This window comes from Panthera leo, chromosome A1 (genome assembly GCF_018350215.1).
Source record: "Panthera leo isolate Ple1 chromosome A1, P.leo_Ple1_pat1.1, whole genome shotgun sequence".
Classification (NCBI taxonomy): domain Eukaryota; kingdom Metazoa; phylum Chordata; class Mammalia; order Carnivora; family Felidae; genus Panthera; species Panthera leo.
This window is the reverse complement of record NC_056679.1, coordinates 22,804,931-22,869,236: the sequence shown is the minus strand read 5'-3', so window position 1 is coordinate 22,869,236 and position 64,306 is coordinate 22,804,931. Positions and strand designations below refer to the sequence as shown.

Below are 64,306 nucleotides of genomic sequence, written 5' to 3'. Positions count from 1 at the left end.
GGAAAAATGAGATTATGAAAGTTTAAGTGATTTGGTGAAAACTGCAGAATCAGTGAGCGACAGACAGGACTGAGGGTAATTCAGGGCATATAATTGCAGTTAAGAACTCTTCCTACCCTTCAGGAATAGGTCGCGATGGTCACTGTAAGCTTGTGAAGAAATGCAGAAGTTCGTGATCCTGGTGGGAAGACCACAGAACAAAGAAAGCTATTAATCAAAACTAAGTATAAACCTGTGGGACGAAGAGATCATCATGAACTCAGGTAGGTAGTAAAGGGTCCACCAGTGTGGAACCATGAAGGATAACGAGGAATTGGGGTAGGCGAAAGGGGGAGGGAAAGAGTCTCAGACTTAAGGACACAATGAACCAAGATGCAGGATGCATTGAGGTGTAGAAAAGAGCTAATGGCAAATGGGCTTCCTTTCATAGGCCACCCCAATAGATGGTTGGTGGTTCAATGTCGGGGGATTAACAAGACATATCAAGGGCAGGAGACAAGGAAGCAGAGGCAGAGCGCAGTTACCTTTCCCAGACTCAAGGGTCTGTGTGGGTAGCTACAAAAAAACATATCTGGATAGACCAGATTAAGGTCAGATTATTTCCGCCTGGAAAGCCAAGCTGGAAACATTGAATTTAGTTCAGTAATCTATGAGGAGCCTTTACAGGTTATTGAAGGGGAAGGAAATATAAAATCTTCAAGAAATGAGTATGTTGGTAGTGGTGCTGTGCTACAAAAGATAAAGAGGCAAAGAACTGGAATCCTAGAGGAAAAGTAGGAAGCCCTTAACTTGATATAAATCAGTGGCTTTTCAAACTTTCCTTAGCAGAGAATCCTTCCTAAAAATGAACTCTTGGGGCACCTGGGTGGCTCAGTTGGTTGAGTGTCCAAGTCTTAATTTTAACTAAGGTCATGATCTCATGGTTCATGAGATTGAGCCCCACATCAGTCTCAGCACAGAGTGTGGAGCCTGCTTGGGATTCTCTCTCTCTCTCTCTCTCTCTCTCTCTCTCTTTTTAAGTTTATTTACTTATGTTGAGAGAGAGAGAGAGAGAGAGAGAGAGAACGCATGTGAGTGCTCACAGGAGAGGGCAGAGAGAGTGAGAGAGAATTCCAAGCAGTGGGGGCTCAAACTTACAAACCCTGAGATCATGACCTGAGCCAAAATCAAGAGTTGGACCCTTAATAGATTGAGCCACCCAGGTGTCCATACCTGCTTGGGATTCTCTCTCTGCCCCTCCCCTGTTCATGCTCTCTCACACAATTTCTCAAAAATAAATAATAAACTTTATAAAAACTAAAATATATATATATATATATATATATATATATATATATATATATATACATATATATATATAAACTCTTATTTGAAATCCCAATGTATGCAGCTGAAAAAATAGTGGCCCTTTTATTATAACAATTTATTTTATGGCTTTAAACATATAACATATGCTTTTAATAACGTCAAACAAAAGATAAAGGAGGTTGATTAAATAAACAGAAAAGTTTTACCTGCTTTAGCATCCAAATATCTAATTAATTTACGAATTTTATTTAGGTTTTATAATAGCACAAAAATCCTGATACACACTGATAAGTACCTGTGTATGGTACATTGTGTTCATTTTTGTATTTTATAATTTGTCTGCAATTACAGGGTATTCTTCCGTTGGACTAATCTTGAAGGTACTGTTGTAGGATCTTTTTTTTTCCTTAACAAAAGTATGAAGAGCAAGAAGCCTCCAGAGCCAAAACAGTGTGGAGCCATCTCCAGGGTAAGATGATCACGATTGGCCACTGTGTAGGCTTCATTTGCTACTGCTCGGTCGCCGTGTCATGAAGACAGCAAGTTCGTGGAAGAAGCTCTTGAGTGTGGCCAGGCACCTCAGCAAGCACAGTGTGCCTGTACCATGGTAGTGGATTCGTTTGTAATTCTAGATGCGCAGTGCACAGTCCTGAAGTGAAAAGAGAGCAGTGTAAAGTTTCAGCCTTCCCAATATCAAAGACATTAGGTTTTGCACTTGTGTCTGTATCTGCTGGCATCACAATTCTTTATTTTGCTTGGATTGCCTCCAAGAAGAGAAACTAAGGTTGGGAGGGAGAGTGGGGAGGAGAGGAGGAGGTATCAGGTATGAGATATTTCTCTAACTCTAAAGAGAGTCTGTAACTTCTTTAGTAACAGGCTTGGGTTAACATAGATTATTTACAAATCCAGGGAACAAATTCCATTCCGGCACGTGAAAGCTGGGGAAGTGCACAGAGAAAGAGAGAGAGACAGAGGTGGAGAATCCCAAGCAGGCTCCACACTCAGCGCAGAGCCTGACTTGGGGCTTGATCTCACAGCTGTGAGATCATGACCTGAGCCGAAATCAAGAGTCAGATGCTTAATTGACTGAGCCACCTAGGCACCCTTGTTTTCTATGCCTTGAACAGAAAATCAATCTTTAGGAGTAGAAAAAACCATTTGCACTTATTGGAATATTTAATTGATATTCCATTTTTTAAAGTTACAAAATTAAAAAAAAATAAAGTTACAAAATTAAAAATTTGGTTTCCTTTGAGTTTAAATTAGTAATCTTGTTACACAAATTGAGATTAATTCTCTCACTTTTCTTTGATTAATATTTGGTTAGCTCATGGTAAAGAAATTAAATTAAACAATCAGTATCATTTACAAACTTGGATAATTACATCCCCTTAAACATTTTGAACTGCATTTATAAACTTAACAGAGTCCATTTTTATTCTAAATGTTTTAAATGCTTGCAGAGCAAATTTATAACCCAAAGAGGAAAACCTTTCCTAAGTACTTAAATAACTTTTATAAATCTAATGCATTAAATGCATACATATGGTTAATTAAATTCTCTTAAACATTCCCATTACTTGGAAAAAAGATGAGTGTTAATACTGACAGGAATAGGGTCTTGGGAAGGAGAGTGTAGTGTGATAGAGGCAAGCTGGTGGAAGGCCTATCAGAGTGCCACAGGGCATTGGGACCAAGATGTCTGGAACACAGGTTCTCTGCAATCTGGGTCATGGGAGTCCCCACCCCAACCTACTCCTTCTCATCTGCTGTGAATATTTTGAAAAGGTTCCTTGATTCCTGGTGTTGCCCAAGTGTCCCCAAACTTGACATGCCTTCATCCAACCCCCATCTTACACCCTTGACCTGCTTGTGACTAGCTGGCTGGAGTGCAGGGAAAGGCTGCTTCAAGAGATGTGAATTTGGCAGCAATCATCTAGTGTTTCCCTCGTAAGCAATCCTTGCAATAAATGTTTACAGAGTAGAGCACCACAGCTTGGGAGGTCCCCTGTAGCGAGGGGGTAAAAAGAAGACACTCCTGAAAAAGAAATTATAAAATTCTGTGTCTAACTATGTCTTGGACAAATTAATAAAGTCCTAAAACTTACCTTTTGTACTTAGCACATATAAGTAACCAAGGGCTGGGTTTCTACTCTCCTCTTCCCTCAGATATATGTTTACTTGTTTATTTTCAAATACCTTGAATAGAAATCTGGTGCTAAAAATCAACATTTGAATCCTGATAAGAAGGTAATGAGGGTTTAACTAATAGCCTAATATATATAGGTTCATTGCAGGGTTCGGGTAGAGACTTTTTCAAAGGGTCTCTCCCTTAATGATACAAAAAACTCAAAAGAAAAAGAAAATGTTTTTTTCTTTTTTAAAAATGGGAGCCCAGCACTGAGTGATGCACTGGGGAGGTTGTGGGAGGAATTGAGATGATATTCCTTTCCTCCAGACTGTACAAGGTAGTTGAGGAGATGAAACTAACCCACATATAACAATAACAACAATTTAAGATGACATACAATCAAATGCTAGGTAGGGTGTGACATTCAGTAGATGATGTGGGGGATGAGAGAGGGGAAGTTTCTGGAAATGGTTGCAGAAGGCAGGTTGGACTTCACAGAGATGCAAAGACATCAGCTGAATATCACAGAATGGGTAGAACTCATACCCCAACCCAGACATAGATTTCTCTGGGTACTTTGAAAGAAAGGCCCATTAGGGAAATATTGAAAATTATGGGTACGCTGACCACATTTTCCATAAAAAATATCAGAACACATGGTCCGACACACGGTCGAACAACAGGAAAGAATATTTTTAATTGGGGCTGTTCCAGAAAATCTACAACATATGGTTACTCCACTTATGGGCCAAGAAAATCCTAACTACAATGAAGGGCTGAACTGACCAACCCTAGGTAGACAGACATGGCCACTACCCTTTGAGAATCTCTCAACTATATCCGCATAGTCATCAGAGTTTATGTTCTTCATTAAAGTTTCTGTTCATCTTTCCAGAGGAAAGGTCAGTACTTCAACAATAAAAGACAGGCTGAGAATTTATATTCGGATTTCTTAAATTATGTTCCTTAATATTCTCTAAATTTACATAAATAGTTTTTGTGCTAGGCAGGGCATATGAATAATGAATACAGAAACATTTTTTTTACCTGGGATTATAAAATAAAATCCAATGTAAAGCGTCCTTCACTATAAGAAAAAGGGAATATCCATACCCCTTGGAGTTCCTAGACTTGTTATCAGAGCCCTCATTCATACCATAACATGTAGGTAAAATGTATCTTAAACTACCAAGATTGTTATACGTAACTTTGCCTTTTGCTTCCCTGATGTCTCACTGTTTTTTCATCCATAGTTTGCTGTCTAAAATAAAATACATGCCAGGAGCTTCCTTATCCAGTTTTGCAATTAAAAGTCGTAGCAATTATTGGAAAAGGAACAGTTTTAAGGACTTGAACTCAAGTCTTGGCAGGTGAAAACATCTTCCATTTCGCCTTTTAGCCCATCGCAGAGCTCCAAGATCACTTGCCAACTCATCCTCAATATTATTAAGGAAATGCACATTTTTCTCCTTTTATGGTTAGTGAATACATTGGCCAAGATGATGTGGTAATCATTGCTGAAAGACAACAACAAAGCCACACATTTGAACATTTCCCTTGCTTCTAAATCAAAATCTTAAATGTATCTTAAAATACATTGATTTCTGATAAAAGCAAAAATACATGTTTTTAATAAGATTTCCTGGCAGTAGACTTGTCCTTTTTTGTTTTGTTTTGTTTTGTTTTGTTTTGTTTTTTGCAACCTTCCAGTATTATGTCAGGCCTCAAAAAACTTAGGTATGTTCAAAGACAGAGTCCAAATTTCATCAGCAGAGTTGTCAAAAAGGGGGAAACACCAAGAGAAACAACAACATAAAGGGAATGTTTCACCACGATTAAAATAAAAAGTTGTTTTGGGGCACCTGGGTGGCTCACTCAGTTAAGCATCTGACTTAGGCTCAGGTCATGATCTCATGGTTTGTGGGTTCAAGCCCTGCCTCGGGCTCTGGGCTGACAGCTCAGAGCCAGGACCCTGCTTCAGATTCTGTGTCTCTGTCTCTGTCTCTGTCTCTCTCTCTCTGCCCCTCTCTCTCTCTCAAAAATAAACATTAAAAAAAATTGTTTTAATAAAAAAAAAAACAAAAAACATTGTTTTTTAGCTTTAGGAGAGAATCCAATCTGACACAGGTTACAACATGGATGAACCTTTAAGACATGCCAAGTGAAATAAGCCAGACACAAATACTGTATGATTTCTCTTACCTAATGAGGAACCCAGTGTAGTCAAATTCAGAGAGACAGGGGTTCTGATTGGCAGGGGCTGGAATACAAATGGAAACAGGAGTTATTATTTAATAGGTACACAGTTTCAGTTTTGGAAGATGAAAAGAGTTCTAGGGATGGGTGTTGGTAATGGCTGCATGATGGTGTGAACAGATTTAATGCCACTGATATGCACACTTAAAAATGGTTAAGATGGTAAATTTTATGTTATATGTATATTTACCCAAACTTATATTTTAAATCAAAATTTTAATTATGAATCAAGTTCTAGATATTCACATTACTAATTATCTACCTGGATAAAAATTCTCTTTCCCAATCCTCAAATGTAGGTCCAATGATGACTGGTAAATTATCAGTGACCTTTGGAGAATTGAGTCAAATCCTAAGTACTCAATAAAAACTAGATGGTTGGTGGGGGTGGGGGGGTGGTGGGGGGGTGGGGGTGCCTGGTTGACTCAGTCTGTAGAGGATGCTCTTGATCTAAGGGTTGTGAGTTTGAGCCCCATATTAGTGGTAGAGTTTACTTAAAAAAATAAAAATATAAATAAAAAATTAAAGCAGTTTGGTGACATGATCTAACAGTTATTTTCCTTGCCTCTTTGTATAAGTAAATGTAAACACATTAATATCATTTTAATATAATAATAATAGCTAAATTTCTTTTTTTTTTAATTTTTTTTAACGTTTTATTTATTTTTGAGACAGGGAGAGACAGAGCATGAATGGGGGAGGGTCAGAGAGAGAGGGAGACACAGAATCTGAAACAGGCTCCAGGCTCTGAGCTGTCAGCACAGAGCCCGATGCGGGGCTCGAACTCACAGACAGCGAGATCATGACCTGAGCCGAAGTCAGCCGCTTAACAGACTGAGCCACCGAGGCACCCCAATAATAGCTAAATTTCTTAAGTATTTACTATATACTGAGTACTGGTCTAAGTGTTAAAATCTTGACAATCCTATTATATTTTATATATGAGAAAACTAGCCTTAGAAAGATCGTTTGCCCTCTGTCACCAGCTAGTAACCCATAGATCTGGGATACCAATCATTCTGGTTTCAGGGCCCATGCTTTAAAGCACTAGTCTAATGCTAGGTTTTTAGAAAACAGATGAACCTAGTGTAAGTACTACTATTCTCATGGGTAAAGGTCCTTGCTCAATCTTTCATTTCTTCAAACATTTACTAAGCACTTACTATGTTCCAGGTAATACGCCAAGTGCTGAAGATGAATAAAACTAACAGGACATGATCTTATGAACCAAAAAAGAGAGAGAGAGAAGTAAAAGGTACACAGAGAAAGTGTGACAAAGAATACTGTCCACATGACCACAAAGAGGAAGGGCTCAGTTCTACTTGGCATGGGCCACTTTGCCTATTTTTTTCCCTTTGCATTCTCTGAGAAACATTTCGACTCTTTTTTTTAAGTAGGCTCCACCCCCAATGCTGCGGCTTGAACTCATGACCCTGAGATAGAGAGTCACAGGCTGTACTGACTGAGCCAGCCAGGCTCCCTGAAACCTTTCAACTCTTTAGTTTTGGTGGATGATATGTAAATAAATTTGGCAACAGAGGAAAGTAAAACAAGTATTCTAAGACACTTGAGGATACAAGATACTAGAGGACAGAAAACACTCTAGATGGTGTATTTTCACTGTAAGGAAACCAGCTGGAAAGGCCAGGCGACAACCTAGAGACGAGTAACTGGGATTGGGGGGAAAGGTAATAAGGAGACAAAGTAAGCAATAAACAATATTCAGTGTACATACTAAAATAAAGTTAGATGAACTACCAAAGAATTCAAGGACACGTGCTTTATTGCCAAGGATCCCATAATCTAGCAGAGAGACAAAAGGCACAAATAAATACATTTTTCAAGCAATAATTCATAAGGGCAAATTAACATCACATGAACAATATGTAAGTGGTAATCAGGGACCACGCAGAGGAATAAACACAATAAGACCCCAGAGGTTTGGGGTCCAATTTAGAAATCAAGAAGGGATGATGTTGGTGAAAAGGAACAAGGGCATTGCAAACTGGGAAGGGCAGCATCATAGCATGGAAATTGGAAGAAACTGAGTCCCATAAATTCACTAGAACTTCAGAGGAAGCAAGCTTTGCCAGTAACTGTCCTGTAGACGATTATTTACAGATGACCTGGAGGAATTCGAAGGAATGCAACGTGCCTACAGGTTCATGGACAAACATCAAAAAATGTACTTCTAAAGCTGGATAAATATTAATTTTGCTGGTTATAGAAAGGGGAATCACTGCAGTTGTGCTGATCCAGCTAGCCAAAGGCTGCGCTTCGAATAGTTAAGTGGCCAAGTATTTACCTTATTAAAACATAAACCGGGGCACCTGGCTGGCTCAGTTGGCAGAGTGTTCAACGCTTGATCTCAGGGTCATGAGTTCGAGCCTTATGTTGGGTGTAGAGATTACTAAAAAAAAAAAATAATAATTAATTTAAAAAATTACAAAATAAAATGTCGTTAACAGAAGAGTTCAAATTTCTCATAGAGCCCTTAACATGTGGAAGAGGGGTGAGAGAGCAAGATACCTCCTCAAACAGAAAGCCTGCTCTGCAAAGTCTAATAATAGCAGCTGTCACATATTGTATGATCACACAGCACCAGGCACTAGTCTAAGGGCTCACTGAGGGTCTTCTCCTTTCATCTTCATGACCCTGCAGGAAATGGTAAGTGGTACCACTACCCCCAGAGCCCAGGCCCCTCACCACTAGGCTATACCAATTTTCTACTGCTTTTCAAATGATGATGTAAAATTCTGTCTGTTCCTGGGACAGAGGGGCAATGAGTTATACGAATGCAATGGAACAAACATTTCCTAACCGTGATCTATCCGGCCTCAAGAATCTGTTTTATTTTTATGAATTTAAAATGAATTTAATGAATTTACTTACAGCATGCCACATGCCATGAAGGATTTGTGACCCAACAGATACAGGTTTATAGGAAGTAGACTGTGAATTAGGTAGACTCTGCATATGGTACCATAAAAATTGTTCTGAATTTTGAAAATTCTCAAAAATGAGTCATAGAGAAGTAATTAGACTGGACAGAGTTTATTCCCCAGACCTCTGTTTGTTTACAGCTCTGGAGACTTAGAACCAGCCGAGCCCTTTTTGGGAATCATGACATATGCTCATCTGGGAACTCAGCAGGTACCAATTCACAACCCAATCTGTTCCCTGAAAGATAATGAATGACTTTGTAATATCAGGCATCAAAGAATAAATATTCATTTTCTGACACTCTGAAGAGAAGATAAATTTAAAATGTCAGTTGCATTTCATCCTAACTAGATGAAAATTTGTTTTATTCCTGTCAACCTATTAAATAAAGAAGCTGCTTTATTTAACAAAAACACTAAAAAGAAGACAGAGCAGCAAGCACTGTAGGGCAGTGAACAATGCCCCTCCCTAGAAACGACCAGTAGTGCTGCGAGTGTAATAATAATAATGCCTAGTCTTTGATCCTAGCCTATCTCGTCCTCTTTTTGATGCCAGTGTTGTTTCATGGCTATGTTATGAGCTGAGTTTTGCCTCCTCCAAATGCACCTGTTGAGGTTCTAACCACCTGGTACATGGGACCCCTCAGAAAGTGACTGTATTTGGAGATAGGGTCTTTGAAGAGGTAATCAAATTGAAAAGAGGTCATTAGGGTGGGCATTAATCCAGAATGACTAGTGTCCTTATAAGAAGAGGAAATTTGGACACACACACACACACAGTTCTAATGAAACGAAGACTCAGGGAAAAGATGGTCATCTACAAGCCAAGGAGAGAGACCGGGGAATAAGCCAACCGTGCCGCCATTTTCATCGCAGACTTCTAGCCTTCAGAATTGTGAGAAAATAAATTCCCATTTTTTAAGCCACCCAGTCTGTGGTAGTGTGTTAGAGTGGTCCTAGCAAACTGATGCACTGTACTCTCGCTAGACCGTAAGCTTGACAAGTGCCAAACCACCTGGGTGATTCTCTACTCTTGCACCCCCAGTATGTATCATGGGCTTGGTGCACAGTTGGTGCTTAATAAACATTGTTGAATGAATAGCTGGCTGTAGCGAGAAGTCTTGGTCCATTTTATTGGAGTGCAGGGATACAACCATTACCAAATATTAGCAAAAGAAACTTTCTCCTTTTATCAAAAAAATAACTTTATATTCATACTTATGGAGGGGTTCCCCTCCATTCTGAAAAATAGAGAACAATACAAAGAAGGGAGAAAGAATCACTTAAAACCCTGCCAATTAGAGATGACCACTCTAACATTTAACACTCTCTGGTCTTTTTTTTTTTTTTTTCCTATACATAAACATACTTTAACACAGTAGAATGATACTGCACCATCTACCATATGTCATATTTTCCCTACAGTGTTAAAACTTCTTAATTAACACTTTAAATGCTTCTAAATGTATCATATCATAGGTATCTTTCATAATTGAAATCCTCATCATTACACATACAGGTGTTTCTAATTTTTCCTATCATACTTATCACTGCAATGAATATCTTTGTGTAGAGAAGCTTTACTGCACTTTTCTGAATTCTTTAAAGGATGACATCGTAGCACTACATTACTGATTCAAAGGGTATGGTCATTTCAATCAATTGGTAGGGCCTTTAATACACATTCTTCTATTGCTTTGTGGAAGAGATGAGCTAATTTATACTCTTACAAGCAGTCCATGAGATTTCCCACCATGCTTTGCCCTTAAGTATGGTTTTTACAAATCTTGTTAATTTGATAAGCTAAAGTGGCATCTGGGAATCATTTAAATTTTCATCCTTTGAATATTAATGAAGCTTTCCATTTTCCTCCATGCATTAGCCATTTATAATTGTGCATTTTGAATGTCCTGCATGTGCCTTTTGAAAAGGGGCTTTTGAGGAAGGAGTTTCCAGCTAGGCCTCTGCTACAATATTGCCTGCCCTTCCACAGAGGCCTCTACTTCTAAGTTACTGAAACCAACACATCCTAAAGCTGTCCCAGAATTTTATGAGCTGCTACAATGTAATGAACTCTTCACTGTTCTGAAGAGACAGAGAAACTTGTTCCAATTAGTCACTTCTTACTAACCAATTTTTGATACATCTAGTGCAAGTGCATGTCGATATATTTAATTTAGCTGTCTAAGTATGAAATCAGTTTTCTTTGTGGAACAAAAGTTCTCACTTCAAAAAAATGGAACTTTTAGAAGGAAAGCAGAGAGTTCTCTATTTCCAATACAATGTTGGCATAAATGCATCTATTTTCCTCAGCCGCATTTGTTCAATTCAGGGCACGAAGGAAATTCAAAATACATATATTTTCCAACTGATTTATTCTAGAATTCACATCCATAGTGAAACATAATCTTATGCCTAGAATAAACCTTAGAAGTCTTCTAATCAAGTACTTCTACGTTCAGAACAGGAAAGCACCAACCGAAATGTTTGTTAAGGTAGTAGTTGGTGGCAGAGCTCTGTTTTGGAGACAGAACAGTTAGAATTTGCAGAGAAATTGCTGATGCTGCATAGGTTGGGGGAGCTGGCCAAGTACAGTGAAGTAAAGACCATGCAGGTTTGAATCACTTAGTTTGCTTCCTTTCCCCCTCCTCACTTAGCTAATCTGTACCCATCCTTGAGCTCTGTTTCAGCGTCACAGTGAAACAGGGGTCCTGGGCCTTTCCAAGGATAGCCCCTGCCCCTCCCTTCCTCATCCTCTCCCTTCACACCTCCGGATGTCATCTGTCTCTTCCCTCTCTTGTGTTGTCATCCTTCCCTCTCCATCTGTTCTCAGACTAAAAATACATTCGACTTTCCTTTTCCTAAAGAAAGCTTCATTCTAGGCTTTCCCAGCTAACATGACCCTATTTGTCCCCTTTTCAAACTCCTTGAAATGTACACGTTGTTTTTCTTTTCCACCCAATTCCTACCCACACACATATATTAAGGTAGCTGCTGCTCTAACTCTGCCCCCACCTCCAATTAGGTTTGCCTGTTCTTGAACTTCATATAAATGGACTCATACAGTGTGCACCCTTTTGCGTCTGGCTAAAAGAAGCATAAATATGCATTTATTCTTTTTTTTTAAATTTTTTTTGACATTTATTTATTTTGGAGACAGAGAGAGACAGAGCATGAACGGGGGAGGGTCAGAGAGAGGGAGACACAGAATCTGAAACAGGCTCCAGGCTCTGAGCTGTCAGCACAGAGCCCGACGCGGGGCTGGAACTCATGGACCGCGAGATCATGACCTGAGCCGAAGTCGGCGGCTTAACCGACTGAGCCACCCAGGTGCCCCTCTTTTTTTTTTTAATTATGGTACAATGTACATTGCATAAAATTTACCATTCCAACCATTTTCAGTATGCAGTTCTGTGGCATTAAGTACATTCACGTCGTGGTGAGACCATCACCACTACCCGTCTCCAGAACTTCTTCATCTTCCCAAACTGAAACTCTGTACCTTTTAAACACTAACTCCCCATTCTCTCCTCCCTTCCAGCCCCTGGTAACCCGTAATAGTCTTAACTCTTTCTATGAATTTGCCTATTCTCTGTGTCTTATATGAGTGAATTCATACATTATTTGCCCATTTGTGACTGACTTACTTACTTAGCACAATATCTTCAAGGTTCGCCCATATCCTAGCATGTATCAGAATTTTACTCCCTTTTTGGGGCACCTGAGTGGCTTATTTGGTTAAGCAGCCACCTTCGGCTCAGGTCATGATCTCACGGTTCGTAGATCGAGTCCCGCTCAGGCTCTGTGCTGACACCTCAGAACCTAAAGCCTGCTTTGGATTCTGTGCCCCCTCTCTCTCTGCCCCTCCTCTGCTCGTGCTCTGTCTGTCTCTCTGTCTCTCTCTTTCTCAAAAATAAATAAAAGATTAAAAAAAAAAAAGAACTTCATTCCCTTTTAATGAACGATACTCCACTGTATCTTTGTATCACGTTTTGTGTATCTGCTCAGCCATGGATGGACATTTAAGTGGTTTCTGCTTTTTGGTTACTGTGAATGGTGCTATATGAACATTGGTGTACAAGTAACAGTTTAAGTCCCTGCTTCAATTCTTTTGACTGTATGCCTAGGAATGGATCATATGGCAATTCTGTTTTAAACTTACCACGAAATAGCACCACAATTAGCCACAGTGGCTGCACCATTTTACATTCCCACCAGCAATGCCTTTCTCCCCATCTTCACCAACACTTGTACTTGTTATCTTTCTTTTTCTTTCCTTCTTTTCTTTTCTTTTTTATAATGCCATCCTAATGAGCATGTAGTGGTATCTCCTTGTAGTTTGATTTATGCATTTATTCTTAAAATGCTTTCTGTCCTTGGTTCCTGTCTTCATATTGGCTCTTTGTTTATTTCTCATTCTCCTTGGCTGACTCGCCTCTTGGCCTCTTCATTGTGAGTTTCCCTGGTTCCTTGCCAGCCTCTCCTCCTTTCTTTGCACATGGTCCCTGGAGATTTCATCCACTTCCATGGTGGAAGTATCACACCCATACTGAGAGGTCTTAAATCTGTATTTTTTCCCGTTAGGACCACTCTCTGAGCACCGTATTGCCTTTAAATCATCACCTTTGGAAAATAAAAGAATGTGAAGTTTGAAACTTGGTTGAATACATGGACACAATTAATGTTCTTTGATGCTGGTAAATGAGATTAGGGAAGGAGGAAGAAAGGAAAGACTTCCACATTGTTTTAAAATGGTGGTAAAAAAAAAAAAAAACATTTAAAATTTACCATCATAACCTTTTTAAAAAAAAATAGACTATTTTTTTTTACAGCACCATTAGCTTCAGAGAAAAATAGGCAGAATATACTCCCATATACTCCCTGCCTCCAAATATGCTCAGCTCCCCCATTTAAAAATACCCCACCAGGGGCGCCTGGGTGGCTCAGTCGGTTGAGTGGCCGACTTCGGCTCAGGTCACGATCTCACGGTCTGTGAGTTTGAGCCCCACGTCGGGTTCTGTGCTGACAGCTCAGAGCCTGGAGCCTGTTTCAGATTCTGTGTCTCCCTCTCTCTCTGACCCTCCCTTGTTCATGCTCTGTCTCTCCCTGTCTCAAAAATAAATAAAACATTAAAAAAAAAATTAAAAAAAAAAATACTCCACCAGAGTGGTGCATTTGTTACAATCAATGAACCTATCTTGCTACATCATTATAACCCAGATTCCATAGAGTACATGAAGGCTCACTGTTGGTGTACATTCCATGGGTTTGTACATTTGTCATTTGACATCTGGTGCATATAATGACATATATGCACAATCACAGTATCAGACCAAGTGTTTCCACTGCCCTAAAAATCCTCTGTGCTCTGCCTATTCATCCCTCAATTCCTCCTAACCCCTGGCAATCACTGATCTTTTTAGTATCTCCATAGTTTTGCCTTGTCCAGAATGTCGTATAGTAGTTGAGATCACATAATAAGTAGCCTTTTTAGACTGTCTTCTTTCACTTAACAATACATACTTAAGGTTCCTCTATGTCTTTCATGGCTTGATAGCTCATTTCTTTTATCACTGAATAATACTCCATCGTATACCAGCGTGCATACCATTGTATACCACAGTTTGTTTATCCATTCACCGACTAAAGGACATCTTGGTTGCTTCCAAATTTGGGTAGCTATGAATAAAGCTGCTATGATCATTTGCGTGGACATGAATTTTCAACTCATTTGGGCAAAATCAAGGAGCGCAGTTTGCTGGATCATATGGTGAAAATATGTTTAGTTTTGCAAGAAACTGCCAAAGTGGTTCCCCAAGCAGCTGTATCACGTTACATTCTCACCAGCAATGAATGACAGTTCCCGTTGCTGCACGTCTTCACAGCATTTGGTGTTGCTAGCAAAAAAAAAGGAATTCATAAGCCAGATTTCATTAAAATTGAAAACTTCTGCTCTGCAAAAGACACTACCAAGAGAATGAGAAGATAAGACTGGGAGAAAATATTTGTAAAAGACACATCTGATAAAGGACCGTTATTCTAAGCATACAAAGATCTCTCAAAACTCAACAACAAGAAAACAAACAGCCAGATTTTAAAAAGGGGCAACAAACACCTCACCAAGGAAGATACGGAGATGGCAAAGAAGCATATGAAACGATGCTCAACGAAATATGTTGGGAGAAAATTACCAATTAAAACAAGATAGGGAGTGCCGTGATACACTTACTAGAATGGTCAAAATCCATTGTAACCATTTTTATAGAGCTCAGTAGTGGTATTATTCGCACTGCTGTGCAACTAATCTCCAGAATGCTTTTCACCCTGCAAAACTGAAGCTATACACCCATGAAGCAATAAAACCGCATTTCTGCCTCCCCCCCAGCCCCCAGTAACCACCATTCTACTTTCGGTTCCTATGTATTTGACCACTTTAGTTTCCCACTATAAGTAGAACCATACTGTACTTGTCTTTGTGTGACTGGCTTATTTCACTTAGCATAATGTCCTCAAAGCTCATCCATGTTGTATCCTGTGACAGGACTTCCCGTGTTTTTTTTACTTAAAAAAAAAAAAAGTGTTAATCCTTACACTTAGGAAATCTATGCTGTGCTGGTCCTTTACCCCGTCTCCCCCCAAACAACATTCCCCATCCTTCCCTCCTACTCTGAGTCACAGGAGGCTGATCCCTGTGGATTGCCTTACCCTTGCCCTCTAATTTCTGTTTGGGTTTGGCTAATGGGGACAACAGAGTTATTTTTTTGTTCCTCCACACAGCACTCCCTTCTTGCCTCGCCCTTCGTTCAGGCAGGGGCTGCTCTTGATTCTTCTTCCCCAGCACTAGCTCACTTCAGGCTCCCTTCACATCATTCCCTTCCCCTCCAGCCCCCACCCACCTCCCCAGGCCGCTTCAGGCTTGGATCAATTTCCTGTTGTTGCCCGTTCCTGCCTGCTTCACCATCCCTTTTTTGTTCCTATAACCTCACTCATACCTTGGCAAACAAAATCTCTTTATTAAAGCCTCTTCATTAAACCCTTCTGAGTATGACATCTGTTCCTATGACTCCTGCTGTGATCCTGAATCAGACTCATGCAGCTATATAAAAAAAAAAAAAATTGTGTAGAAGGCTAGGAAGTGAAAAATAAAAATCTGTATCTACCCCCCCCCCCCCCCCCCATAGCTTTTTACTTCCTTCTATTCCATGTACAGTTGTTGCCATTTTGTTTGTTGTTTGGGTTTTGGGCGGGGGGGTGGGGGGGTGGGGGGGTGGGGAGAGTAGTGGTGACCTTACCTTGAGCTCACTCATCTAATGGGTGAGCTCTGGCTGGTCTCAGACAAAGTGTTAAATCCTTCTCCCTTATTGGTAACTGGTTCAAAAATCCAGGCCTAATCAGCCCAGGGTATCTCTTTTTCCCGGGGGAAGGGGCTGAGAATGGGCTTCTTGAGTCACTGCCATGACCCAGTTCAGGCCAATGAGAATCCACAGAGCAATTTGCTGGGGGGGGGGGGGGGGGGGGGGGGGGTCCTTCTCAAGAGCACCATGCCTGAAAGTGAGGCCTAGAACTTCTAGAACCAGTTTGAGGAGTCGGCAAAGGAGGCTGAGACAGGAGAATCAGGGCAAGAGTTGGGTCAGCAGGTTAAGCTAACCCTAGATCCAACCAGGCTCCACACATCCAATTATGGTATCTGATAAACTTAATGGTTTCCTGTTTACTTGCAACAAAAGCATCGTAAACAAGACTTGTACATACTGTAGAACACACATACCCCAACAGAATCTTATCACAAGTATTGTAGAGCAAATTGCTTTTTTCACTAAGCCATAGAATCCTGAACATTCTTCCAGGTAAACGCATGTGGATCAGCTTCTTTATTTTAAATACTGCATGGTATTTTGTCAAAAGGAAACATAGTTTATTCATCCTTTTCCCTACTGAAGGACAATTTAGCTTGCTTGCAGTTGTTCCCTATTACAAACATGGGCAAAATGACACAGGCTTTGGTGTGCCTGTTTTATTAAAAAAAAATTTTTTTTTAATTTTTAAATGTTTATTTATTTTTGAAAGAGAGAGAGACAGACAGACAAACAGAGCACAAGTAGAGGAGGGGCAGAGAGAGAGGGAGACACAGAATCCAAAGCAGGCTCTAGGCTCTGAGCTGTCAGCACAGAGCCCAACGTGGGGCTCCAACTTGTGATCCGTGAGATCATGACTGAGCCAAAATTGGATGCTTAACTGACTGAGCCATCCAGGCATCCCTGGTATGCCTGCTTTAATATGCACATAAGATAAATTCCCACTATTGCTTGGTCAATAAATCTGAGGATTTAAAATGTTCAAGAATACTGCTATGGTGCCTTCTGAAGGGTTACACCAATTTACATTTCAACTAAGAATAGATGAGCATAATTATTTCTTCACACCCTTGCCAACATTGGGCATGATAAAAAGTTTAAACCTTTGGTGATCAGATAAAAATTACATATCATCAGTGTATTAATATTTTTATTTATGAGTGAGGTCAAAGCATTTTTATGGTTTTTTTTCCTTGTAAACTAGTCATGTCCTTTTGGCCACTTTTCGATTTAATTTTATTTTCCTTATTGATCTAAAGTAGCTCTTTGTGTATACTTTTAAAATAGCTATTTATTACAGATGTTATATATTCTGTTCCCCTGCTTTTGTTAATCATTTTCATTCATTTGTGGCACATTTTAATGAGAAAGTTTTATGCAGTGTAATGTATTGATTGATGTTTACCATCATTATTTAAGACTATTGCTTTGTGTATAGAGTCCTTCTTTCACTCCAAGATTATCTAGGTTCATTAATGTTTTCTTCCAGTAATTTTATGGGTTTAAATTACATCTAAGTCTCTGATCCAAGTGAAAAGTTTTTACACAAATCTGTACTCTTATTTTGTTGCCATGAGTATATACTAGTATTGTAAGTTTTAAAAAATTGTCACTAGCTAGTCTAGCACAGATAGATTTTCTGTGAAAATCTTAACCAAAAAAAAGACCAATAACAGATGTAATTTGAAAAACACCGATATGGCAAAAGAATGAAACTCGGCTTCCCATATTTTGCTTTGAAATGTGAGAGAGCACCATATGCGAGCCTCTCTCTGCTATGTCTAAACTCCTCTTCCGTGTGTACATACCGTTCAGCACATGAAGACTTCCAGCTTGGTTTTGGTGGCCACCCCTCCTTAGGCTCCATATCAATCCACAGAAACAAAGGAAGAAGAGAAGTCAAGAGAAAAAGTAACAGAGTAAGATACAAACATAGTAAGATGTAAGTAACCTGTTGTAACCGGTTAGAAGCAGAATCAACCGTTTCTATCAGGCAGCAACAACTCTTCCTGACACATTGGGACTGCCAAATAGCACAACTCATTTCTCCACTCCCACTCCAAAAAAACTACTCCCCCAGCCTCTCTAGGCCATAGCCCCAAAGTGTCCCCACTTTGCACGAAGTTAAGAGCACAGCCTCTAGAGGGGCATCTGGGTGGCTCAGTCAGTTAAGTGTGGGACTCTTGGTTTTGGCTCAGTCACGATCTCATGGTCTGTGGGTTTGAGCCCTAAATCGGGCTCTGTGCTGAGCAAGGAGGCTTCTTGGGTTCTCTCTCTCTCTCTCTCTCTTCCTTTCTCTCCTTTCCTCTCTGCCCCTCCCACTCACTCTCTCTCCCAAAATAAATAAACTTAAAAAAAAAAAAAAAGGGCAGGTTTTGGAGCCAGATTGCCAGATTCACACTGGATTCTGCCACTTATTAGCTGTGAGACCTTGGCACATTGCTTGAATATCTCTGGGCCTCAGTTTTCTCACTTGTAAAATGGGGATAATAAAAGTAGTACTTTCCTTGTGTAGATAACCTGTGGAAGCATTACCTAATATACCTAAAGCATTTAGCCCAAGCCTGGAATATAATGGTGCTCACTATATATTAACTCCTATTTTTATCAGAGACCGATTAAGTCTGTCTAAGCTACAAGTTCATTGTAGAAGTCCAAAGGTATATCAGAAAGTTAGGAATTAGACGACATTCCAGTTTTCCTGTTGTTTGACATGTTTGCAAAGATCACGCAAGCTCTCCCTTTCTACTTCGTTAAGCTATAATACATGGATAATTAGTTTCTTGTTGCAATTAACTGCTAATTGTAGAATGCAGTAAATATGCAATTTGAGGGCTACTGTTATTAAAAGGGTTCTTATTCACCTGACTTAAAACATGTTATTTCTTCTCCAAATGACTCAGTGCTCTACTCACTATGATTACGCAGTGAAGTTAGAGAGTTACTGAATCATTTCAAGCCTATTTATTGATGCTAAGATCTCTCTGTGTAAACGGCAAAAAAAAAAAAAAAAAAAAAAATCTTAGTCACACAGTAAGACAATGGCACCATAATGTAAAGAAAAAATGTCTTGCTTTGTAAACAGTGGAGCTGAGTGCATTTTGTGATAATAATTCTCCCCAACAGCTCTATGTAGGAAGTATTTTCTACAGTTGTCCTATGAAGTTTCCCTCTTAAAGAAAAGTGAACTAAAACTTTCCAAGATTATATTACTAGCAGGGATCATTAGGGCTTATTTTAGGAAACTACCCTACCACATCTTTATGTAGGTATACATTTATTTTTCAAAAAACATTATTAATACAATTGAAATGCATTTTATTTATTTTGCTATTTGGTTTATCTACTAGGGCTTTCATTACATTTTTTTGTTTTCAAGATCAACAAAAAGATGTAAGTAATTTAATTTAATTACAATAGGTAAATTAATTAAATTCTTTAATTAAAAACTTCCTGCTGTTATGGTTGTAGTATCGTCTCATAACTCTGAGGTTACTGATTATATCTAATTTAAAATCATATTTGCTCTGGTAACTATTTCCTTGGGCATTCATGCTTTTACTTATTGGGTTTGGTGCCTGCCTTTCATGGGCGGGCGTTGCCTTTCTTTAAAAGCCTGATGATTCCTGGGGTGCTGTTTGTTTTTGTAATTCAGCATCCCTGTCTGTGGGAGCTGGTTCTCTGTGAGCTTGTCTCTGGTCCTTGTGGATGGGCCAGGGTAGAGGGCTGAGAGGAGCTCCTCGTTTCTCTCCCATTCCTTCTGCACTTCACTTCTCTCTGGAGCAGTTTCTCAACCTTTGTTTCATTATCGTCCTCCAGAGGAAACTTTATAGGCACTTTTCCCCCTAAAACCAGTTAAGCCCAATGAAATATCACAGAGATGGCCACAAATTATTGCAATATCTAAATTCCTCTTTCCCCACTCTCACTGAGAGTGATATCACGTACCCCCAGCTGAAAATGGACGCCCTGAATAATGCCCTTGCCTTTCCATACCAAGTATGCTGGAGGGAAATGCTCTTACTGCTTTCTGCTTAGAAAGGAATTGTCCAAAGAATTTTCCTGCTCCTTTATCCAATCTTTCTGAATTAAAAACATTCCTACCTCTAAAGGCTCTGATGTACTAGAGTTTTTTTGTTGTTGTTATATATATTTTTATTTATAGACTTTACTTTTTAGAGCACTTTTAAAAAGGTTCACAGCAAACTGAGCAGGAAATGCAGCGTCCCCACAGACCCCCTCCTACCTCACCCCAGCCTCTCTTGCTAGCCAGGCACATTGGTTACAATCTGCACTCTCTTTAAAACTGAGGTTCAGGGGCGCCTGGGTGGCTTACTTGGTTAGGCATGTGACTCTCAGTTTCCGCTCAGGTCATGATCTTGCTTTTTCGTGGGTTTGAGCCCCACTTTGGGTTCTGTGCTGGCAGCGCGGAACCTGCTTGGGATTTTCTGACTCACTCTCTCTCTACCCCTCTCCTACTCATGCTGTCTCTGTCTCTCTCAAAATAAATAAATAAACTTAAAAAAAAAAAAGCATGTTAAAAACTAAGGTTTGCTCTAATCCGATGATAAAAGCTTTCAAAATTTCTGGAATTTTTAAAAAACTCAATCTCCTGATACTTTGTTATTTTCAAGCAATAGAATGAATGCCTCTTCATCTTTATAATTTTTGTAATTTTGAGGAACTGGGGCAGGTGGGCAGGAAGGACTTTCTTCACACCCTCCATCTCAAGTCAGGCTCCTAGAGAGTTAGTTCTACCATGATTTTTAAAAAATGGGGTAGAGGGCAGCTGGGTGGTTCAGTGGGTTAAGACTCTTGATTTTGGCTCCGGTGATGACCTCACACTTTGTGAGATCCAGCCCTGAGCCTGCTTGGGATTTGTTTCCTTTCTCTCTGCTCCTCCCCTGCTTTCTCTCTCTCTCTCTAAATGAATGAATGAATGAATGAATAAATAAACAAGTTTGTTTGTTTATTCATTCATTTATTTATTTAGAGACAGAATGAGCTCGAGAGACAGACAGACAGACAGACAGAGAATCCCAAGCAGGCTTCACACTATCAGCACAGAGCCCCATGCAGGGCTGGAACTCACAAACCATGAGATCATGACCTGAGCTGTAATCAAGAGTGGGGCACTTAATCGACTGAGCCACCTACACGCCCCTCAAAGTAAACAAATAAACTTTAAAAAATTGGGCAGGGGGGCAGGGAGGAATTAACTTCCATTGACTGTTATTGTAAGCCATACCAATGATCTTCTAATTTTAGCTCAATAATTCTTCTAAATTCTAAAAGGCAAGCAAATTATTCTTAACTAAATATCCAACATTAAAAAAAAAAGTAATCTCTAGGCCCAATGTGGCTTGACCCAGAGATCAAGAGTCGCATGCTCTACCAACTGAGCCACCAGGCACCCCTAAATATTCAACCTTTTCAATAAATAATATATATTAACTTATGTGTGGTAAAGTAGGATGACTCTATTTTTATGAGTCCCTTCTGCAATGTACTATATTTTTTATTGTTGAATTTATGATATATTTGATTTATATAGTAAATTAAAATTACTTATCAATACTATACATTTAAGCAATCTTATAGAAAAAAACCCACAAACTGCATTAGATTCTATTTCTATTACTCTGTATTCACTTTTAATCTGTCAGTATATATGAACATATATGGCATAGTTCTAATATTTTATGCATACTATTTCTATTACTGTTTTGTTACCCAACACATATGCATGTCTACTTATATTTACAAGTCTACAAAATGTCATTTTTCCTACCCATTTAATTATTAAACAGAATGGAATCATCATGTTTGCTGACATCTTGTTAGTATTAAGCATATTTTTTATTGTGTGGAAGAGTATGAATACCATCAAGCAGCTTTCTAACACACTTAACCCAGCCCCACCAAACACTGGGTTCAAAATTTTAATTAGTTTGGAATTTTTAAATTGACACTTTTCTTTTTTTTTTTTTTGACATTTGTGACCACATTTTCCCACGTAATGACTTCCTATCTGTATTCTCACATGTATGATAGTGTTTGTGGTAGGTTGTTTTTGCCTGATCTGTCTGGAACAACCAAACGGTCCCATACTTCTTATTTGACACTCCTCCCACTGAGCGGGAACAGCTCTGCTTCTCCTCTACATTTTGAGTGGCCTTGTAATTCTGGCGGAAATGACACTGTGTGACCTCCAAGGCTGTAGCATGTTTGGGTTCAAGAGAAGTGTATCAAAAGATACACCTTGTCTTAAAACTCAGCCACCTACCTGTGAGGAAGCCCCAGCAGCCTATAAAGCAGCCCATGTGGAGCCAAACAGAGGGCTTCAACCCATAGTCCTGGCTGAGGTTCAGTTACACAGCCAGCCCCAACTTGCCAGCCATGTGAGTGAGTCATGTTTACGCACTAGCACCAGACTAGTCACTCTTGCTAATGCTGTTGGCAAACAGGAATATGACACCCCTGCTGAGTTCTGCCCAAATTAAAGATTTATGAGCAACGTCAATAATTGTTTTGTTTCAAACCACAAAATTTGGGGCTGGTTTGTTACCCAGCAACAGATAATTGATACAGTGTGCATGAACCATGTATCGAGTGCAATTTGGAATGTTGACATGCACAGGCATACCTGGGGGTGGGGGTACTGAGGGTTGGGTTCCAGACCACAGCAATAAAGTGAAAGCAATACAGTGAGTCAAACGAATTTTTTTTTGTTTCCTAGTGCATGTAAAAGTTTTGCTTACACTGTACTGTAGTCTATCAGTAGCAGTGCAATAGCATTATGTCAAATAGAAATGCGTACTTTAAAAATATTTTATTTTTATCGCTTCTCGGCCTTTTGGCTAAGATCAAGTGTAAAAATACTTTATTTTTAAACAATGCTAACGATCATTTGAGCTTTCAGCAAGTCACCATAATAAGCTCACAGGTCACCAGGACAAATACAGTAATAATGAAAACAATTGAAACATCGTGAGAATTGCCAAAATGTGACACAGAGACATGATGTAAGCAAATGTTGGAAAATGGTGCTGCTAGACTTGTTGACACAGGGTTGTCACAAACCTTTGATTTGTAAAAAAAAAGTATTATCTGTGAAGTACAAGAAAGAGAAGCACAATAAAACGAGGTATTCCTGTATTTGTCTAATTCTTTATTTGGAATAACCACCTTTTTTTTTTTTTTTTTTTAAATCAGAGAGAAATACAGAGAGGTGAGAGGCAGTATATCATAAAGTATAAGGGCACTCTGGAATTAGACTGCTTAGGGTCAAATCCTGGCTCTGTCGATCACCAGCAAATTATCAACAGATACCTTGTCATCTGTTAAATGGGGCTGATAACGACAACCATTTCAAGAAGTATTATGAGGATTAAATGAGTTAATGTATGTGAAATACTTAGCCCAGTGCACAGCCAACAGTAAATCCTGTTTTAAGCATTAGCCATTCCTAACAGTTACATATTTTCACATATAACTCTATTCTGTTGCTTTTTTAAGAATTGCATTGTGACATACACATTTTCTTTACCTTTTTTTTACACTTGTCTTTACTTTTATACTTAGTATCAGCCAGGATTTTTGCTAGTGTAATAACAGAAAACTCAATAAAAACTGAATTAAGAAGGAAATAGTTTAATTAACTTGCTAAGAGGTCTTAGTTGGACAAGATCTACAGTTGACCAGTGTATCATTTCAACGATGCCATCAAAGATACAGATTCTATCCAGCTCTTAGATTTGCTAATATTGGCAACAAAGTGGCTAGGTAATTCCAAGCATCATATCCAGGTATGGCAAATCCAGAAGTAGGCAGGCCATCTCCTCTCTTGATTATATCATGGGAGCAAGAAAGGTTTTCTTCACAGACTTACATTCGTTGCCAAAAATTGTGCATGTACCCAATTCAGAAACAAATCCCTTGCTATATATCATTGGAGTGGAAAGAATGTTGGACCATCAACCACAATGTTTACTGAACTTTCTAGCATATGCAACTTCTTTTTGGTAAAATATAGTCTGTTTCATCAGTAGTTCTGATTTCTTCTCTGACTCAGGTATTTAAGAGAGTGTTCTATGCTTTCCAGATGGCTGGTGACTTAAAAAAAATAATTTTTGGTATTGTAGATGAAATTACATGTAGAATTATGGTCTTTTGTTTATTATGCATCTTTGAATCTCAAGGAGAAAGTCTATTTTTTTTTTTCTTTCCATGTCTGTTAATTCTACTCTATTTCATTGTTCAGCTATGTAATTAGTTGTTTAATTGATCTGCCATTTTGATAGTGGGACTTTAAAGTCTTCAGTTATGAATATATTCCTGTTTACTTCTTCTTGTATTTCTGCATTAGCTTTTGTTTTAGGTATTTGTTTGCTTTATTTCTTAAAGACAGATTTAATGTTGCTATTTTATGTGTTAATATAGTTTTTACTATCACATAGCAATCTTGTTTCTCACTTGTACTATTTGTTTCAAATCTGTTTTACCTAACACCATAATAGAAACTCTGCCTCTGCTTCTCTCTCTCTTCCCATTTTCTTTCCCTAATTTATTTTTGTTTTGTTCCTAGACAAACATGTTGAAACTCAGACCATCTCTAAATAGCTGTCTTATCTCTCATTTTGATAATGATGCCAATAACAACTTTTAGCTTAGAAAATCACAAAAATATCTATTGATTATATTTTTTATGCCTATTCTAATTTCCTGGAACTTTGAGAGCCTATGAGTCCCTGAAATTTGCATGTTTAAATAAACTTAACTTTTACAAACTAGTTGGTACTTCATTATGGAGTATCATCAACATCATTATGGTTAATACTATATTTTCTGATAATGAAGGTATTTAGTTGGATGTAAAGATACAACTTCAAACTTTGGCAATCAGTAATGCCATGAAGGTTATTTTATCATCCAGTTTTCTATTCAATAGTATTTTGAGGGCACCACAATTTTATATGGAATTCTCTCTAAACAACTGCAGACTTTTAAATTGTTCTCTAAGTAGTCCCATAAGGACTCTTAGAAGAGTTTGGGTATTGTGTATTACTATGTACGTGAGAGAGAATGGAGCACATGTCTGTAGCTGAGAAAAGACCCCAAAGATATCAGGTCCTAGAGCCTATAAATATTAACTTATTTTGAAAAAAGTCTTTGCATATGTGATTAGATTAAGGATCTTGAGACAGGGAGATTGTCTGGTGGGCCCTAAATGTCATCACAAGTGTCCTTATAAGAGACAGGCAGAGAGTGATTTTACACACACACACACACACACACACGCACACACACACACACACATAATGGGGGGGACTGAGAGGAGGAGGAGGAGAAGGAGAAGAAGAAGAAGAAGAAGAAGAAGAAGAAGAAGAAGAAGAAGAAGAAGAAGAAAAGGGGGAGGAGGAGGAGGAGGGGGAAGAAGGAACAGAGGAAGATTTGAAGATGCTGGCCTTGAAGATTTGAATGACGAGGCCACAAGCCGAGGGAATTTCAGCAGCTACCAGAAGCTGGAAGAAGCAATGGATGGATTCTCCCCAAAGCCTCTGGAGGTAGCAAGTCACTGCCAACACCTGATTTCAGTCTAGTGATATTGGTTTAGGACTTCTGGCCTCCAGATTTCTGACAGAATAAATTTCTGTTGTTTTAAGCCATCAAGTTTGTGATAATTTGTCAGGGCAGCCATAGGAAATGAATACAATGCCAATCGATAATATATTTTCAGATATCAGAAAATAATTTTAGTAGTGTCCTATGCAATGACAGCAGGCTTCCAGGATAATGTAGTAAGAGCCAACCTTGGTATCCAATATGAAACCAGAAGGCTGTATGGAAATGACCCCCTGGTAAAGTAAGTTGCCTTCAGACCCAGGAGACTATTCTGCTAGGTTCCTCAATAGAATCAGCTTTAATTATCTAGTTAAGGAGAATATGGAAACACTCTAGCTTCAACAAAACCGAGTTATACAAAACACCCTGCCTATAAAATGCCAACTGAATGAAATGTACAAGTGGAATGCAGCTATACAGGTAAGGCATATCCTTTCTCTGCTGACAGAGATTCCCGTTTGACAGTATGTCTTTGTATTTGGGTTACTTTAGAACCAGCTGGGTGGGGGGGGCGGGGGTGCCCACAGGCACTGGAGATAGATGCAAGGCTTTCTCTGTTTCTCCACCACTTTTTTTTTTTTTTTTAAGCTTCCTTTCTTGGTCTTGCTTTGTTTTTAAAACCAGGAAAGCAGCCTGCATTCCCAAGGTCATTAGCTCCTCTCCTGTCTCTTCTTTTCAGGACCATGTTGTTTTGTTTTGTTTTTCCTTAACCTAGGAAAAAATGCAACCACAAATGTAATGTTTATCTTTCAAAATAGCAGCTGAAAAAGGCACAGGATGTGTGAGACTAAAAACGCTCTTTTGGTTTCCTCTCCTTTTTTTGTGTGACTTTCCTCAGGTTCCTCCCAGAGGGAGCCTGCTGTAAGTAACATTTTTCTGTTTGGCTTATGGGGAAAAGTTCCCCCAGGGAGAGTGGCATCACCTCAGGAACATAACCTGGTGTACTCTGTGCCATTAGGCACAGGCTTAACTGCACTTCAGTGATGATTCTCCACCGTGTTGTCTTCCTCATTATGTCATGACTCCAAGTGGATTAATCTTCAGTCTCTCCTCAGTTTGGAAATAATCATGGGTCGTGGATCCCAGTGCTACTGAAATATTGACTTTTCTTGGGAACTCTGTAAGAAAAACTTCTTGGAAATCTATCTTCGACCAACTTAGCTGTTTGCTTTCTTTTTGGGTGCATTCCATCAGACAACAGGATTTAGTTGTTCAAATTCTTGCCTCACAGAACTACTTGTTCTTAATGACATGTGTCCTTTCTTCCACTTCTCATTTCTTACACCCTCTTTGCTCAATTCTCTCTTCCTTTATTTCTACATCTTTGCATGGTCTTCTACAATCATCCACCTATTTGCTATTGACTAGGGGCCTTTCTCACCCCCATTATTTTGGATGTGACTTTTATAAAGTATATAGGAACCGTGGCAAGCGTTTTTCAAAAAACTGAATTGAATTGCTCTGATTACATGCCATTAAGGCTCCTTATCTGCAGTACACATATGTTTGTTTCTGTTACATGCACTCTAACCCTTCATAAAATTAACTCTGGTGTCTCAGAATGATGGCCATGTTATTTGTTGGTGATGTCTAGAACACAAAGTTTTATTATGCCTCCAAAGTATCGTCTTTCTCTTTGCAGAATGTAATAAATTCACTTACAGAAAGAAATGAGTTTCAAAGCTTAAAAGTTCACTAATGCAAAGAAAGGCAAAACTGGGTATGGTGTATCTGGAGAAGCATGCTCCATGGGTAGTTTGACCCGTAGCACTGAAAGATGAGGCATTAAAAGAGTCACGACCAAATGGTCCCCATCTGAGTAGTGCATAGCCACATTGAGGTAGCACCCCTCCTTTTATCTTTTTTTTTTTAACTAGGCTCCATTTCCATCATGGGGCTTGAACACAAGACCCTGGGATCGAGTCCCATGCCCTACTGAGTGAGCCAGTCAGGTGCCCCTATTGCCCCTCCTTTTGGTGACTTAAGGAGCTTTAACTGAGACTATACTACCTTAGGAAAGTTCCTAAGTGTATGGGCATTTCTAGAATGACTAGAAATTTTTGTTTCTTTTCTATTGATTGCAGGTTTATTTGCCCTTCTACACTGTTTTGTTCTTTCAGGGAATGTCTTACTGCGTCTGTTCCTTCCGTTCTTATATGCCTAAAAAACTGGCCCTGAGTGAGTACTTAGAAAGGAGAAGAGATCCTCTCTTTTTATTTCTTAGCAGTTTTCACTGAGGAAACCAAAGGCAGACCACTTCCTTGGTACGTCTTTTAGTATCTTATCAGATTTCCTTTTATTATATTTTTTCTCTCTGTGTGGTCTCTTAACACAAATGGTAGTTAAACGTGCTATTTCTGGCTTAGGTCAGGTATTTTCTCACAGTGTATTTTATAGGCCTTTTATGCAGTGTGATCAATCAGCCCCAAGCATATCCTAAGGAGAAACTTCTGCGTTGAGTATACCTCACATGGCTGAATTTCCCCTGGCCTTCAAATTTGTATATCCTGGGGGCGCCTGGGTGACTGAGTCGGTTAAGTGTCCAATTTTGGCTCAGGTCATGATTTTGCAGTCTGTGAGTTCAAGCCCCACATTGGGCTGTGTGCTGACAGCTCGGAGCCTGGAGCCTGTTTCAGATTCTGTGTCTCCCTCTCTCTCTGCCCCTCCCCCATGCATGCTCTGTCTCTCTCTCCCTCTCTCTCTCAAAAGTAAACTTAAAAAAAATTTTTTTTATATCCTGAATCAGCTCTTATTTTATCTGTCTGAAACATCCTTTAAGGGAAATTACGAAAATAAAAAAGAGGTTTTTACATAAATATTTGGGTCTAGGTTCTTCCGAGTTTTAATAAATCAAACCTTTGTCTCTCTTTGCTTAAAATAAGCCGAAGGAGAAGGAGATGAAAGATAACACAGAAACCGCCTCTTTAGATGCTGTCTGCCTCAAAGTACAATTTTTCTCTTGGGTTTAAGTCCTCTCTGTTATGCAATGATTCGAAGCATAACAGAAGAAAGTGGATTATACCAGATTGAAAGTAAAAATCCAAGTAGGTTTCTCCAGCTCTGGTGGGCCTATTTGCATTTCCCATATTCTTTTTCAGGTTAGTTAAAGTGGTCCGGGACCCAGGCAGATGTGTCCAATATGGACTGGGGAATCAATAACGCCTTTTGTATCTGAGTGCTTTGTAGGGAGTAGTCTGTAACAGGCAGGCTCTTAAGCACATTTCTTTAAGACCTCTTTTTTTTGTCCCTGGTGTGGGTTACACAGCACAATGTATTTCTTACATTTTTTATGTCACCTGGAGCTCCTTTCATTATAAGCTCTCAATTTCCTTTACCATTATCACCTTACTAAAGAGATAAATATTTGCAACAGTTTTCATCATCAAAACAATCTTAAATTTTTTTTTTAAATAGAAAGTATGGGGGCAGAAGAAGAAACCAGCTTATTTCATCAGCCCAAGGATCTTGCAATTATCACCAAATTTAAGAAACACAGTTCCTCAAGTATATGCCCTACCTAGGAGTGCAGTAGCATGGAGACTGATCTAGGTAACATAGGTCAACAATGTCAGTTGGTTCTAAGGGTTTCAATGTCAATAACTCATTGTGAGATCTTTCCTAGGTCTTTGTGTCTATTAAGAGCGAGGAATGCAGGGGACAGTTTTAGGCAGGCATAGACTGTCATGTTGCTCTAGGACATGATATCTGAGTAAATAGGAAATAGACTTCTCATCAATATTTATGGCAGAAAGCCATCTAGACTGGAACCTACCTAAGAGTCATGAAGACTAAGTGTGGCAAAAAGCTCTTCCTGTTTTTGTGCTGCTAATTATGCTGCTTTATGAATGATTTTGTTGTTGTTGTTGTTTAGTAACTATTGGCAGATGCAATGTATCTTGGGGTTCCGAGGTGGAAAGGTCACTTTAGTGATCTTTGACCACAGTTCCACTGACCACAGTTCTGCAGGAGACCAAAATCATTCAAGTTTTTCTTTGATTTTTGAATATTTTGCTTAATGATCATAAGAAAGTAATTTTGTGGTGGCTTTTAAAAATAAGTCTGTCTAAATAAGTGTGACCTTCCCATTAGCTTGAATTGCAATCTGTTCTTGGACTAGGCAGAAAAAGAACTATCAGAACTTCTTGAAGTCTTTTTTCCAGGACTTTGATTCTATTAGCTAGAACACTGTTTGAACACAAGGCAAAGTCCTTTAGCTGTTCAGTCTGAAAACATGAAACTTCACATTTATGGTTTTCAGAAATTTGAGTGTCCCAAGCCAGCCATGTTTGTTTTGTGATTTCCTGCCCAGTGCACTTTTCCTATTTTGACTTAATCAAAACAATTTTTTAATGTTTATTAATTTTTTTTTGAGAGAGAGAGCGCAGGTGGGGGTGGGGGGGGTGCAGAGAGAGAGGGAAACACAGAATCCGAAGCAGGCTGAAGGCTCTGTATTGTCAGCCTAGAGCCCAATGTGGGGCTCAAACTCACGAACCGCGAGATCACGACCTGAGCCAAAGTCAGATGCTCAATGACTGAGCCACCCAGAGACCCCCTGATTTAAATTTAAATTGCACATATATTTTTTTAAAAATTGCACATATATCTTAGATGTAATTAATGAGTAGGTATGAAATATAAGATATAATATACAGACATATTTAGAGATGTGGAATATCAAACCCTGATTAGACTATCTCACCCATTCTCATACAGGTTCTAGACAAAAGAGTTTTTAAAATTATTTAGCAGTTAAGTTTACAAAATATCTCTGGGAGATAATGTATGTTATCATATGTTCCACCAATGAGTGCAGCTATACTTTAAACTATTTTCAGAGTTAGGATTAAGTAATATTATTTTCCATATTTCATGAGAGTGTCACAATGTTAAATAATTTACCAGAATTCACATAAAGTTAGCATTGTTTTTGTCTCCACTGTGGGGAAAAGGTTAAAAAACAAAGAAGAAAAAATTTTTAGGGATTGCAGGGGGCCTTTTAATTAGATCCTAGGGTGGTTAATACATTTTTTAAAAAATCAGTGTTTTTTGTTTTTGTTTTTAGAGAGACAGAGAACTTGAGTGGGGAAGAGAGGTAATATTAAGCAGGCTCCATGGTCAGCTCGCTGCAGGGCTTGATCCCATGACCCTGGGATCATGACCTAAGCCAAAATCAAGTTGGACACTCAACTGATGAGGCCACCTAGGCACCCCTAAAAATCAGTGTTAAATGGAATCTGCCTTCAGGTGCTTTTTACGTGTGTCCTATTATATGTACCAGGTTTATCTCATTTTAGGAAAGTGCACAAAAAAGATGGAATTAATGGTCTGAAAATTTAGTCAAGCATCTAAGAAACCCACTGAAAGAAATTTCGTAGTACTAACTTCAGATTCCTTTTCTGTTATAATAAAATGGCATTAAAAATGGCAAACTATTGCTTTCTCTGTATTAATTAAAATAATAATTTTGATAAAGATAGAAGGAAGGCAAATTCCTGTACCGAAAGCCAGCCAGAATAGAGTGACAGAGCGCTGGGGATATGAGTCTGGCTTGGTGACAGAGGGCCTCAAAATTTAAATTATATACATACACACATTGTGTGCATAGCAGGGGGCTGTGAATCATATATGTAGTCATGACAGAGAAATATCAGTGCCTCCTCCCACAATTCATGTTGCCAAAATAATGATTATGATAGTAGCAACACTCTCCTTGCCTTCTTGGATGAAGCCCAGTATGACACTTGGTAAGATTTAACTGGAGTAGGGTAGGCTTTTTATGATATTTGGCCAGGCTTTGTGCATATGTCTTTTACTTGACTTAAACACACACATGCTCTCTATTATAAATTATCAATAATATTGGGGTTTACAGTATCCCTTCTTTGAACATAAATAAAATAGCCCTATGACCCAGCAATTGCATTACTAGGTAGTTATCCAAAGGATACAAAAATGCTGATTCAAAGGAGCACAAGCACCCCAATGTTTATAGCGGCATTATCAACAATAGCCAAGTTATGGAAAGAGCCCAAATGTACAATAACTGATGTGGTATCTATATACAATGGAATATTATTTGGAGATCAAAAATAATGAAATTTTGCCATTTGCAACAACGTGGATGGAACTAGAGTGTATTATGCTAAACAAAATAAGTCAGAGAAAGATAAAAATCATATGATTTCACTCATATGTGGAATTTAAGAAACAAAACAGATGAACCTAGGGGAAAGGAAGGAAAAATAAGATTAAACCAGAGAGGGAGGCAAACCATAAAAGACTGTTAAATACAGAGAACATACTGAGGGTTGCTGGAGGGCTGTTGGGTGGGGGGATGGGCTAAACGGGTGATAGGGATTAAGGAGGGCACTTGTTGGGATGAGCACTGGGTGATACATGGCAGTGATGAATCACTAAATTCTATTCCTGAAATCATTATTACACTATATGTTAACTAACTTGGATTTAAATACAATTAAAAAATTAAAAAGAAAAGAGTATTAGAAACTTATCTAATTTATCCTCATCAAATAAAGGAAGGAAGGAAGGAAGGAAGGAAGGAAGGAAGGAAGGAAGGAAGGAAGCTTTCAATGGCCTGGAAACTTCCTTCTTTCTTATTCACCCAGAATGCCAATCAATCTTCACAGAGCAATCTTTTTGTTTTGTTTTGTTTTGAACAGGCTATTTGCAAAAACTCTCAGCAGTTTTCTCAGAAAAAAAATTCCACACTACTCATTTTAACACAACATGGAGATTTATAGCTCCATCCTGCCTATCCTGCTGTTATGCCCCACATTACTCTGCATGTACCTGCTGGAGGCCTCTCGGCCCTCTCATGCAGTGGTCTTGGTGTCCTTGTTCATGCCATTTCCTTCACTCAGGCTTTTCTTCCTCCTCCTTTCTCTGCATCCAAATCTTTTCCATTCCTCTAACTAAAATCCTGTCCCCTCTATGAAACTTCACCAGGCCACTCCAGGTCGTTCTGGACCTCAATGTCATACTTTGAACAGTTGACTTATTCGAGTATTACTGGTAAAATATGAGGCATGGTGAAGTTTAAGCAAGACTAGGGCTCATGTTGTTTGAGTGGATTCTGACCACTGGACCCATCTCTGTGCCTCTCTTCTATTTCTCACTCTATCTCTATCTCTGTCTCTCTCTCACTCTTTTTTGTTTTTCTCATCTTTTCTCTCTTTTTTTCTCTCTCTCTCTTTTAAAGGTGAAGGGACATACTCCAAATGTGGAGGTACTTGGAAAGCCATGCTTTGAAGGGGGAAGCTAATAGATGGTAACTGGAGGACTGGAGCATCCAGTGTGGGGGCATATCCAGTCATTCCACCATCAACACAACACAATCCCAAATGCCAAGAGAGCTTCATTTATTGTTAGGACAATTCCCAAAGGCATATTACAGCCTGAGATTCTGAGAGGAAAAAAAACAAAGCCCTGAAAAACTAATTCAGTTCATCAAAGAAAATAATGACATGATATAAAATAAAATAACTGAAAAACATATATGGTATTGAGGTAGGGAGGTGATAAGAAATATAAACTTGGGAGGTAAGACATTTAGAAACAATAAAAGATATTTAAAGTTATGGAGAGAAGAGCAGTGCCTGCTTAAATCTGAAGAGAGGTAAGTTGAAGCCTTAGCATTGCCTGGAAGAAATACATTTTTTTAAAAAATTTTTTTATTTGAGAGAGAGAGAGAGAGAGCACCCTTAAGTGGGGGAAGGGAGCAGAGAGAGAAAGAAAGAGAATCTTAAGCAGACTCCACACTCTGCATAGAGCCAGATCCCACAACACTGGGATCATGACCTGAGCAGAAAATAAGAGTTGGAAGTTCAACCAACTGAACTACCCAGGCACCCCTGGAAGAAATATTTCTTAAATAAAAGTTGAGACAAAGCCACAAAAGATGCCCAGCCAAGCCACACACTGGGTTAAGAGAGAAGATATCAAAAGCACATTTCAAAGGGCATACTGAGTAATGTTGTTTCACTAGGGGCCCCAAATTTGCAAAAATTTCCAATCCTCTTGCTAAATCTGAAAGAGAATGAATTAAAAGCATGGAGATGTAAAAAACCTAAAAAACGAAAATCCTTATCCAAGCATTTAGATTTATAAATCTAAATGATCTAAGATTCTTAAATACTTTTTTAAAAAAATGTTTATTTTTTTAGACAGAGGGAGAGACAGAGAGAGAGAGAGTGCGTGAGCAGGGAAGGGACAGAGAGGGAGAGAGAATCCCAAGCAGACTCCTTGCTGTCAGCACGGAGCCAAAGGAGGAGCTGGATCCCAGGAAACAGTGAGGTCATGACCTGAGCCCAAGATCAAGAGTCTGATACTTAACCAACTGAGCCACCCAGGTAGCCCTGATCTAAGATTCTTGAATTAAGTTCTCTATGTTTTGTTTTCCCTGATGGTCTTTTTTTTTTTTTTAAGGTTTTATTTTAAATAATCTTCACTCCCAATGTGGGGCTTGAACTCACAACCCTGAGATCAAGAGTCTCATACCCTATGGACTGAGACTGCCAGGCATCCTGTCTTCCTCCCTGGTTAAACAGAAAAACAAACACCAACATCAAGAAGAAATTTAAAGCAAGGATCACTTTTAAAATAGAGTTTCCTTACTCTCTCAAAATTAATGTGAAAAAGGAAAACAAAGGTCTTAGTTAATGGTTACTTACCCTTATGTTTTTAGCTTTCTTTTGTTGAGTCATCAACTATTCTCCTCCCCCACTCCTTAGATTCCAGGGTCAACAGGCAACCTTTTATTAAATCATGGGACTGCGTTTGCTATGTTTGGTCTTGATCCAGCTTTTTTATTATCTGTGCTGTTGTTGTGCACTACACTGTTTTGTAGACACATCAGATAAAATGGGGAAACAAAACCGGGAGACTATTCCCAGACTATTTGCCAACTGATTTTAGACTGTTGCTGGGTGCTGGTATGCAAAATAATAAATAGTCTTTTATTCCTAAGTCTTGTAGAATAGAAATGGGGGGGGGGGGGTTGTTAATTTCCGATTCTGTCAAATGCCTTCATTCTTCCTTTGCCTCAGTTTCCTAATTTAATAGTGTCCAGAATTTTTTCTTTTCTTCCCTAATTCTATGTAATGCAAATGCCTTCAATATTTTTCCATCATCCCATCATAACAAAAAGAGAAGCAGGAAGGATATATGTATAATCATTTATAATCCTCCAGATCTTGTTCTGGAATTCCTTAGTTTTCAATGGTAGTGTCTCAGGAAATCTATGAAACTATGCCAGTAGTTCACAAAGTAAACCTCACAGGGTTGATCCCTCATCAAGTGAGGGTCAGGGAGTATCAGTAAGGTGCTGCAAGACATATGGCTAGCTGGGATCAGAAGTCACCAGAACTGGAATTCAACTCTTGGCCATTCTCAACTGAACTCTCAATTTTCAGTGGAATTTCAGAATGCCTAAGCAGACTTAGGGTCTGGATTGGGTTTCTGAGTCCAGTATGACCTTTGGAAACATGGTCTGAAAGATTTGACAATCTTGGGTTGTTTCACAGGGATTTTGGGGTCTGATTCTACCGAGTCTGGGACCTAACCTCATTCTGGAGCAGAGCCACATTCCCAAGGACCTCAGCCTCAACCTACTTCCTTCACAGTTGACCGAGGTCAGAGTTGACACAGCTGAAACATTCTACACTGTATCCACCTTTCTGGTGGAACAAGGACAGAGTGGGGGTGGAAGAGTACAAGATCAACCATTTGTTCAAAGAGCTACACAATCATTAACCCAGTTAACAGTGCAGGCCAGTATCCTCTCTCACATTAGTTATAAGAAGAATCTTTTCAAAATATAATTTTGCCTTACCCTGATTATTATTTTTAATTTTGCAGAAAATTACTAAAGACTCATCATTGTGTACCTTGCCTTTGAATCACAAATCATCCGGTGTGCACGTGGGTTTTGTTCAAATCTGCACCAGAGTGGAACATTTTGTTTTAGGAATGTGAGAAGTACGAAATACAAATCTGCCAAGAGTCTTGCTCCAAAGTGCTCTGGGATTAGGCAGGGTAGGTATTGACCTTCCAAGGGAGGGGGTGAAGACATGGCAAGTCTGAGTCCGGTAACGCCCTTGGGTGAGGTCCCAGGAAGATAAAAGTAGTCAGATCACAAGGATAGATTGTATTAAACATTTCTGCCCTCCACTGGGCCAGTTCCATAATATAGAGAGGAAACGGAGGTGTGGACGCCCAAAACTTCCAGTCTTTGGACTTGCGGTGGGGGCAGCGAGCAGGAAAGGGCCTGCCTGCTACTGCCTGAGGTGAAGCCACTGTGCGCGGCGAACCCAGCAAAGTTCACCTGACTTCGTTACAAACCTGCAACATTGAGCCCGGAGGTAAACTGGGTGTAAAAGAACTCAGAACCGGAAAATCCAGGCCCGCACCCAACGAGCGCCCGTCCCCGCTCCCCGCCAACCGGCAGGATCCTGCGTGGGACCTAGGGCGGGGGCAGAGTCTGGCGCGGCGCCCGGCCCCGCCCCTCCCGCCTGCGGTCCCGCCCCTCCCGTCCTCCCCGCTCCAACCCCGCCCCCGGGGGTGCGAGCCGTCTCCGCCCTCGCCCGGGAGCTGTGAGGCTGCGGGAGCGCTGCAGCAGTAGCCGCCTCAGCAGCCGCGGAGCCGCTCGCTTCACCTCCGTCGTCGCTGAGCCGCTCCCGGCCGAGGAGGCTGCAGCCGAAGCCAGGAGCCCTCAGCCCTCGCCTCGAGCTCGCCGCCGCCCTCCGAGGGCGCCCCAGGCCGCGCCATGGTGAAGGTGACGTTCAACTCGGCTCTGGCCCAGAAGGAGGCCAAGAAGGACGATCCCAAGTGCGGCGAGGAGGCACTCATCATCCCCCCCGATGCCGTCGCGGTGGACTGCAAGGTCCGAGGGCCGGGGAGGTCGAGGGACTGGGAGCTCGGCCCGGCCCGCAGGGCTACGCGGGCCCCGGGACGGCTTTGCGGTGGCGCGGGGGTGAGGGCGAGGGTCCCCGGGAGGGTCTCCGGGCTCTCCTTCTTCTGAGGCTGCTCCCCCTTGCGTGTCCGGCCGCAGCTTCTCCTTTGTAAGAAAGTGCGTGTGCAGGAATCGGTGCTTAACACGGGATCGGGGGCTTGCGAGGCCTGGAGAGAGGGATCGAAGAATTGTGCCGAGTTCACGGTCGTTGTGCAGTCGGGGGAAGGTGCGTTGGGTCGTGACTGGGTTCGTTCCACCTGGAGACCGGCGGCGACATGCAAAACAACAAAAACAACCACAGAGTTTGGCACTTCCTCCCAGTGTAAATAATGTGCCTAAAATGGCTGACATCATTACAAGCCTAAACCTCTGTTGCTTCCTACTTTCGTTTCCAGGCTGAACAGCACTTGGACTAAGTCCAGCTGCTGTAAGTCTCTTAATTTTAAAAGCATTTTCTTTACTTCCTTTTTCCACGGCCCTTCGGTATTGGCAGGTGAACTTCACTTTGGGGTCTGGAGAGGGGGGGCTGAGGAACGGGTGACGGAAGGAAGCGAAATGACGATCTTTTCAGAGTAGCCTTTGGCTACTGATTTTATAGTTAAAACAAATATTCCCGGTAAAGATCCGTAATTACTGTGTACATGTTAGTGTCAAACCGACAACTGGTTTTTCAATTATATAAGCGTCTTTATGAGGACCCCTTACGCTAAGTGAAACTAAACGGGAGAAACTTGTCCAAGTCCCTTATAAAATTCTCCTTTATTTCGCAAACTCCCCCTTTTAGTCCTAATTAAAAATCAGGAGTGGGACCATAATTGTGGTAGCTTTTAGCGGCTTACAATAATAAATCATTTAGAATACGATTGTAATTGTCTCAAGTTAAAAAGGAAAGACTCCTAGCCTATTTTCTACGAGATCTTCGGGCTGCAAAAATTCAGTCCTCTAGAAATTAGCTGTAGAAGTTATTTATGCTGCACAACTTACTTTTTCCTTAGCATTTTTCAAGACGTGTTATCAGTAGGGCACACTTAGTTTTTACTTAAAAAACAATAATTGTGTGCCGGTGTGAGTAATAAGTTATTTTTTTTTATATGGTTTAGTGAAAGTTACTATTGAAAAATATGGCACTGACATACTATAAAAAATTTGAGATTGTGTGAACCTGGATGTGCCTGTACTTATTTTTTGGGAATGTTCTAGTTAAAAACAAAAACATCAGGGGTTGATTTTTAAATGACTGCCTTGCCTTGAAATAGGAACAGTGAACTGATTCCCTAAAAGGATTAAGAGTTTTGGTATTGGTATTGTTTTTCTGAATCCATTGCAAACAGTCTTGGTCTTAAAAGAAAATGTTTGGAATGCACAGAGGATAATTCCAGTAGCAAATTATTATCCTAGCTCTGTGTTTATTTAACATTCATTGCACCTAAAATAGATTGTCAAGTGCCCTGTCATAACAGTCACAGTCTCAGATACATATAGAGATTTTAATCGTATTATGTATCTTTTAAAAAATCCTATAAATAAATATAATTCCTCCCGTTTAAAAAAAGGGAGGGAGAAAGCATCAGATGATGTCACTTCAGAGAGCTTTTCTCTGTTTCTCTGTACTGAAGGAGATTTGAAACTCTGGATGAACGACAGAATTAATTTGCTAGGCAGCTTTAAATCTGACTTGTAACATTTTCTGTCATTTCTGAAATGTTAACTTTGTTTTCAGATTTTCAGAATTTCTCGCAGTTTCACCATACGCTAATTTTGTTTTCCCAGCAGTTGTGAAAAAGTAGCCATTGGTAGCTCTGTGCTTTGTTTTCTATTTTCTTTTTCTATTTGCTTTCTATTTTCTTAGATCCTATATGTAAATAAAAATACTTGAACTAAGCTGTGAGGGCCAGAGTATTCCTTTGTAACCACACAGCAGTCATGGATGAATAGGCAGATAAAAAAATGACTAATTCTTTTTCTAGCAATAAGCTCAAAGACTTCTTTTCTTCAGTGAGTGACAAAATATTGCTCTACATTAAAAGTAGAACCCGTATAATCAGTCACTTAACGGTAAATGAAGACTTTGCTTAGTAATAGACGTTGTGAAAGAACTTCTGATCTGCATCTTAGCTTGGGCTGTGATTACATAATGTGCTCTAGCTCCTTGGGGTGACTTTACCAGTAACCACTGGTTTGACTGCCCAGATTCTGCACCGAATCAGCCTTCCTTTTTTCCCCCTGGGGCATTTCCTTGCCTGCCTGGTTGGTTGAGAGAATCAAGTAAAGCTAATTATGGACCAGAACTCCTGAACAAGACATTTTTAATACCTTTAAACCCTCCTGGACCTCAATGTCCAAAAGACATTTGTTTCTCAAAATGTACAGTTAAGGGTCACCTGCCCTGATGTCATTTTGGATTCTGGTTAAAAAATGCAGATTCTATTGGTTAGAATCTACCAAAGAATTCTGATCTCTACCATCAAGAGTTCTGATCACTCCAGCCATCTGTCTTATGTAACACACATTCCAGTACTTTAATGTTGCTTCTGTCTTTTGCTGTTTCTTTAGCTCTTATTGCAGGTTCCATTGCCCCATTTTTCAGTCTTGTCTTTGCAGTAGCTGTCAACTCCCAACAGCCATGTCTCTTGATTATCTCAACTAGCTCACTATTTACTATTCTTAATGTTTATTTATTTTTGACAGAGAGAGAGAGAGAGAGAGAGAGCGCGAGCATGAGTGGGGGAGGGGCAGAGAGAGAGGGAGACACAGAATCTGAAGCAGGCTCCAGGCTCTGAGCTGTCAGCACAGAGCCCAACGCGGGGCTCGAACCCACGGGCCACAAGATCATGACCTGAACTGAAGTCAGATGCTCAGCCAACGGAGCCACCCAGGCGCCCCTATTTACTATTCTTTCACTACATTTTCCCTTTAATTTTTCACCTTCCTCTGCCTGTCCCAACTGTCACAAAGCTCAGAGATAAAGATACAGAAATAGCAGAGTATGACCTCTGTTCTGTGTAACAGGTGAATTTGAAATCCCATGCATGTTTTATGTTAGGTGCCCCAATTCATTCACTTACATTTGTGTCTATAACTTTGAGCCTTGGAAAACTGTTATATATTTGCAGATATGAAAGAAAATACTTAATGTACTGAGTCAGAAGTCCCAGTTTTGTCTTTACATAACTGAGCTTGGGCTTAAGTTTTTCATTTTCTTTATCTGTTTGATGAGCGGGTACAGCCACATGGTCTATAAGGAGTCTTCCAGTTTTACAATTTGATGAAGATGTTAGGATTACATAATTATATTTGGCAGGAATTAAGTTGTTTTAATTGTGAAAAATAACAACTAGCTCCTCACCCTAACCAGACCGTGCCCTTTCTTCTTCCCCATGTTTAGCATGTTACATTCCTTCTTCGTATTAAGTACCAGTGGGTCAAAGAGAAAAGAAATGGACCAAGGTTTTATGTAATAAACCAATTTTTTATTTTGGGTTACCTCACCAAGAGAGTGCACCCACATGAGCAAGGGAGGGGGCAGAGGGAGAGAGAGAGAGAGAGAGCGAGGGAGGGAGAATCTTAAGCAGGCTCACTCTCAGCTTAGAGCCGGATGCTGGGCTCAATCCTAGGACGCTGTCATCATGACCTGAGCAGAAATCAAGAGTCAGACACTCAACCAACTGAGCCACCCAGGTGCCCTTTGGGTTCCCTCATTTTAGAGCAGTAGTTGGCAACAGCTTTTTTGGTAATGCCTAATTATGAAACACCTTTCCCAATATCAAAACTCAGAAAGCTTAAATTTGCTTCATAGGTATTCCTGCCGCTGTACTGCTGAAAAATAGCATTGCCTCTCTTCTGCCCTGCATTGTAGTTGTAGACGCAAAAGGGAGAGAAAAGGAAACTGCTTGTGTGGGAGAGAAGATGGGGCAGGATGGAAGTGGGAGAAAAAGTACAGGACCACTACCCCAGTTAAGTTCTGAGTTACCCATTACAGAGTGGCCATTTGGACTTAGTTCTTTACACTTTCTGGTGTTTCCTGTTTGCATAAATAGGACTAATGGGCTCAGTAATTTAGCTTTGTGGTGGTGGTGGTGGTTGGTTTTTGTTTTTTTGGTGCGGAAGAAGGGGAAGGAGGAACATAAAATATATGACATTTACTGAAATGTGTTGACCTTTAAAGAAGAGATTGGGAGCTTGGTTGTTTTTAAAGAATCTACATATCATTACCTAGTTGTGTAATGTAGTGCTTGTAAATAGTGGCCAGTAAAAAATTTATAGTCCTTAACATTTTGGTTCTCCAAGAGGGTATTTATCGATAGTTAAAGTGTGAGGGTTTAATATTGGGAGATAAATTAAGTGTCCCCTGTGCATACCACATGACTTGGCAGGACCTGACCCCTCCTTCCACATGCCTCTGGGGTTGCTGCTGCTACTACAGAGGGTGGACAAGGTTGCATATTGTGCATTTGGAGGACAAATTACCTGCCTGGGGTCTTCACAGTGTCACCTTAAACATATTTTGTCTGTACTAAACAGAAGCAAGTGTATCATCCCTAGCAAAATAAGCACATCAGATGTTGTAGAATTCAGCTCTGCCATATAAGTGAATATAAGTGTTTTTTTTAACCAGAAATATCTTTTAGAACTCATGGCACAGGCTTAGTTATAGTTGATTTAGAATTTAACTTATAAAGTTTTCATTATATATTACTAAAGCTTGATGTGCTTTAAACTAAATGTTCATTGAAAAATGTAGTAAGTAGTAATTCTGGGACATTTTATTTCTCCTTTTCTATCATATCATAATTTAATATCTAGAGTGCCTATTTAAAGGCATTTTCTTTTTCCAAAAGGAAATACTTTCTGAATTCATATTATAACTAAAGCTACTTGGACTGCTTTGTATATCATAGTGTCAATAGAGGAAGATCCAGAAAATATTTATGTCTTTTCAAATACAGAATCGGTGAATTCATCCTCTTAAACCTTTTAGGTAAACTGTAGGTACCTTTTAGGTAAACTTGGCAATTCTTATTAGAGCTTAGACTGAGGAGTTAAGGAATTTGCCATCAAAAGGCTTTTTCAGGTCATAATTCCTGCCTGTTTTAATACAGGATTTGACAGTTCTGAGTTTCTCAGGTGGTTTTTGTCCAAATGATATAGAAAACAGTCACACTGGAACTAGGTTTTCAAGAAGCTTATGTGCAGAGTTATTTCCTGGCTCTCTTATTTTCTTTGCACAAAACTTAACAATGAATGTCTTTTACAGGGTAGATGGCTAAAAGTTTAGAAATTTTAGTACAGATATGACCCAAAGAACATCATTAAAAAATCATTTACTTGTGATTATCCCCTTTAATTAGTATTTATGATACATATTCTTAATAGCTTTAAAGATATCTACAGTATAATCCTCTTTTATGTGTTACCAGCAAGTGAATGAACAAAATTATTTTAAACAGTTGAAGATTTTTTTTTAAGCTCTTTAATTGATTTGAGGGGAAAAACAATTTTATGAAGTATTTCTATAATTCTGTCACTTGGGGAAAAATCAGGAAAGAATGAACATAGGCTTTATTCTTATGCAGAAGAATTTTAATCTTGAGTTATAGAAATGAAAAAAGTATTCTTTTTTATATGATAAGAAGGATATTCTGATTTTTCACTTAATGTATTATCTTTTAATGTTGATAAGGTTCCCACAGTAATTATAGGACTTAGATCTAGTGTGTGTGTGTGTGTGTGTGTGTGTGTGTGTGTGTGTGTGTATGTATTAGAAGAGAAATTAATGTTGAAATAAAATTTGTGTAAATGCCTGAACATTTTCAAGTTAAATATCTAGGAACTTTATTTGAAAATTGACAGTAATTATGGTGTTAGATGTTGGAGATTTAAAAATATTTGCATAAACCTTTTTGGCATAGTTGAATTTCATACTTTAGGAAATGAAGTCTTGATGGGTTTTTGTATATTTGAAAGTTTGTTTTAATGCCAACATTATTATTATTTTCTATTTGAGAGAGAACTCTCATGGGTATATGTGCATGTGGGCTCAAGTGGGAGAGGGGCAGGGCAGAAAGAGAGAGTGTGAGATAGAATCTCAAACAGGCTCTGAGCTGTCAGCCCGATTGGGGCTCTGTCTCAGGAATACTGAGATCATGACCGGAGGTGAAATCAAAGAGTCAGACTTTAACCAACTGAGCCATCCAATCAACCCCTGGCCAAAATTATTTTTAAAAGTTTGTCTGTTTCCCAAAACACCTAAGTGGCTTAGTCAGTTAAGTGTCCGACTTTGGCTCAGGTCATGATCTCACAGTTCCAGGGTTCAAGCCCTTATGGGGCTCTCTGCTGTCAGTGTGGAGCTTGCTTCAGATTCTCTGTCTCCCTGTCTCTGCCCCTTCCCTGCTGTCTGTCTGTCTGTCTCTCTCAAAAATAAACATTTAAAAAAAATTTGTCTGTTTTGCAGAACATATTAAGATTAAAGCCTAAATCTTGAATTGTTTACTCTGCTTTAAATATGATTATTATGTTTAAAATTATTTAATACAAAGCCCCAAAAGGTGAGTTGCATTGTTAAATAAATTAGTTGGATCACTGTAGTGTCCAAAAGAAGACCCAGCTTTGTGTTGGGAAAAATGATTTCCAGAGTCCGTCTGTCTGTGTCTGCATTTCTTAAAATTCATTTTCTCAGCCAACCTTTTAGTATTTCTGTTCTGCTATATACACTCTTCTATCAGTTTTTATCTTTTATTTTGTAGCTTTCGTCTTCAATTTATTTTTTCCTTGCTTTCACCTTAGTGCCAAGAACATTTCCCAAGCGAGACACCAGTATTAGCCGGGACAATGATAGACTCTTTAAGCAGAGATCGCAAACTCAACGCCTCCTGGGCCCAAGCAGATAAATTAGTGAAGCTGGGCTTTTTACCTATTAAACAAGTTAGAATATTCTTCATTTTCATTTAAAAAAAAAAAAAAGGATCCAGTGTTGTTTGATTCTCCAGTTTTTAAAGGCAAGGTAGAATCAGGGTTTTTATTTGAAACCTGAGTTTTAAATATTAACAACTAATTAATACAGGAATTTCAGGCAAGAATTGACAGCTTGACATGGGCCACTGTTTTAGTCTCCTTTATACTAGAGAGCAGGGCTGGCAAATTATGGCCCATGTGTTCAAATGTGGCCTGCTGCCTGTTTTCATATGGCCCATGAGCTAGGAATTATTTTCACATTTTTAAATGGTTGAGGGGAAAATCAACCAGTTTCTCCCTTTTGCCCCAGTATCCTCACTCAGTAAAGGGGTACAGATCAGGAAGCCGTTGAGTCTAGTAACTGAGAACTCAGACTAGGCAGTTCTACTTTAGGATTTAAGTCCTATCTCTACTAGCCCTTACTGTGATACTCAGCTCTCTATGTCTCATTTTCTTCTTCTGCAAAATGGGGAGTATGATAATCTGTAAAAAGTTTATCACTGTGCCTGGAATAGAGTGAGAGTAAGACTCCATAGACATTAGCTGCTGTTATTACTACTACCATTACTGTCACTTGTAACTACAGCTGTCACAGGGTTTGGCATTCCTCAGATTATTAAATAGCTATGTGATGTGAGACCAGATGTAGCATCTGTCTAGTTTTCCTGTTTGCTTTGATTCCACTTTGCACATGTTACTTGTTTTAAGGAAAGTTACCTTAAAGATTTCTAGAAGTAAGATTTAAAGATAGAAGTAAAGTTAACGAAGCAGGGCAGTTACTAATTTCAGTTTTGTTTTGTTTTTTTTATAGACCAGTGCCCCACACCTAAAGCCATTTTCAGATAGGGTGAGATCCTACTGGCAAATGTTAATGTTGTAATCTGGATCTGGTAACTTGCACAAGTCAGGAAACCTCCCCAAGACTCAGTTCCCTCGATAGTAGGATAGTGTGGTGACACTGGCCTTATAGAGAATTGTTGGGATGAAATTAACAATACCTGCTACATAGAAACTTAAGTGTTAAGGCATTTCCTTCATCCCTATCTATTAAAATAAAGACCCACTTTTCTTCCTCATCATTCTTGTTCTGGAACATTACTTCTTGTGTTTACTGTTATTGTTTATGTCACATGTCAGTTACATAACAATATTGTTATTAAATCACGCTCTCCAAGGATTCTGATGAGGATTCCTTTCTATAACATAAAACCCTTAGCCTTCAGTAGTTGTATTCATTTTCCTGCGAAAGTGGGTATTTTCCATCACATAAAGGATGTTAATAGAGTTTTATAAATTTAATTTTGGGTTTTACCAAGTAATACTTTATTTTAAAATGCAAATAATCCTGCCCTATCACAGAGGAACCCACTTTTTAAAAATCACACTATAATTATATTCATTACAATGCAAATTTTGAGTGTACAGTTATGTAACTTTAAACATACGCACCTGAATAACAACCCAATCAAGGTAGAATGTTGCTGTCAACTCACAAAGTTCCCATGTCCTTGTAGAGTCTCCTCCTCTCCCCTTAGAGGCAACCACTATTCTAATTTCTATCTTTGAAGATTAATTTGAGGCAATTGGGTTCACTCTGGCTTCTTACGGTCTTTTGTTATCAGAGTGGCCACTAGGCTACACTCTGCCTTTCTGAAAATTAGAAAAGGCTGCCCTCTGCGGTTTTGGTGAGCAGAGCACAGACTGGATTCTGGCTTCACTGATCTCCTTGGCCCTGTATCCTTGTACTCAGAACAATCTGCCCAGCCGTATACGATGATCCTAGCTCCGTGTTTCTATAAATTAGTGGTTCTCAAACTTTCTGGTCTCAGGACCCTTTTGTACTCTTAAAAATTGTTGAGGATCCCAAAGAGTTTTTGATTAATGCAGTTTATATCTATTGATATTTACTATATTAGAAATTACAACAATATTATTAACTTAAAATAACAATAATAAACCTATAAAACATTACCATAAATGACAATTTTATGAATACTGAACTTTTCCAAATAACCAGAAAAACTTTTTAAATTTATATTCAAGTCAGTTAGCTGGTTACAGTGTAAACTGGTTATAGTGTAAAATAACCAGAAATTTTTAAGAAGGGTAACACTTTTACATTTTTTCAATACTCTACTGAATAGCTTAGTAGAAGACTATTAATAATAGCTGATTCTCACATCAGCTTTTGTGGTCAGCTTATTGTGCTATCACACATTCAGCTTCTGGAAAAGTTGACTATACACTAGTCAGAGAGTGAGAATGAAAAAAAAAACAGTGTCTTAGTTTTTTTATGAGAATAGTTTTGACCTTGTGGAACCCCTAAAAGTGTCCCTGGACCACATTTGGAAAACTACTCTCCATATTTGCTTATGCTGCTGTTCATAGTTTTTGTTTTGTTTGTATTTTTTGCAGTTTTAGCTTATCACCTACTGGCTTCCTTATATGGAAAGTGAATATTTAGCCTTTTCTATATATTAACATATTACAAACATAGTCTATTCTTAAGGTATAGTTATAGTAATTTCTGGTTAAATTGATATTCTTTCCTTTTATTGTAATTGACATAAACATCATTTACACCTGAGTAATGTAGCTTTATTCTATTTCTTTTCTCATACAAAACCTTTTTATTATCCCTAGAGTTTAAAAAAATGTTTATTTTTGAGAGAGAGACAGCGAGAAAGACAGAGCATGAGTGCAGAAGGGGCAGAGAGAGAGGGAGACACAGAATCTGAAGCAGGCTCCAGACTCTGAGCTGTTAACACAGAGCCCAGTGCGGGGCTAGAACTCATGAACTGCGGGATTGTGACCTAAGCTGAAGTCAGGCACTTAACCAACTGAGCCACCCAGGCACCCCATTTTTCTTAGATTTAATCATTGTTTCTTGGGCCAAGGAGAGTTGCTTAATTTTCTATGTATTTATTGTTAATTCATCTTCAGACTCTGACAGCAGGTCCTGCCTGTCTGTATTTACAGACTTACTAGGTAACTCATCGAGTTTTCTGTTTTTCTTGGTGGTATTCCACTTGTCATTCTTCACTTTTGCCATCCCAACTGGTTGTACTCTAAGCATGTTGCTATACAGATGTCCAAGAGTAATTATTATCTTAGAATTGAATTGCCTTTGTCTTTATTCTGTGTTGGATCTGCAGTTGTATGAATCTGAGAAAAAGTGTCTGAAATCAGTTTTTTAAAAAAACTTTGCTTGTCTGAGAATCTTTATCCTCACATTTAATTGACAATTGGTAATTTATTTGGGTATAAAAATCTAAGTTAGCAATTTTCTTTCACCATTTTGATGGCATTGATTCATTTAACTTCTGGACTGATGCCATTCTGATTCCTGGTTCCTTATACATGACCAATTTTTTTTTTCCCCTCTAGAAGTTTGGGATTTTTGTCTGTATGCTTTTGGCTTTCAAAATTTTTATTGACATAATTTGTTTAATGTCATTCATTTCCATTCTCTGGCTTACAGTTTATTAATTTGCTTATCCCTTTATTATTACTCTGTTGAGCTTTCAGGAAGAAGTAAACATGACTATTTAACTGGAAATCAATAATAGGACTTTTAACTCTGCTGTCTTGGTAGCTTTTTAAAGATTAAAAATGGATTTTATGGTAATAATAGCTAATAATGGAAACCATTATTATCTGCATTATTATCAGCACTATTTTTTAAAGTAATCTTTACACCTAACATAGAGCTCAAACTCATGACCTCCAGGTCAAGAGTCCCATGCTTTTCCGACTGAGCCAGTCAGGTGCCCCATATTAGCATTAGTTTTAAGGTCAGACAGGATGGCCTAGAAAGATAGATGAGGCATCTTCTGGTTTCCCTCTATAAAGTTCTAAAACTGTCTCCTTCATGAGTTATTTTAGAGATAACTCACTCCCTACCAGCTTTCTGGTTTTGCTTTGTGGCTTTATTACTCTACTTAGGTTCCATTTTTTTAAAAAAAAATTTTTATTTATTTTTGAGAGAGAGAGAGGGAGACAGAGAATCCCAAGCAGGCTCTGCACTGTGAGCACAGAGCCTGGTATGGGGCTCAAACTCATGAACCATAAGATCACAACCTGAGCCAAAACTAAACGACAGATGCTTAACCAGCTGAGCCACCCAGGTGCCTCAGGTTTCATTTTTATAATTAATATCTTGCCTTTTCTATTTACTTTGAAATGTCTATATGCTGGTAAGCCTGACTTATTTTCCTTTGTTGTTTTTGCTTTGTGTGCATAGGATTTTAATACTTTCTGTTACTGTCCTTTGTAATTTGATGAGCAACAGAAAAAGCGTATTAATTTTCAACATAATAAATACAATACTACTGTTATAATAGTTAACACATAGTGCTTAATATGAGTGTGCCTCAGTTCAAATAAAATTATGATAGCAGAATTCTGAAGAAACTCGGGCTAAGTCATTTCTGATTGGATATGAGGATTATCCAATTATTACCTGGTGTCACTTCACTTATTATCAGTGTATTTGCGTAAGCTATTTAGTCAGGTGGTTTACCTAATAGCCCCATGCTTTTCCTTCCCTAAGATGTACATGGAGTGAGATGATATTCAGGCCTTACTAGTTCTGTGGTACTACACAAATAATTTCACTTAACTTCTCTGGGCCTCATTATATGTATCTGTAAAATGATGTGTTGGACTAAATGACCTTTCATGGTACCAGTAGATCTTTTCTTTCTGAAAACTGTACTGATCATGTTTTCAGAAGCATCTACTTCATGGCCAGACACTATTAGGAATTTAAAAATTACTAAGCATCCTAGCCTTCAAGAAAGCACCTAGTACAGCTGAGAGAGACCAACCAATTGTGTAAACCAAATTAGTAACAACCTATTTAAATGTTGCAAAAAACACACACCCCTGGACCCTAGAGCTAGGAGAGTGGTGGGATAAGGGAGCAAGATCAAATGTGAGTGACTACTGATGTATTGTGCGTGTATTTGGTGCTAGGCATAAGTTCAAAGCACTTTTTATGTGTTCATGCTAGACAAGTATCTCTCATCTCAAGAACTGGAATTTTTTTCCAGTAATTTTGTCTAACTTTAAAAATTCTAAACTTGGACAGAAGATTTAACTTTCTACATTTAAATTATTTGATGCTTTTAGAAAAATATAGTTGGAATTTTCTTACCAAGAGTTCTGCATTTTAAATGGAATTACTCATATTTGAATATGAATATGAATTATCTTGTTGAATGACTTTGAAATCCAAGATTTTTACAAAAATGAGTCCAGAATGAGTTTGCTTCCCCCCACCCCCAATCTTGACACTTAATTTTATAATGAGTTATAGCAAGTAGAGCATTCCTATCACACTTTTACTTTGAAGAAGACAGTTGGTATTCTTATTAGGAGCAATATGAACTCATAATTCAGCCAGTGGCAGAAGAACTCTATCTTGACCACTTTATCTGTCTCTGGGAAAGGCTATGATTAATAGTAAATAGCAGTTGTGGATAATGCTGTTGTTTACAAACGTCTGGTTGTTACTGTTAGTGTAGGCTTTTCTTTTGACTACTCAGTACCTTTTGATCTCACTTCATAAAATAGAAAATGCTCTTCAGTGGAGATTGAATAAACACTGAAGAATAATGAGTACCTTTAAAATATGTAAAAAAACCAAAAACAGAATAGAAAATGTTTAAGGTATGCCTATATTAATATTCTGCTTTGTATTAGATACTCTGCTTGTCCTTAATGATATAAAGTGATTAAGTTGTGATCCAGCACTAAAAGCATTTTATAGCCAATTTTTTTTTTTAGTTCTGACCTATATATATATTTTTAACCCAGGCCTGTACCAATTTATATAATGCCGGTAGTCTGGTTCAGATTTCATAATTTTTTACAGTAGTTAAATAATTATAAAGTGGCTTAAATTTTTCATTTTTTTTGTTTCTGTATTGCTGCTCATGTATTGTTCTAGGATTTATTCACAAAAAAAGACATTAATGAAAATCTGTTTTGTAGACATTGTAATTTTCTATTAATTTTGCACTTTTTAAACCTCTCTCTAGTTCAAGTACAAAATAATGCAGTAACTTTATTATCCTTCCAATGCCAAGCACTTAGAAAACTCTTCCTTTTTATGTGCCAGACACATTTGTCATGTGGACTTTATCATCATAGTTGAGATTATAGCAATCTTACTTGAAAAGTACGTGAAAAGCATAATTCAGATACTAATTTAAATGAACAAGACAAAATGCAAACAAATCTTTGATATTTTTATAGAATTTAGCTTCTTAGCCATAGATTTTGTGTTCTACATATAACAGACTATATATTTAGCAATAGTGCTATAAATAATGAGCAGACTGCTGGATCGTGTCTTTTTTTTTTTTTTAAGTTTTATTTTATTTATTTAGAGGGAGAGAGAGGGCCAGCAGGGGAGGTGCAGAGAAAGAGGGAGTGAAAGAGAGTCCCAAGCAGACTCCCCACGTGGAGCCTAGGCAAGCCCAAGCAGAGCTCAGAACTCAGGAACCATGCTGAGATCATGACCTGAGCCAAAAACAAGGGTTGGCCACTCTACAAACTGAGCCACCCAGGTGCCCCGGATTGTGTCTTTTTGATTCTTTCATACGCAGGAAAGAAAACTAATGTAGGAGTCAGGTGAATAGAACATATACAAATAATAAATGAGTGGCACTGGTATTCTACACAGCAGTGATCTGTTGGAGCAATCACCTACATAACTTTTGTGGTTCTAAGAATATAGGTAGGAAAGCATTTTTGGAAAATGCTTTGTCTGTCATTTTAGAATTCTTGCTTGAGTAAGAAGCGATTTAATTTTCCCCGCTGGTACTGTAAAATCTTTTTCCAGTTGGCCTTTTCGGTACTGTTGTAGATTGCTTTGTATTGGCTTCAACCCCAGTGGATACTTGTTTCAGCTTAACCTTTCCTAGCTAAATTAGATGGTGGCAGGATAATAATAGCTATCATCAGTTGAGCACTTACTGTTTCCTACATACCAAGCTGTGATCTAAATGTTTCACATATATTTCCTCATTTAATCCCTACAACAACTCTGTGAGATAGGTGCTATTATTAATCCATGTTTATGATGACATAATTGATTCAGAGAAGTTAAACTTGTCCACCTGTTTCCCATTCTCCAAAATTCTGACATTTTTGTCTGCTGTCTTTTCATTTTTGTCTTCTCTTACAGGTTTATATCTTTTCCAGCTTCTTTAGTAATCATTTACTTGAGTCTGAGGAAAAAACCCTGTCCCGTTCCTTGCAAGTTGGGAAAGGAGAGGAATTTGAGTTTACTGGAGTATTATTTGCATACTGAAAATTCAGCCTTTTTAGGTATACAGTTGTGTTAATTTTGACAAATGTAGTTGTATAATCATCACAGTCAAGATGCAGAATAGTTTCCTTACCCCAAAATGTTCATACCGCTTCGTAATTCTTTCTCTCACTCCATTCCTATTTCCTCTTTCTGTAGTTTGCTTTTTCCAGAATATAGATGGTATTATACCTGTAAGTAGCCTTTTATCATTCTCATTGTCTTTATATTTTCTGGGAACTGGGTGTTGTCTAGAACAGATCTTTCATTCCTGTAGTTCTTGGTCCATGGTTTTATCTAGGCTTGTTCAGTTCCAGCTCTTCTCTGTTACCACTTTTGGTTTGCTGATACCATCCATATCCAGATTTATTGTTTATAGGAGAATTCCTGTTGTGTCATTTAAAGCATTGGGGTTTTTTGGTTTTGTTTTAAATTTTATTTTGTTTTAGAGAGAGACCGAGCAGGAGAGAGGGGCAGAGGGGTAGAGAGAGAGCGAGCCAGACTTGGGGCTTGATCCCACGACCCTGAAATTATGACCTGAGCTGAAATCGGGAGTTGGAAGCTTAACTGACTGAGCCACGTACGTGCCTCAAGCATTAAGTTTCTTTATTCACCATACTAATTCAGTCTGAGACTCAGAAGTCAAAATCCTTTATATAAGGAATGGTTTAGACTGGTTGTTTTATAAAAATTGGTTCTCAGAAGGAAGCACACCTAGTCAGAGTAGGAAATGAAGATCAAGGTTAAAAACTAAGCAACACGGTAGAAAAGAATATGGGATGTTGGCCTTCAACTGGGGAGAAAAATGATGAGAAGTTGAGGAAACTAGAACAATGAAGAGAAACTCATTTGTAAAAATTTGAATCATTAGATTCTTTTTAAAAATGTTGCCAGCTAATTCTGTATTTTGGAAAATAGAATATAGGCCAAACACATCCCTGGGCAGCTGGCCTGTGTAACTCTATATTTATCTATATTACTAAATGTGTCTTAAAAATGTACATGTTTCTAAGTAACCAGATCTATTTCTGCAGGTTCAGTAGTTCATGCTACTTTGAGTTGAATAAACTGTATTGATTCTTGTCCCTATTTGTCTCATTGTTATACTTAAAGCATTTTTATGCCTTTTTTCTTCTCCTTTTTCTTTTTCTTTCCTTTTGATTTTTCTTTTCTTTGCTTTCTATGGTAATATAATTTTTAACCCTAGGAGATGTTTTCTTCTTTAGTATTCTGGTTCCTAAAGCTTTGTTATTGCATTTGCTATAATAAATTGCATAATAGTATAAGTGGGAGCTTTGGAAAAAATGTCTCTTCATTCATCCTATAAAGAAGTCTCAAATGGAAGTGCCTGAGGATGTGAGGGGATTCGTTAGTATAGGAACAGTATAAAAATTATATGAAAGCCCTTGTGTTTTGTCTGAGTTAAGTTGATAATGGAGGCACATTTACTGAAGCCTCTTAGGGAACTGACTGAGGTGACCTAATTCTTAACTAATTGAAGTACCAGAACAGAATTTACCCTTCATTTTGCATAAAATATAATTTAAGTAATTTTACTTCATCATATGATGATAAGATTTATTTGAACCAGAAATTAGTTCAGTGAGAGAGCGAGAATGCTTCCAAAAACTGTCTTTCCATACTGCTGTGGAGGGATGATTATAGGCCAGAGTGTGCTTCAATGTCTTCATTTATAAACTGGGGTAAAAACTTGAGGTTTTAGGAAGATTAATGAGATGATAATTGTACAGCACCTATGGGAGCTCTTTTACCTCATCAGCATAATTTAAGGTGCACCAGTTTTATTGCAGTACAAGGGGAGGAAATGTCTCTAACTTGTTTTAAATTAGGCCAGGTAAACTTATATACCCTGGCAAGGAAGCCCTTGTTCATGGGTGTTTCCCCTTTTTTTGTTGATTTTTTTGTTGTTGTTGCTGTCCTTTAATTATGAAATAATCCAAGCATAGAAAATCAGAGAATGTGTAGTACCATTTGATATGTTTTTAAGTCTTAAATATCATACACTGGTAATATCCAACTTAACTTTTTTAAAAAATTGGGCATTATGTTTCTGAGATTTATCTCAAAATCAACTATGCTAGTTGATTTCATTTTAATTATTATTGTGTGACCCTAAATACTTTATTCTCCACTTGATGGACATGTAGGTTATTTCTAATGTTTTTCCTAATTGACCATTCTGCAGTAATCATTTTTAGACCTTTGTGTACATGTATAAAACTTCATCTAGGGCCATATTCCTAGGAATGGAATTGCTGGGTTAGAGGGTATGTGTGTGTGTGTGTGTGTGTGTGTATCTTCAATTTTATTAGATTCTGCCAAATTGTTCTCCAAGCAGTTGTACCTGCCAACTGTATGAACATTCTCAATTCCCATTACTCCACCCTTTTCCTAGCATTTGGAAAGCATTAGGCTTTCTCTATTGCCTGGTATTATAAGAACTTGTTTGATTTTTTTTTTTCTCTGCACTTTCCATATTGAAGTATAATTTGCATGCAATAAAATTTGCCCATTCTGTGTGTATAACTTGATTGAATTTATGGTAATTGCATAAAGTTGTATATCCCCCACCATCAAGATATGAAACATATCTGTTACCCTAAAAAATGTCCTTATATGCCTTCAATTTCCCTTCACCAACCCTTGGCCATGGCAACCACTGAGCTACTTTTTGTCACTTATATTTGCCTTTTTTAGAATTTCATAAAAAATGGAATCATGCAGTAAATAATCTTTTGTGTTGGATTTGTTTCACTTAGCATATTTTTGAGGTTCAATATGAAACATACCACAATTTATCTATTCCTCATTTAGTGGATATTTGTGTTGTTTCTAGTTTGGAGCTATTATGAATAATGATGGTATGACTAGTCACATATATAAATCTTTGACTCAGTTGATTTTTAATTACTGATGTTCAGCAGTTTTGCTGAACTTTAATTAGTTTGAATTATTTTTCTTTCTCAGATTTTCTAGACAGTGATATCATTTACACATAAGGATAGTTTTGCATCCTTTCTTTCTTTTTTTTTTTTTTTTTTTTTTTTTTTTAATGTTTATTTAGTTTTGAGAGACCTCAAGCAGGGGAGGGGCAGAGAGAGAGGGACAGAGGATCCGAAGTAGGCTCTGCGCTGACAGCAGGGAGCCCAATTTGGGGCTGGAACTCACGAATTGCATGATCCTGACCTGAGCTGAAGTCGGATGCTTAACTGACTGAGCCATCCGGGTGCCCTGATAGTTTTGCTTTCTTTTTTGTAATCTTTATATCTGTTCTTGTGCTTGTCCGTTGTGTACTAGGTAGGATGTGTAGTATAATGTTAAATGGAAACATTTGGTTTTAGTGAGCAGCCATTATAATTCCCTGACTTGAAATATGGTATAAGTCTGAAGTTTCACCATTAAATATGAGGTTTGCTATGGGTTTTTTTATCATTAGCCTTATTTATGTTAAAGAGTTTTACCTCTTGGTGCACCTGGGTGGCTCAGTTGGTTAAGTGTCTGACTTTGGCTCAGGTCATGATCTCATGGCATGTGAGTTTGAGCCCTGCATTGGCTCTGTGCTGACAGCTCAGAGCCTTGAACCTGCTTTGGATTCTGTGTCTCCCTCTCTCTCTCTGCCCCTCCCTTGCTTGTGCTCTGCTTCTCTCTCTCTGTCCCCCTTTCTTGCTTGCGTGTTCTCTCTCTCTCAAATAAACATTAAAAAAAAAAGGAGTTTTACCTCTTTCTAGTTTGCAAAGAGATTTTATTATGAATAGGAGTTGGAGTTTGTCAAATGCATTTTTGACATATTTTGAGATGGTCATGGGGTTTTTCTTAAATTTCATATATGTGGCTTTGGGCTTTCTCTTTACAGTGTTAATTTAATCATTTAAATGCACTTTTAATGATCACTTAGATTAAAAACTTTTCTGTCTTCAGTATGTTTTAATCCTTTCTCCATAATTCAGATTGTAATATGGAATGTCATTTATCTGTCATGAATAATGTTAATTTTGACTGTAAATTGCTTAAGGTATGAGCCATGTCTTAATCACATTTGAATTTCCCACAGGATCTAGCACAGTACATTGCAAATAACAGGTCCCTAATAAATGTTGAACTGGGCTAAGTACTTAGGGCTGCTCTTCTTTGCTAAATAGCCACACTCTGTTATGTGTCATGAATTCTTATGTTGCCCCCACCCTTCATTATCATGCTGGCTGCTGATGTAACTCTTATGGGTCATTAGAAAAGTAAATAACCAAGCTTTAAAAACAAATCTAAATTTCATTCACTCATCAAATATTTGTTGAGTGCCAACCAAGTACTAAACTTGGCTTGGAGCTACCAGTAATGCAAAATGAATATGAATGGATACTCACAAGAACCTTATAGCCTAGTAGAGAGAGAGAAGATCTGTATATGAATTATTCTAATGCAAGGTAGAAAATGATCACTAGAAAATAAAAGGAAAAAAAATAGATGGACTTTGAAGATCTGATAACTCTTCTAGGAAGTACATGACTGTGGTGCATGGACATGGATCTATAATTTGGCCAAAGACCCTTAGTTTCTGATTAAAAAAAAATTTTTTTTTAATGTTTATTTATTTTTGAGAGAGACAGAGAGCATGAGCGAGGGAGGGGCAGAGAGAGAAGGAGACATAGAATCTGAAGCAGGCCCCAGGCTCCGTGCTAAGCTGTCAGCACAGAGTCCAACATGTGGCTCAAACTCACGAGTGATGAGATTATGACCTGAGCCAAAGTTGGACCTTTAACCAACTGAGCCACCCAGGTGGTCCTCCATTCTTAGTTCTTGTACCTTCCCCACCATGTTGGATACTCAGCCATACCACATGTGGTCTTTGGAGATGCTGTGCATTCTGGCTCCATGATTTTACTCATTCTTTGCCCTAAATATAATGCCCTTTAACTCTGTCTTCCGCGTGGGTAATGAGCATTTGTCCTTCAACATTCCACTCTAGTATTCTCTCCTCTGGGAGCTCTACTCCAAACACTAGCATCCCTTTTTCTGTTTTCTCCATTTTTCTGTTAGAACCCATATCATGTTTATGTTCTCTTTGTATATTTATTTTCCAGGCTGATCTGAATGATCTCTTTCTTGGCAGAGGTTATTTACACCAGTGCCTAGTACAGTTCTTGGCACCTAGTAGACATTTATAATTTCTTAAAATTATTGTTTGCTGACCAGTTAAAAATGATATATCAAAAGGCCTAGAAATTTGTCATCAACTTGACATTTGGGGCTGCATATTCTTTTACAAGTGTCAGCCCATGCTCTTTGGGTATTCATTTATGTGCTACTAGAGAAGGGAGTCTGCCAAGCAGGGTGGATGTTGTACGCACATTTGACTGTCTCAGCAGCTGATACCAAATGTTTGGAAATGACTGTTGCCATCTGTCATTTTCATCCCCCCCACCCTGCTTCCACCCTAAAATTAATTATGCTAGGAACTGTTTATTGTCTCCTTACATATTTATATCAGACAGGGGCTCAAGCAAAATACTAGACTTTATCATTCAAGTTTTATAATACCTTATGACTCTGTGGAATTCTTAAAGCTTTCCGTTCACAGATGGAATACCTTCCATGATTTGATAAATTACTCTAGGCTTATTCGTTTTACACACTATTTTGTAGTGCACTTGTGTTAAGTATTTGTACAGTACTTGGACAAGTTCACCTACTACAGCAAAGCGTAACGCTCTCACAGTGTTTGATCCAATCTTTAAGTTATAAGGCATTTGTTCTATATTGTTAAATTCTGTTTAAAACCTCAGTTAACCTAGGCACACACTGTCTGGCTCTAAATTGTTCTTGGTTGACTGGGACGTCTGGGACTGGGCTTTTTCTCAGTAGTGTCATGTTGAAATTTCTCATCTTAGCATTGAAAACATAACCTTGACTTTCATTCTTTCTTGGTTGTATTCCTGCTTCAACCATATCTAGTATTGTTCATATAGTTTTTCTTCCTTTTTATTTATATTCCCTGTATTTATCTGCAGAGGTGTGGGTCAAGTCTACTTTCTCCCTTAAGCCATCCTATATTCAGTTTTCCAAGTAAAGATCAGAGTCATGTACTTGAGTGGCTGTACATACATACTACTAACTAGAACATCTTTTATTATGTTGGTTTCCAGTCAATTGGAGCTTTTCTTTTGCTGTCTGTACTATGTGTCTTGAGCCATGAGTTAGATAACACTAGCAACTAATCTCGTTTGTCACCTTTTTGACATTAACCTAGGTACAAATCAGAAATTAGCTGTAGATCTGTAGTGACAGAGTAGTGGAACTGAGTTAGAAGGGCAAAGGGAGTATTTAAAGGACTGGATATTGTGACCCCAGATGGCGTTCTAAGGCTAAATTATTTCCTTGAGTGGATCAAAATAAAAATTCTAACTAATTGTATGTCTCTTACCTTTGTAAGTTTTTCTCTGTTGAATCTTTCCTCATTTTTCTACTGCTTCTATCTTAAAAATGAAAACATTTGTCAAACGGGGATGTTTTTTAGAGTAGGTCAGTGGAATTATGGGATTATTTATGGATAAGTTTGTCTTATTTTTTAAGACTCCAGTTGTTTAAAGAATTTGTTTCATATTATTTGTTCTGTCCCTTATTTTCCTGTTACTTTTTCTTGTGTATTGTTAGGATTGCCTTTATACCTGGTGTGAACTATTAGCCATCTGTAGCAGGCTAATACATAATTTTATAGTATAATGTAATATACACCGAAGTTATAGTATAATGTAATATACACTGAAGGCTCAGTACCATAATACTTCATGACGAAGTTGTGTTGTAGCCTTTCCTGAATTTTTAAATGTTAGAAGATATTTTAATCACCAAAAGTTGTGCACAGACAATAGAAATTATAGACTATGTTATTGTTCTAGAGGTATGAGTAGCAGAGGTGTTGAGAATTAGAATAAGAACCCTCCCAAGAGACTGATGGCTCAGCTTGAGTGGCATTGTGGTGACTTCTGGCACCACAACCTAATAATTCCTGGGTTGATTTTGATTAAAGAACTGAGTCTTTATATCTTGGTTTATAAAATGATAATCCTTTTTAGACTTCTTTCGATCCTGACCTTTCTATGATTCTCACTGGATATATGATACTGACCATTTTTGGTCTTTTTCATATTTTAGGACCCAGATGAAGTGGTACCAGCTGGCCAAAGAAGAGCCTGGTGTTGGTGCATGTGCTTTGGACTAGCATTTATGCTTGCAGGTGTCATTCTAGGAGGAGCATACCTGTACAAATATTTTGCACTTCAAGTAAGTGGAAAATGCTAAGGACTTTTTTGCCTTTCCTTCACATGTATTAGAAAATTGGCCCAAATTTGTTCTAAGCCTGCACTTTTTGTCTGTGGCCTTTAGCCAGAGTGGTGGTCCTACTTTAGAGTTGTGTGTAAAAATCTGAACGTAAGTTTGCTGAGCCTTTTGGAAAGTCACTAAAAGCAGAATAGTGTTTTGAAATGTTGCTGACTAAAGAGTATAGATTATTGGATGATTTTTCAAAATTGACTAACCTTCATTTTCCTACTATAATTAGTGGCTAAGGTATAATGTTATTAATTGCCAATTGAGTAAATACATCAGACAACATCACATGTTGTCTTGTTGATAGACTATAACTTGATACTCAGTTTGGACTCCCCTACAGTAGCCTTTGCTCCTGGGCACTGAATTCACTGGCACCACATCTCTCTGACTCTTTCCCAGTTTTTGGTTTCTCTTTAAGAATTGCGTGACTTCAGCAGTGATGTTGAAGTAATTTAGGATGAATGTTGTTTTATAACTTGAGAGTGTTTAATAGTAATCCTAGTGGGTTAAGACATGAGATTTTTCTTCTCATGATACTCATGATTTATGATCTGTGTTTTGTGATCTATTTCTCTTGGCAATAATTTCATAGGTTTATATTTTCTAACATTTTAAAATTTGGAGAAACTGTTGGCAAATAGATTTTATTAAAATAATGAACATTCTGCCATAGTATGTATACATTTCATGTTCATTTTCTATAATTTTCAAGAAAATTGCATGTTGGTAGACATTATTGAAATACTAGTCATCTTTTTCAATGCCGTTTTTTTTTTTTTTTACAAGAATTATATTTGATGTAGAAAAAAACATTTTGCAATTACCTGTCCAGAGATATTTTTTTGCCTTAACATATTGCTTGTTACATGCTCCTACCTAGTCTTTATGTAGATTTTTTAAAAACAATCTTTATAGTGGTTTCTCTAATCTGTTAGGCTGCCTGTTATTTTCCACTTCATTGTAATACATTTTAAGAAAAAAATCACAACTACTTGTATTCCTGTAAAAATTACAGAAAAACGACTCCTTTTTTTGGCTAAAAGAAAAATCATTTAGTCAGTGAATCATATCAAAAAGTTTTAAAAGTATATTTCAGAAAAAAAACATTCATTTCTGAATATATGCTTTTATAAAAATAATGCCTACAGGTAGAAGTAGGCCTATGTGTTTCTTCAAATTTAATTGTCACCAGATGAATAATTGCTTTTATATTCTATTTTTGTCGACTATAAAAAGTAAAGGAAAAATCAGCTGCTTTTCTCCTTCTGAAACAATTTTTTTTACAATACTTCAAATCCCTGTCTTAAAGAATGTGTTAACTGTGTAATTAAACTGTCTGACTTGTCATCTAAAAGTAAGAGTTTGCAAGCAAAATGCTATTTAGATAAGCGGTGGCAGCTTAAGTAATGCTTACATTTAAAAACCTATCTCCCTCTGAATTGCTGAAATAGTGTTTAAACTCTCTATAGCCAGATGACGTGTACTACTGTGGAATAAAGTATATCAAAGATGATGTCATCTTAAACGAGCCTTCTGCAGATGCCCCGGCTGCTCGCTACCAGACAATTGAGGAAAACATTAAGATCTTTGAGGAAGATGAGGTTGAATTCATCAGTGTGCCTGTCCCAGAATTTGCAGATAGTGATCCTGCCAACATTGTTCATGATTTTAACAAGGTGAGTCAGCTGTCTAGAACTGTAAAAAGAATGCACGTTCTTTAATTTGTGCTTTTTGCAGTTTTAATTTCAGTATTTTCTGATTTATTCTATTTAGAGTTTACTTTTTACTTAAAAAGAAAATGGACTTGGGTTTCTTCTTCCCTACAAAATGCCCTAACATTTGATGGATTTCTTTATCTGAAGCCGACCCTCAATGGACTTGGCCTTCTTCCATGTTAACTTTTCTTCCCTTGGCTGTGTTTACCTTAAAGCCCACCTTATGGCTGCTTCTCCTTTGCTAGTAAATTGCTATTTCTTACGTGCTCTCATTTTCTTAGATAAGAGGTGATTCACGCTCCCATTTCTGTGTAGCATTTTCAAATATTAGTAATCTTAGTTCTGTATCATTTTATTAATCTATTTTTAAGTTCTCATTTTACATTTCCCCCTAGTTTTGAATATTGTTATGCAATACAAAAAAGGTGAAGTGAGAATACAGTGACTATCCCAGATCCTCCACCTATTTCCAAAATTTTATCACATTTTCTTAATTTCTTTTCTCACATTTGACACTTGACCCCTAGATACTTGAGCTGTTGTCTCTTGTACATAACGTCTACATAACCATATCATTTATTACCTCTAAGAAAGTGAACATGATAATATGGTATTATTTAATATCTAGTTAATAGTTATATTCCCCCAATAATTTTTTTCCCAAGAATTTTTTGTTTTCTTAAAAAATTTGGAAGTTTACCTATTATCTGTGGATTTTGCATCTCTGTATAGTTTGCCAGTTTGAACATTCAGGCATGTCACTGAATTGAGCTTTGCAAATATTTCATGCCTAATAAATACAACTGATAAGTGTTTATAAAGTAATTTGAGAAATTACATATCTTCAAGGTAATAAGCCTATCCAAAGCAAATAGTAAATAATAACTAACACTGAGCTCGTAGAAATCAAAGTGTTTACATGATTTAATTGAACTCCTGTTAATCCTCAAAACCATCCCATGAGATAATCCTTCTCAACCACAGTCTCATCTGAACCACAAGAACACGGAAAACCATTTAATTGACTGTTATTTCAGTTTCTCTAAGGATGGTAGTAACTAGTACTATTCTAGATGCATAGGACAGAAGTTAATTCTTACATGTAATGGATGGATACCTTGGAGGGCATTGGGTTTACTACATGTGAGGAAACTGGTTATATCTCTTAATCAGATGATAAGGCTATTAATTTTAATAGTTTTTTGTTAATCACTTATAGAAACAAACCCCTGATAAGAATTTTGTTTACTAGTAGTGATAATTTTTCCTCTTTCAATACTACCTTCTGTTCCTATCCCACCAAATACTTCATTTGTTGAAATGCAAGTGATTTACACATTCTAAAGCCAACCCATTTTAATGGTACAAATTATTCTTAAAAATCAGTTGCTATGTTACAAATATTAATCTAATGAAAATTTATCTTTTTCTTTCCAGAAACTCACAGCCTATTTAGATCTTAATCTGGATAAGTGCTATGTGATTCCATTGAATACTTCCATTGTTATGCCACCCAGAAACCTACTGGAGTTACTTATTAATATAAAGGTATAAAATGTTCAGATATTTCTTATTAATAATGCTGTTATCTTAGAATTCATGGTTGAGATATTAACCCTGTAAGTGCCCATCTTACTGGAAATACAGCCAAGAATTTTATAAAGAGGAATTAAGATGTGTGGTTTTGGGTTTTTCCCTTTTTATATTTTGAAATAAAATATAATTTCTTAAATCATATCTTTGTTTTCCTTATGGGCCAGATAATCAGTAATAGACTTTTAGGAAGTACGATCTGTGTTGCAAACTATTCAACTCATAGACAATATGTAAGCAAATAGGCATGATTGTACTGCAATAAAACTTTATTTGTAAAAACAGATGGTGGGAAGTAGTTTGCCAACCTCTGTTGCACACATTTCCTCATCTGTTCAATGTATGTTTTGAGGTATTCATAGAATTTATTTTCCAAATGTAGGCTGGAACCTATTTGCCTCAGTCATATCTGATTCATGAACACATGGTTATCACCGATCGCATTGAAAACGTTGATCACCTGGGTTTCTTTATTTACCGACTGTGCCATGACAAGGAAACTTACAAACTGCAACGCAGAGAAACCATCAAAGGTAATACTTTTTACTGTTAAAGTGCTTGCAGCAAAGTTTGTTTTACTTCGTTGTGTTGAACCTAGATTTAGATGTAGGCTGATACTGTTATCATATGCTTCCACGAGTGAGAAAGTAAAACTATATTGTATCACTGTATAGTATTTCTAAATTCCCAGAGAATCACCTAAATTCTAAATTCACTCTTCTCAGATAGAATAGGTGAATGTGAAATGTCAGTGCCTTGAGATGTTGTCAGCTCACGTTCCATGTAGTCACCCAGTCCAGCCTTCCATCCCACCACTTTGGTTCAGTGACATTGTGTGAGAGTTCTTATCCAGAAGGTCTCTAGAGGAGCTCTTCAGGTGTGTGCTCAGGGATCTGGATTCTAAACAGAGAGTTTGCCTTTTGGATCACGTTGAAGATAATCATAGTCAGGTTAGTTAGAAGGGAATTTGGCTAAAGAATTAAGAGCATTGACAGAAGTAATGTGGCTTTGCCAAATCATTTAGCCTTTTTTTTTTTTAAACCTGAAAAACAAGAGTGACAGTATCTCCCCCTTTCCTTTCAAGATCTTTGTAAAAATAAAATGAAAGTACATGTGACAAAGCTGTAGAAAGTAAGAAGTGCCACTTGAATCACTGTGGTGTGATTTCTTTGGAATTGTGGCACCTAGTAAAAGTGCTTTCCTGGCTTTTTTGTTAGCACCTTAATAATGTTCTCTCACCTTGGATGATGAGTCACCTGAAACCTGCTTGATTTCTTACATTTTAAAATTATCTTTCTAGCTGATATTTTTTTTAAAAAGCCAGACTTACACGTATAATGAAATACACCCTCTTTAGTGTGCACTTCTGAGTTTCAACAAATCACCACCACAGTCAAGATATAGAACATTTCCACTACAAAGTCATAAATTTATATGCGGCATTATCATTGTTAATAAGATCTGTGAAGATACTTAGTTCAGACGAGAGAGGCAGATTATTTTCTCCAGTGTTAAAAAATCAAACCATAGAAGTTCATGGAATAGAGTATAATATTTCTGTATATGTAAATAATAACTATGAAGATTAATATGAATTACTAAAGAACCAGAAATTTAAAAACTTTTCCCTCCAAACAGGTATTCAGAAACGTGAAGTCAGCAATTGTGTTACAATTCGGCATTTTGAAAACAAATTTGCTGTGGAAACTGTAATTTGTCCTTGAACAGTCAAGAAAAACATGGGAGAAAAATTTAATATTGCATCATAACCCCACCCTTTGTATTTTGTGCAGTGATTATTTTTTAAGATCTTCTTTCATGTAAGTAGCAAACAGGGCTTCACTATCTTTTCATCTCATTAATTCAATTAAAACCATTACTTTAAAAAAATCTTTTCTTCTTTCCAAGTGTGGTGTCTGTCTTTTATCTTGAATTAGTAGTTGTATGAAGTCATAGATAATAATACACCATAGATCTTATGTGTTAGGAAGAATTTAAATTTCTTTAAATCATTTATCCAGATTTTTACGTTTGAATTATGCATTTTCCAGAGGAGGGGTTATCTAAAGAAAAATCATATATATGCATACGTAAGAATGGACCACAGTGACTTATTAGTAGTTGTTAGCTGCCCTGCTACTTAGTTTGTTAGAGCATTTGAGCACACATTTTAATTTTCCTCTAATTAAAATGTGCAGTATTTTCAGTGTCATATTTAACTATTTAGAGTATGATTTCCACCTTGATGTTTTAATATCCTAGACATCTGCTGTAATAATATTTTAGAAAATGTTTGGAATATAAGAAATAACTTGTGTTACTAATTTGTATAACCCATATCTGTGCAATGGAATATAAATATCACAAAGTTGTTTGACTAAAAGACTGTGTGTTGTTTTTCCCCTATAACAAAACCAAAGAGTAATTTGGTTCTTTATATCTTAAGATAATCTATGTAAAAGAAGAAAGTATCTCTTAAAAACTCAGTTCGCTACATATAGTGGGTAAAAATACAGATTTTTAAAAAATAAAAACAAACTTTTAAACTAACTAAGGTACATTCTTTGTGGGTACTATTGAAGTAACGTCTAAGACTCAACCTTGAGCGATGTTGTGTAGTACATTTTAAACTAATGCTTTTGTAGTTAATGGAGGGCTATTATTAAACCTAAAGCTTCCAAGAAGCATAAAATATACTGCTTTTCTGTGAATGCTTCCCTCCCTCACAAATGGAGCATTTCGAGTTACAGAGGTGATTCTCTTCTATTTCCAAGGTTACTTCCTATCTGAAATAATT

The 64,306-nt window shown here is 37.9% G+C and overlaps 1 protein-coding gene across 1 annotated transcript; it reads left to right on the top strand.

The window, feature by feature from the left end:
- Positions 1-36,217: 36,217 nt before the first annotated feature.
- ITM2B (integral membrane protein 2B) lies at positions 36,218-63,892 on the top strand. The gene is made up of 6 exons (XM_042916808.1): positions 36,218-36,516; positions 58,025-58,153; positions 59,671-59,877; positions 61,354-61,464; positions 61,892-62,042; positions 63,148-63,892. Exons 1-6 carry the CDS (start codon positions 36,400-36,402, stop codon positions 63,231-63,233), a joined length of 801 nt encoding a protein of 266 aa, XP_042772742.1. The 5' UTR covers positions 36,218-36,399; the 3' UTR covers positions 63,234-63,892.
- The last annotated feature ends 414 nt before the right edge of the window (positions 63,893-64,306 follow it).

Coding starts and splice junctions, on each gene's coding strand:
- ITM2B (XM_042916808.1), top strand. CDS start 36,400: ATGGTGAAGGTGACGTTCAACTCGGCTCTGGCCCAGAAGGAGGCCAAG. Junction 36,517..58,024: donor CCGTCGCGGTGGACTGCAAG/GTCCGAGGGCCG, acceptor TTCATATTTTAG/GACCCAGATGAAGTGGTACC. Junction 61,465..61,891: donor AGTTACTTATTAATATAAAG/GTATAAAATGTT, acceptor TTCCAAATGTAG/GCTGGAACCTATTTGCCTCA.